The 72,089-nt window shown below is 41.1% G+C and overlaps 2 protein-coding genes across 2 annotated transcripts; both read right to left on the bottom strand.

Moving 5' to 3' along the window:
- Window positions 1–2,336: 2,336 nt before the first annotated feature.
- On the bottom strand, window positions 2,337–6,730 carry LOC308284464 (apoptosis-associated speck-like protein containing a CARD). Its single transcript, XM_080725078.1, has 5 exons — window positions 6,663–6,730; window positions 4,226–4,508; window positions 3,652–3,690; window positions 3,322–3,348; window positions 2,337–2,612 (listed from the first exon to the last, which is right to left on the bottom strand). Exons 2-5 carry the CDS (start codon window positions 4,497–4,499, stop codon window positions 2,353–2,355), a joined length of 600 nt encoding a protein of 199 aa, XP_080581204.1. The 5' UTR covers window positions 4,500–4,508; window positions 6,663–6,730; the 3' UTR covers window positions 2,337–2,352.
- A 34,734-nt stretch (window positions 6,731–41,464) lies between these two features.
- LOC308282757 (caspase-8-like) lies at window positions 41,465–69,851 on the bottom strand (the record flags this gene model as incomplete). Its single annotated transcript, XM_080723146.1, has 5 exons — window positions 41,465–41,485; window positions 42,231–42,333; window positions 42,537–43,089; window positions 43,284–43,419; window positions 69,807–69,851. 5 exons carry the CDS (start codon window positions 69,849–69,851, stop codon window positions 41,465–41,467), a joined length of 858 nt encoding a protein of 285 aa, XP_080579272.1.
- Window positions 69,852–72,089: the final 2,238 nt, after the last annotated feature.

Here is a 72,089-nt window from a genome sequence, read left to right as displayed (position 1 = left end):
ATTTGTATAGCACTCTTTTCAAAATATGTTCTAATGTTTCATTACTTGTACTTACCGGTACTTTTGCCTCCTTCTGTGTTTTGCTTAGTAGAGGACCATCTGGATGAAAAAAGGCAACACACTAAATTACATTCCAAAAGTCCTTTTTATAAAAGGTTTAGGCCTATTATAAAATGTTGGGACAGGGACTTCATGGCATCCAGATGAACGATGCCATCGTTCATCTGGATGTCTATAACCATTTGGCAGTGGTTATAGACCACTGCCAAATCCATACCGTCCTTGTGTGCTCTAGACCGATTACAGATATGGTTTCTCAAAGATGAGGTCAGAGTCAGCATGCTGCTATTATGCATGTTGGCTAACTGGAAAAGCTCTGCCACACTAAATGGAACAGATCGAGCCTCAATTTGTATCATTGGTAATACCACACTAATATGTATGTCAATATTGATGCAGTGGAACAGGTCTATTCCTCTGGCTGTCTCTTTTTGTTTTGCATGAAGCACCCTCACATATCCTCACTTTACAGACATCCACTCAACTTGAGATAGACAGACAGGCCTTTTATTGATACTGCAGATATCAGTTATAAATTCACATAGCCTATTAGAAGGATAATATCAGTCACCAAAAACAGGGATGTGTATTTTCAATGAGTGGTTAAAATGCTATAGTGTTCAATCAGTAACAGGAGTCTCCCCGTCTTTCCAGCTCTTTAATAAACCGAAAATACATTTTCAAGTATAAATATTCAGCCAATCAGGAGAGAAATGTATCAGCTTCAGTCTTTACTAATTTTGTTGTGTCATCACTTGACAATTTCATTTGTTAAATCTGTATCCTGACTGAGTTCTCTATCCTGATAGGATAAAATTGGTATAGCAACCTAAAAATAAATTTGGTTGGTATAGCTCATGGGTAGAGAAACCGTTATCAGAGCACGAAGGGTTCCCGAAGGGTTCCCAGTTCGAATCCGGGCTCCCCCTGAGTTAATGTCGGAATGTCCTTGAGCAAGACTCTGAACCCCTAGTTGCTCCCGGTGAGCAGGTTAGTGCCTTGCATGGTTTCCTCCGCCACCGGTGTATGAATGTGTGCGTGAATGGGTGAATGTAATGCACAATCTATGTAAAGCGCCTTGGATAAAAGCGCTATATAAATGCACCATTTACTATTTTACTCCTGTTACATACTGAACAAAAACTCTACTACAGAGAATTTAGCAATGATTATTTTGATTATCAGAATATAGAGCAATCTAACACTTATTTTAAGCAATGCATTATAAGTGCATTCATAATGCATTATAATGTGCTTATAAGGCATTATAACACTCAAGTTAATAATCAAAACAACTTATAACAACTAACAAGGTTTATATAGTGTGGTGCTGGTCATAATGCATTATAGGTCCAGTGGAACATAACTACCAGGTAAGACTGCCACTGCACCGCAATTTATAAAGTATAAACTTTATAATTGAATAAGTTATGTAGTTAACCTATGTGCTGTTCCACTGAGATTATAATGCATTATGACTATCATATGCCATAACGAGTGTTATAATGCCTTATGCCCTACAATGCATTATAAATGTCCTCATAATGCATTATAGACCCAACCTTAATATACAGTGTTACCAATAAATATGATAAGATACTATTATCTACATCTTCAACATGTTACACAGAACTCCAAAAGACTGGACTAAGAGGGATTTTAAGCAAGAAGAAGAAGGGGTACTGAAGCACAGAGGCAGTTGAAGCCTGTTTATTTCAGGTGCAGATTAATGTTTCAATGATATTACAGAATCAGACAGAGACAGTGGTTACACTTATAGGCTCAATCACCTTACAGGTGGGTGGGGCAGTGAACTCAATCAGCATTCCACCAGTAATAATCAGAATGGCATAGATAATGGTTCCACAATTAGTGCTGCCAGTATTACATACATAAGAAGATCTATATGAATTTAGGTGACACTTAGAAGTCATATCATAAGAAAACCACTCTCATAAGAAAAATACATATCTGGGAATTTGTGGGAAACCAGTTTTCCCCTTTTTACCCCATTTCTTCCCCACTAATTCCTCCCCATCCTCATTTGTGTTGTCACTGCTGTTACATCTTACAGGTTCAACTGCCATTGAGGAGCCCCCACCGGGAGGACGTAGAGCCTTCGTCCTACTCCTCCCGCCCAACACTCCCCACTGACAGGTGCCTCCCCAGCCCGTAGGAGTACCTGCAGTGACAAATATCGCCCTCCCCACCCGTCTTCCCTCCCCCGAACACAGGCCAATTGCGTTCATATACGCTCGACAAAGCCGGATGCACCCCAGTGGATTCAAACCCCTAAGAATCCCTCAGTTCTTCATGAAGATTCGGCTCCTTCTTTTCCAGAGCATCGTAGAATGCCTCCTTTGCTTTTTTTGTGGTAAGTGCATCATCAAGCTTTCTCATTTGAGCCTGACTCGGCCTTGCGTCCTTGATCTCACTATACTGCTCATCTGAGAGAATCTTTTTCCTACGGAGTTCATCTATTATAGGCATAACATTTTTGACACGTTGAATTAGGTCATCCATTTTGCTCTTCACAAAGTCAGCTTTCATGTCTGTCAAAAAAGGTCAGACTATTATATGATTTATTTCCTAAGATAAATTAAAGATGCACAAAGTGTAATATCATGTAAACATTAATTTGCTCATTGTCTATTTCATTATTCTGTGTTGTAGATCAACAATTATTGCTATTTGTTTGGGGGCGAAAAGAGAAAATGTTAGCCTACAATGACATTCCCAAATATGGATGCCACGTTGAAAGTGGTAATAAATGAATGGTTGCATACAATAAGAGGCTTATGTAAATTATAACACGTGTCACGTGTAGATGGATTGCCATCGATTGCAATGAAATCAGATTAATCTTCTAAAACAATTCAGAGTTGGGGACAATAGCCTATGCAAATAATAACTGCATTTGAGGTTAAATGTGAACACTAGGGGGTGGCAATTGCCCCAGATGATACCCCTGTTTTCATGAAGTGAAGACAAGCAGCGGGAATGACATTGAGTTTGCAAAATTGTACAGAGGTACAATTATACAATGAATAATTGTATAATTGAATAAAGTATAACACAAAATGTTACTTAATTTCTGTCCTGAAATGTAAAGGTTCACTGCACTTGTTAAAGTTTAATGAAACTAATTACCAAAACAAAAGGACAGCAAACATGAATGCTCTCTTTGTCCATTTCATTGGTAGTTCTTCTTGTTTGATTTCAGGGTCAAATATACAGGTCAGAGAAAAGTCAATTTCTTACCTGCTGTATGACCAGGTTCATCCACACCTGAGACATTTGAGAAGGGGAAAAAACAAGTGACTACTGTTACAGAAACAACAACTCCTGTTCATAATGTGAAGAAGGCAAGCAGCCTCAAATGAAAACTCTCAGGGTAATCTGAAAGTTTTAGAATCTTATGGTAAACGTGCACTGCACTTGTTAAAGTTTAATGTCACAGCTGACTGAGAAAAATAAGAACATCAAACATTAATTTGATCATTGTCCATTTCATTATTCTGTAGGCCTAGTTCTTGGTTTGATTTCAGGGTCAAGTATACAGTAAAGGTCAGATATAAGTAAAGGCCTTACCCGTTGCCTGGGTACTCTGAGCTCTCTCCACACCTGAGGCTTTTGCGAGAAAAAGAATAATCACTATCAGAAGTCATGTGCTAAACTTCTCTCCTATTTGTACCAACATCAATACAGCATGGAATTGTGGACAAAATCTTTATTCAACGATAACAAAATGTTGAGACAAAACAAATCGCGGAACGGAGCAAACAGGCTGGAACCCAGGTTGGGTCCGTGGCTCAAATGCCCAATAAACAAACCATTGTTATAAGGTGAATGTGTGTGTGTATGTGTGTGTGTGTGTGTGTGTGTGTGTGTGTGTGTGTGTGTGTGTGTGTGTGTGTGTGCGTGTGTGTGTGTGTGTGTGTGTGTGTGTGTGTGTGTGTGTGTGTGTGTGTGCGTGCGTGCGTGTGCGTGCGTGCGTGTGACGTGTGTGTGTGTGTGTGTGTGTGTGTGTGCGTGCGCGAGCGTGCAGGTAGGCCTATGCTGTGTGAAAGGGAGGGGGGTGTATTTTTCTAGTGTATGAATTATTGTAGGACTACCAGTGTGGCCCGATAACCTGCAAACATAATTATATCCTCTCTTCACTTACCTAGGGGTATCTTTGCCAATGTCTGCGCTAGATCATTCCTGTTGATCCTCTTCAAAACATTGATCACGATCTCCTGAGCACGAGTAGTGTATTTCCCCGTAATCAGATTGACAATTTTGTGCCTAGTATTAGCTTCCTCCAAGTCGGAAGCTGCTAATGGCCTCAAGTTGCCTACGAAGTTGTCAGGCTGTTGCAGATGCCACATGAACAAGTCTACCTCTTCTTTTTTCAGCTCCTGCAGAGTTTCCAAGAAGGTAAGCTTCTGACCAGCCATGGTTGAGTACTAGTACAAACAGAGAATGTTGACATGTCAGGTTCATTCTCTTACTGCTTTGGGTGAAGATACTGAACACAAGCTTTAGTTGAAGTTATTATGCACATCAGAGAACACTAAACAATCTACATTCTGTCTTCCATGATTCTAAAAATGATTTGGATTAATTTAATTTAGTTAAAGGAAAGACAATTTAGATTAAAGATTTTTACTTTAGAACAATTGGGATCCCAAGCGTTTCAGGCCGCGGCCCCCAAAAATAATCATATTTGAGCAGTTGGAATTGTAGTCATTACATTTGACTTGGTTCCACAGATAAATATTGTGAAATATAGCCAATTTCTTTTTAGCATCAATGGAAAAGTATATATTTCCATCAATGAAAATGTTAAGGCTATGTGTCATACCTTTAATGAGTGACACAAAGGGTAATGTCTAAACTCTATGCCTATACAGTCTACTTTGACTGTTATGATGTGTTCTATACAGAACCTTCAACACTGAGGCCAGGGTTTTCCACTAATGTCCACTAGATGGCAGATATCAACCACCAGAGAGAGAGTGCAGCGAGAGAGTGACAGACAAAGACAGACAGACAGACAGACAGACAGACAGCATTCTCTTGAGACAGAGTAAAGAAAAGGGACAAGTGGGCGGTCCCTTTTCTTTGACGATGGCTTGCCAGATTGGACAGACAGACAGACAGACACACGCACGCATACACACACTCACACTGTGAAGAACACGCTGCACTACTTCACCATTCTGAGGCTTGATGGATTTTACATTGTCACACATTTTTAAGTTATGTATCTAGTCAGGAGTTTGTACTTCTCCAAATTAAAGTTACGTATCTAGTCAGGTGTTTTTACTATCAAATTAACTGCACAGAGCTGTCTGACAATTTCAATGACGGTGTCTGCTGTCTGGGTTGTGAGCTGCACAGAATGTTAAGGTTCTATGTAAGGCTACAATGCAAGCACCATGCATGTTTCTGTATGACAGAATGGAACACATTCTAAGAAATACGAATATACAGTATGGGGTCCCTGCTTCATCTCTCTATCAGCTAAAGGGCCTCTGACATGGCCCCCCTAGTGGTTGTGGCCCTAAGCGACCGCTTAGATTGCTTATAGCAGAAACCCTCCCTGGCGTTCTTACTTTTGATATCGGAACCTCTCAGTTAGAGATAGGAACAAGCTCACCCATGTAGTTAAGCAGGCAAGTAAGATCATTGGAAACAAACAATTGCAACTTCAGGATATATACAACTGCACCATAACCAAAAAGGCAATTCAGATTTATAACGACTCTACACACCCTCTTCGCCCCTCATTTGAGCTGTTACCATCGGGCAGGAGGCTTAGAGTACCACTAGCAAAGAAGAAGGGCTATAAGACATCATTTGTGCCAACTGCAATGGAGATTTTAAATAAGAAAATGTTTGAATAGCTCCGACCCCCACAGCCATTGATCACTTGTTGCACTGTTGCACTGTTGCTATGTCATGGAATGTATTTTATATAGTTTTAATGCATTGTGTATTTTATGTATGTTTTATTGTTGTACACTGACTGACTGCTATGTGCCAAAGACAAATTTCCATTGTATGTAAAATTTGATGGACAATAACGTTTTCTTATCTTATCTTGTCCAAAAAAAGTAAAGAATCACGGAATGCCGCTTTCACTGTGGGGAAATTTGTATTCTCCCGGTACAAAAAATACTAGGTATTTTGCCGTCAAATTTCAGACTCCAAAACTTCCTGAACACAAAATAAGTGGCCTTACATACTTAATCCTAACCACAAACTGAATCTATACAGCCTAACTCTAAAAAGCTTTTTAACCTTCAGCTTGCCAGGAATTAACCAGCCCGATTTAAAAAAAAAGAAAGCCCTTGTTTTTGTACATTTCTCTTCTAACCCTATTAACCCTAACTGTTGTTTTTGTTGTTATTACACAATATAACAATAGGACAATAGGACACAAAATGTATATAAACTAGCAAATCTGGTCTAAAATCTTTAACTAACTGAATTAGAAAAAAATGTTAAAACAAACTAAAACTAATAATGAAAATTACAAAACTATTATAACCTTGTTCGTTTCCCAAGTGGTTTTATATAAGATTTGAAGACAATTGGCTTTGTAGGCTACTCACTCTTTCAGAAGTTTCCAACTTGTCTGTGTGTCTTCTTTTGTTCTTTCTTCAGTGTGTGTTTCTTCTCTTAGGGTGGGGTGCGTTTGGAAATGGGCACCAGTTGTGTGCTCAGTTTAGTGAGTGCAGTGGGCGGTGACATTGTAGGGTGCATTCAGTGTGGCTTATTTACGAGTTATAGAACAGACCACGAAAACGAGGAAGTCACACCTCAACATAAAATGTATTTTATTACTAAATCGGTGTATATAAAAGTAATATTACCTCTCACACCTTCACACCTCCGTCTTTATCATTTTTACACGTGGGTTACATACATACTCACAGAATTTCTCGCATTTATTGTAATATATTTCAGCTGCAGTACCACCTTTGGCCTGAAAAAAAAAACATAAAAAAAAAAAAAAAAAAAAAGAATGCGCATACTGTAAATGGACATTTTATTTATTTTATCCTTCATTAATAATACTAGCCCTTACCCGTTCAAAGATATGAGCTCCGAAATGATGTGCAGTGTGTGGGTTATGGGATGTGCACTGTGCACACAGTATATGAGGGATGGAAAGTAACTTTAACTGGTGCTTGCATGCTAATATGTAGGAGCATCAATGTAAGAAATACCCGTTCCATTTAACGGCTACAGAGATACTGTGTACCGATCTGCATGATTTTTGGACAACATCTGTAACAGGGCAATTGCTCCAGCCACTGAGGAGAAACGCGGTTTCAGACACTCACTCAGACATCTCCAAAATTATAGTATAGATATACTAGAAGCTCGGCCGCCCAACGGCCGAGCGTCTAGTCAGGGGCCGGCCAATTCGGGAACGATGTACATAGGGAATGAATGCCCTGCCCTTTAATGCAAACCCCATTATACGTGTTATCATAGGACCTGTTTTGACCATCTGTTTGCCTGTGTCCATTTACGGCCATACATGGAGATATCTGTATTTGTCTGTCTGCATCCATTTTATGCCCATATATGGAGATCTCTGAACGGTTCTCGAGATACGCGAATTACCGGTATGCATATATCGGACACGAATTGGCTCTGGGAACATCAAAATTCATTAACTAGACACCTTAAGGATTCTAAAAAGGTAGGTTAGAAAAATATATCTTTCGGGTGCGTGGGACCCTACCCTTCCTACCAGAACAATTTGACAGGGGCAACAGTGAGGTTTGAGGGGGAGCAGGCTCTGTTGAAGTTTAGGTCCAATACATTCCCTGCCTTGTGGGTGGGAGGGGAAGGGGATAGGGACAGGTCAAATGAGGACAGTAGGGATGTAACAGGAAGACACTTCTCTGCAGTTGGTTGGTTGAAATCACCCAGTAGAATCAGGGGTTTTCCATCCTCTGGAAATGAACATTAAATAAGCAGACAGCCGAATGCTTTCACTTTCTGTTGTGGCCGGGAGAGGGTGGGGGCCATACATACACGCACGCACGCACGCACGCACGCACGCACACACACACACACACACACACACACACACACACACACACACACACACACACACACACACACACACACACACACACACACACAACCACACGCACACGCACACACACACACACACACACACACACACACACACACACACAGAACAATCAGAACAAATGGTCACAGGGTATATTGCACAAGACAAAATTGAGAACGTTTATGATGAAAAGCAGTTATGATTGTGAAAAGTATTTTTGTGCTCCATTATCCAAAAGACAAAGATCACTATGTGCCCAACTCAGTTCTGGGATCTTGCCCCTGCACCTTTTTTGATTGATTGATTGAAGACTTTATAAGAAGTTTGCATAGGAAAAGGTACAGTTTCATGACGGTACAGTTCACTGGTACAAGGTCTACTAAAAGGAGATCCTAGAAAAGACTAAGCTTATTTCCACAGGAAACCATTAAAGTATCTCATATAACATTGAATGACAGACGAATAGAACACAGTACTATGCAGTAGATATGTAAATGAAATAAAATGAAAGAACCAAAAAAAGAAAACAGTAAGTCTAAACAAACAGTAACAAAGAATGGGCAGGGGAGGGTAGGGCTGGGCTAGGGTTGTTTTCTTTACCAGTTGCGAACTGCATGAGATTGTCCTAAATTTGGCATGTCTGCATGTACAGGGGAGCCTTTCACGCATTTCCATTCACATATATCGAGGTGAAAGCTCAAGAGTCCATTTGGAAATTGGTTATGGCCGTTTATCCCTTGCCAAAATGTTGTCTATCTTTGAATCATTATTCATTAGGCATCCCCCCCCCTGCCTGACAAGGTAGCATGACAAGGTTGGTTCCATTGGAAACCTGAGGTTGTCTAGAATCAAATCTTGGCATGAAATGGTATTTTGGCATGACAGGTCATGCCAAAATAATACCAAATAGGGAAATTTGTCTATCCATATTATTTAATTAAGACGTCATGTATATTTGAAATTGTTTGCAGATGTCCAAGACTGTAGGCAAAATTAAAACCTGTCTCTAAAGCACCTAAATTATTCATCTTACTATAAATGCGAGAAATCTCTGTGAGTATGTATGCGTAGATGTAATCCGCGTATCTCGAGAACCATTTGTCCTACCGGCTTCAGATTCGGCACGTGCGTTCCCTGCCGCGGCGCTGAGTGCCGTGTCCAGCCTCGACCTGACACGATGCACGGTTTTCCAGAACCTGTGCGAAACGTTCGGAATCACCTTATGCGGAGCTGATTGTTGACATCAGGCTGGTTCGGAGGAAACCGGCGCAAGCGCTGACTCATTGTGACATCACTTCATAAAAGACTCTGACATCACGTATGCCACATGAGTCAAAAAACATTCCATGGTTACATATTGAATGTCATCAGTATGATGTAACCGAACAACGGGTATGATGGGTATTGCCTAACAACCCGAGGGGCATCAGTCCCCACGGGTGGAAAAGCAAGCAGGCTGCGTATACTGCTCAAGATGAAGACAGACAGATACAGAGATGTCCATATATGGGCATAAAATGGACGCAGAGGGAAATATATCTCCATATATGGGCATAAATGGACACAGGCAAACAGATAAATGGGGTTTGCGTTAAAGGGTTCCCGAGTAGGCTGGTCCCCGACTAGACGATTGGCCACCCGTGGGCCAATATATGGGCATAAAAGGGACACAGACAGACAGATACAGAGATCTCCATATATGGGCATAACATGGACGCAGACAGACAGATATCTCCATATATGGGCATAAATGGACACAGGCAAACAGATGGTCAAAACAGGTTGTATGACAACAGGTATAATGGGGTTTGCATTAAAGGGTGGGGCATTCATTCCCTATTTACATCGTACCCGAGTTGGCCAGGTTGTCGACTAGAAGCTCTAGTATTAACAATTTGAATAAAATAAAATAAAAATAAACGTCCTCTGGCCCCATTCCGCCTATTGAATTGTCTGCATTTTGGCATTTATTTGAGTATTGATGATCCATAAATGTACATATTATGTCACTAGCCATCTCCCTCAATGCCTCATGCCAATATGAAACAGACAAATAGGACATTTGTCTCAGAATAATGTATAGTTAAGACCTTGGCTTATGTTGATTTTTTGCATTTGCGAAAATTCACTATAGCAAACAATATGCCAGAATAAACATACATGTGTCAATATTTCAAGGGGGGAACATCAACATTTGTTTACTACACATCTTGAAGATTGTAAAAATGCAAATGTTAGAAAAAATATATCAATAGGGTGCAAGGGGGAGGAGTTGTTGTGATCCATTTTAGGCGAATTTTAACTTTTTATGTTTATTTGGATTTTAATGCACTAAACATGATGGAACCATGGCAAATCTTCATATCAATCAATTCATCTTGCAAAGACAAACATAAAATGGGGTGAATGGTTTCTGTCGGATGTATAGTTCACAAGCAGTGTTGGGCAAGTTACTTTAAAAAAGTAACTTATTACTTTACTAGTTACTGCTCTGAAAAGGTAACTTGTTACGTTACTAGTTACTAAATTATAAAAGTAACTAGTTACCTTACTTTAAAAAAAATGTATATAATCAAAACGAAGCATTCTGGAAAAAGTCAGTTACACTTTTTTTTTTTTTTTAGGGGGCTTCAATAATGACCTTATATAGAAAAATCACACCCGTGTGAACTGAGCGGTGGAGTCTGTGCGCGTGTGTGTGTGTGTGTGTGTGTGTGTGCGTGCGTGCGTGCGTGCGTGTGTGTGAGTGTGAGTGTGCCTTGCCTGTTCTGGTCTGGCCTGAACAACAGCGCCCCTCCCTTAACATGTGTGGTCAGAAAAGGTACTACACCACAGGCTTGAGGCTACATACAGACCCACCCACCCACATACATACATACATACATACATACAAACAAACATACATACCTACACACACGGCCACGCTATGGAGACGGTGTGACCACCGCTCAAAAAAGACAACTCCCTCTCATTGTAGCAATTATGCATAGAAATGCAGTGGAACAATAAAGCTATGATATGTTTAGAAATGTTGACAGGCATATATTCATTGTAGCCTTTTTCAAACCAAGTTGTGCACTTATCGTAGCACTTATCATTTTTGAACACAAGATATTTGTCAGAATATTTAGAGAAAGCATGGGACAAACGGACAAAGAAAACATATACAGTAGGTATATTTATTTTGTTTTGGCATTTCTTTTCTTTATATTATTGTTGTGCACTGTGTGCATTTTCCAATAATGGAATGTGGTATTGTTTATTCATGTTTGGAGTCTTATAATCCCGTAAGGGATGGGTCTTTTTGACAAGACACCAAAATAAAAAATGCATTCATTCTCTCTCTCTCTCTCTCTCTCTCTCTCTCTCACACACACACACACACACACACACACACACACACACACACACACACACACACACACACACACACACCTATACTGGTAGATGTGGTTTAGCAGGACCCTTTAGCTCAAACCTGCGGTTTACAACATTAGCAGGACACCACTTTCCACTTGCTTTACTAATATGTGGAGCATGTCAAAAAATCTATTTTGAGCCATAGAACACATATTTCACTTCAAAAGTTGAATAAACTCAACACAACTCAAGTTTTAACAATCTGACAAAATCCTACATTAGGAGGACATTAGATAATTAGGTTCTAAGCTCCGCCCATGTGAATTAACAGGACTAACTACATTAACAGGACAGCTGCAATTAAACACATGAAAATATGTCACTGCAGGGTATTTAAGGGTCAAATGTGATTAAATGTGACATAGCTAAACACAAACAAGGCATTCTATTGATGTTTTTAAATCTCTTCCTAAGACACATTTGTTTTTTCGCTGGCTTTTAATGTTCCTTAATTTTCCTGCGCAAATCGCTACACAGTATGTCTACACTCATGTCATCAACATGGATCTGTCCCATATAGCGCCCCCATCAGGCCGATTTTTTCAAACACATTTTTTGACACTGCTCCTACAAATTTTGCCCTAAAATCACAAAAATCGGTACACCCCACATTCTCTGAGCCAACCAAAACTATACATTGTCCACACAACTAGGAACCAATGCCAGTTACATCCGTCTTTGTGTATACAGTGACCTGACGGTCGCTTATCTCCCGATTAGGGAGTCTTACTGGTAGGCCTGTTTGTCATTTATGCACCATGTACAGCACTTCGGTCAATGTCTCTTGCCTACAGTGGTGTGTTACTGTTTCAACACCTGACTTGCCCTCAGGATCAACCATACAAGTGGAATATAAGCCAGTAAACATGCAGGACTGGAATGACATCGATACAAAGCTCACTAACTAAGTGTTGTTGGTGCCACTGAGATGGTAAACTACAATTCAATGCAATATGACTACTGTGTGTGACTTAGCAGGCCTGAGAACAGGCTGAGAGATGTGATTTCAACATCTTCAATGTTGAGCTACTGTTAATAAAGTTCTGCAGTGAACAAACTAGCATTTTCATCCATCTTGGTCGAAGGGGGACATTGAAAATGTCATGACTGAGGGGTCAATAGACTTAAGCTTTGTGAAGTTAACTTTACAGCTCGTCTGTTATTCTTGACTTCTTTAGAGATTTTCATAAGAGATTTACTGGAAGGGTTATAAGACCAAAAACTATAGCTGAAAAACACACCAATCATGAACAAGGTTCAACATTTATTTTTTGTAGGACACAGGAATGTAGCCCTGCCCCGCTGTAATCAGACAAAATTCGGGGAAGACCGCCAAAGCACCTCAGACCGTAGGGATGGGACAATATACGATATTATCGTTTATCGTGATAAAAAACACTCACAATAATCATATTGTGGAGATTTAATTTATCGTGATAGCATCCTCTGTCATACACTGGGATCAATTCACCTTTTATTTGCCGAGCTGCATATCCAGTACTATTTAAACCCTCTATAATTGGTAAAAGGTACATAATATATGTACTTGATACAGTCGTTTTTCACTCTCTACCAAATCTCTTTGCCAAAAAATAGACGATCTACAAGCTCACAATGCTTCGTGCTGCGAGCTTGTAGATCTGCATGATTACTGCATGATTGATCTGTCGCAAAGCCCTCTCCCTAACTGTGAGGATTGGACGACAGCGTAGCAAAACACTTCCACCCAAAGTTGGCTCCCATAACACGCTAAAAAGCCCGTACATTGGCCCCCCATCGACCGGGAGAGACGGGGCCAGCACCCAGGGGGTACCCAGGGGCCCAGCCACCGCCAGGGCTCCCCACGGACCCCCTGGGAAAAAAATATGGGAAAATAGTCAAAAGTAGCCGATCATAAATGTGACCCGATTAGGGAGTCTTACTGGTATATAGGCAAATTAATATCAAAAACATTTATATTACATTATTACGGCCATGGTGAAACGTTGCTGCTGGGGGACCTGCTACAGTGATTATAGCTACCCAGAACATTTGAAGGGAGCATTTTTCAAATCATTTTCCGAAACCAAAATCTGCCTTAGACTGCAGCCTGTCGATTGTAGGTATAAATTATCGATACATTTGTTGTTTTTGGGTCAGTTTTAAGTGCACTGCAATTAAGCAATGACATTGTTTTTTCCAGCGGGTAAATGCACAGGAAGAAAAATTAAGTGAATCTTTAAAATATAGCAGATCCACAAGTCTAGGTATGCAGGTCGCCGGTTCGATTCCCGATCCGGACGACCTTTGCCACATGTCATTCCCCATCTCTCTCCCCATTTCCTGTCTGTCTACTATCCTAACAAATAAAGGCATAAAAAGCCCAAAAAACTAATCTTAAAAAAAAAGAAAGTCAGGTCTGAGATTTATCACCCAGCCCTACTTTAATGTTGAGTTACATGTTGTATGACATCATTTTTGTAGCTGCAAGGAATAATTATGGCAATTATAATTTGATAATTGATTTGCAGTATCTCATAAGCTACAGTGCGTTACTGCATCCCCATTATTCAGTTGCCTGCAAATGTATAAATAGGCTACTTTTTCCAGAATTATGTTTAATACCAGCGTTAGTCCAGAAACCCCCACATTTACATAAATCAAAACATCTATTTTCAATAAAGTAGTAAATGAGGATCTCCCTCAATTGATCTTTTCGAGAAATTAAATAAAGGTTGAATGAATGCAAATCTTTTGTATTGCTAAATGCTCATGATGTCCCCGAACATGCCATGACAAGGCAAATGTTTTCTTTGGATATTAATGTTATCACCACCGGCACCACCAAGATGGTTACTTTGTCAACTATCATTATTCTGATATTGCTACCATGCTGTTATGTAAAAATGTTCATATTCTGTTCACACAGTGGTTCTCAAAGTGAATTCCAGGTTGGAATCCACTTTGAGAACCACTGTTCAGGCCCAGGGACTCTGACACTGTTGTTTTTGACAACAAATTTTGATTTAGTTTTGAATAAAATGTCATTTAATTTTAGTCATAATTTAGTGACCTGAAGAGTTTTAGTTTTAGTCTAATTTTAGTCGACTAAATATCAAACATTTTTAGGCGACTAAATCTACAGTTCATTTAGTCAACTAAAATGTATTTTGGCAGGCCTTGATGGCATCGTAATGAGTGATTTTACACTTGGTTGCGACACGTTGTGAGCTTGTAGATCTGCTATTTTCAGCACGCAACACTTGAGAACAACCAAACATAAAATGACTCTCTACTCCACTAGTCCCTCCCTAACGTTTTAGTCTAGTTTTGATTTTGTTGACGAAATTGTCAATATAATTAGTCTTAGTTTTAGTCATCACAGCTTAGTTTTTATTTAGTTTTTGTCAGTGAAAGAAATGCAATCGACAAATACTTTTCGTCATAGTTTTAGTCAACAACATCTACACTGCTCTGACAGTACAAATGGAACCAAATGAACACTAAGTCTCATGATGCAAGGTTAAATTAACATTGTCTGTCTGTCTGTCTGTCTGTCTGTCTGTCTGTCTGTCTGTCTGTCTGTCTGCCTGCCTGCCTGCCTGCCTGTTTGTCTGCCGATTGTTAACCAATTTGAGTTAAGCTCTCCTCCACCCTCATTCTTTCCACTGTAGCCCACTTGCTGATTACTAGCTTGCAATGCAATCAGCCACTGATCAAATTCACCTGTGCTGCCTGCCCATCCCCCATCCCCCATCTCCCTCACTGCACTCACTCAAAACTGTGTGAGTGAGAAGCTGCCCCTCCCCCCACAGTCAGTTGGTTTGTTTGTATGCAGTCTGTACAAGGCAAGGCTTTAAATACTGTGAATATGTGTGAAAGTAAATCCTACGTGTTACTTTATGCTTAGGGTAGTCTTACTAGTGACTATATACAAATGGAACCAAATGGAACTCATAATCTGTGTAATCTATGCACATGGCTTATTTTTTTGTTCTGGTTAGTTAAAGCAGTGGTTCTCAACCTCTGGGTCAGGGAATTATTTTGGGGAGGGGGTCCCCAGATGATTATCTAAATGACTGTGCACCATTGCTTTCTCTCTGAACAGTAAACATACAGCATAAGGTTTAAGTGTAAGGGTATCTTCAGATTTCTAAAGTACCCTTCCGTAATCAATGGGGGCAATTTACCCCTTTTTGTGCAGATATATGACCGATTTGTTGCATGTCTGAGTCATCATGACATCACTGAGATGCCATAGACTCCTACCTACCCACTGTCTGACGTGACCTACCACTGCCGGATGCACCCACGCACACGCGCACACACGCACCTCATCCCGGATTGTATAACAGATTTCTTAAGCCCGGTTCACAATGCAACATGCTAGCCCAGATGATCCTTTTGCCGTCCTATAACCTAAAAGCCTAACATGGGTTGTGACAGCACTGAGAGTAGAGACGTGCTACAGCCAATCAGAGAACAGGACAGGTGGCTTGTTTGATTTAATTCACACATTATTTTCTTTTATATAATTAAAAGACTGTTTGTCTGTCTGGATCAATCCAGTGATATAACTTTAATAATTCTCGTGGGCGAATCCAGGTGTGACAGAACACTCTCAATGGAGCTATTGTAGTCCAGCCTGAGGATGCAGTAGCCTAGACTCCGAACCTCTTCAGGCGATAAAAGCAATATAGTTGCAAATTCTTTATCCTCACGTGCGTTGTGTCCCACTTGAGCTCCTCTTTATTGTGTACTTCAAGGAACTTGTGTACTTCCAAGCCAAACAAGACACTCTATTTGGTGCTTTATGATCCCACAGGGAATGCTACAATTTGTCAATCAGTGTCATCACCGATAAACAAACTTTTACTGCACTGTTTTTACAGTACAGTAAAAGTACAGACAGTACAGTACAGACAGTACAGTTCAGTGATAAAAGGTCAAGGTCACAAGCTTATTTAGAATAATTTGACCTTAGAATTGTAGTAAGCTACTTTGGTGTCATATACTGTATCTGAAGGCTAGTGAAGTCACTGATCTACAAGATGTACACACAATTCGTAACACAAGAATTTTGCCTATACTGTGTAATACTGTGTAGAGGAATAATTCTAGAATCAGTATCGGGATTTAAAGGGATATTCCATTTAAAAAAACTCTGCCTTGCATGGGTCTGCCTCCCCAGGCTCAGGGCCTCTCCCCACACACACCCATTGTAACTTCAAACTCCATTATATTTTTTTCTGGTGACTCATACTACCCTCCTAATACATGAGCAGGCCATGTTCTTTTTCGATACAATTTTTCATTTATTTGTAATAATTTTAATTTTTCAAATTTTCCCAAAGAATTATTAAAAATAAATGAAAAGGGTTATTGAGAAAACACGGCCTGCTCACGTATTAGGAGGGTAGTACCAGTAAGACTCCCTAATCGGGAGATAAGCGACCGTTGGTCGCTTATCTCCACAAATAGGCCAAACGTTTGTTTTACCAATTATCAAGACATACGGGCAGTTGACAGTTTGCCATGGTTACTCATTGAAGTTGAATCTCCATATATGGAGATAACCTACGCATCACACTAAGTCTGACCTCACCAGCCCATATTTGGGCATGAGCAACTTATGTCTCCATATATGGAGATATGATGACATCACACAGTCCTCAGCCGATGATGTGGCGTGATGTCATACAATACACAAACGAGCCCTACAGTATAAAGGGGCAATTCTTGCCAGGAAAGAAGCATTTCTTCGACTCAGACCTTATCGCCAGGGTTGGCTTATAGCAGCTGTCGGTAGGACCATATATGGATTCTGTTAGTGTGGATCTCCTAACAGGGCATCATCTGGGATACAATCCCTTTTATGCCCATATATGGAGATCCCTAACAGAATCCCTTTCATGCCCATATATGAAGATCCCTAACAGAATCCCTTTTATGCCCATATATGGAGATCCCTAACAGCATCCCTTTTATGCCCATATATGGAGATCACTAACAGCTAACAGAATCCCTTTTATGCCCATATATGGAGATCCCTAACAGAATCCCTTTTATGCCCATATATGGAGATCCCTAACAGAATCCCTTTTATGCCCATATATGGAGATCCCTAACAGAATCCCTTTTATGCCCATATATGGAGATCCCTAACAGAATCCCTTTTATGCCCATATATGGAGATCCCTAACAGAATCCCTTGTATGCCCATATATGGAGATCCCTAACAGAATCCCTTTTATGCCCATATATGGAGATCCCTAACAGAATCCCTTTTATGCCCATATATTATGGAGAAATCCCTGCTCTGAGTATCTGACATCAGTGTGATGTCACCTGTTTATGCCCATATATGGAGATCCCTGCTCTGCGTATCTGGTTGCTATGGTAAACAGTTGGTTGCTAGGGTAAAAAAACATGGTTGCTATGGTAAACAGTTGGTTGCTAGGGTAAACAGTTGGTTGCTAGGGTAAAACCATGGTTGCTAAGGTGGTTGCTAACGTACACTAACAGACCAGCAACAACAGACTGTTGCCACAGCAACGTACACAAAGGTTTGTGTACACATGTGGTGTGATGTCATACTGATGCGGAGATATGAGCAGGGCAAAGGTGTGACGTGTGACGTGTGACGGACGGACGGACGGACGGCCGGTGGAGGTTTTCATAGTAACTGCTCCCTGACGGTCGCAATGAGTCACCAGAAAAAAATAGTGTGTGTTTTTAATGAAGTTTGAAGTTACAATGGGTGTGTATGTGGAGAGGCCCTGAGCCTGGGGGGAAAGATAACATTTACATCAAATATATAAATATTAAAAACTGTTCAGGGTGTTCATAAAAGCCTGATTAGATGATAAAGTGACCAAAATGATCTGTAGGCTTGAACTTAATTAGCATTTTTACCCAAGGGTAAAAATGGTGCCTGGGTGCCTGCCTACTCCTGTATGTCGGAGTTAACTTAAACTCATATGTACTGTACATGATGTCATGGTCATGATGTGGTCATGTGATACTGTATATAGGAGCTACGCTGATCAGCATACATGACTGTGCAGAGCTGCTACCAGTGGTGCTTTGGGGTTTTCTTTTCAGGGCGGACGGTCATTTATTGACGTCACATGCACGAGCGCCTTTAGATGTGTGCGTGCTAACTAAAAGTTTGCTTTGAACAAATCTCATCTATCACTGTAATGGAGCCAGGTAGCCTGAGACACGCACAATGCACATACAGTCACCGCTGGAAACCTACAGTAGGTGTTAAAGTAGCCTATCCATATGAATAGGGGGGTATGTGCAAGCCCACCACTCACTGCCTGCCTGGTAAACCTGTTATGCGAATAGCCATTTGATTACCATGGTCATCACTTGTATAGCTACACATTTTTAAAGTGACAGTTTAAGTACTTTCTAATACCTCTAGAGTGACAGTTTAAATTAAACATTGGCCAAATTGACAAATATTATGCAGAAATTGTGAAAATAGCCAATCTACATCCTCGTGAGCATGTAGATCTGCTATTATTATTAATTTAGGGGGTTGTGTCCTGAAAAGGTTGAGAACCACTGCATTAATCCATTTAGGCCTGGGGCCGATTCTAAAAATGCCTTTTAAATCCGGCCAAGATTTTCATTAAGAAAACAAATGCAATTCATTAATAAAAAATAGAAACATGTAAGAACCACAAAATGTACAGTCAATTGGATGAGTGGTTTGTAAAATATGCATAGCCTCCTTGGAGTGAGCTAAAATGTTGGCAAACTTGGAAAATGGACATTAATATAAACGTGATTTTTTGGGACGTTTTGATTAATTATTACACAAAATAACAATACAACAATTGCAATATCTGGTTAAATTTGTATAATTAAGAAACATTGTCTGTATGTTATGCAAATCATGTTGCAGGCCCATGGTGTGGCAAACCACCAACATGGTAGACCGCTGAACAGTGTTTATGCCAAGTTTAGTGTGGATTGGAGCAACGGTGTGCCTGTGGCAGCCAGGGGCCCCTGGGAGCCACATTGGGCCCCTTGTGTTGCTATTATAATGGCCGACCCCTGAACGGTGTTTGTTCAATCAAGTTTAGTGTGGATCGGAGCAATGGTATGCCTGTGGCAGCCAGGGGCCCCTGGGGGCCACATTGGGCCCCTTGTGTTGCTATTATAATGGCCGACCCCTGAACGGTGTTTGTGCAATCAAGTTTAGTGCGGATCGGAGCAACGGTGTGCCTGTGTCAGCCAGGGGCACCCGGGGGCCACATTGGGCCCCTTGTGTTGCTATTATAATGGTAGACCCCTGAACTGTGTTTGTGCCAAGTTTAGTGTGGATCGGAGCAACGGTATGCCTGTGGCAGCCAGGGGCCCCTGGGGGCCACGTGGGGCCTGTGGTGTTGCTATTATAATGGCAGACCCCCAGAACGGTGTTTGTACAATCAAGTTTAGTGTGGATCAGAGCAACGGTGTGCCTGTGGCAGCCAGGGGCCCCTGGGGGCCACATGGGGCCCTTGGTGTTGCTATTATAATGGCAGACCCCTGAACGGTGTGTGTGCCAAGTTTAGTGTGGATCGGAGCAACGGTGTGCTTATGGCAGCCAGGGGCCCCTGGGGGCCACATGGGGCCTGTGGTGTTGCTATTATAATGGCAGACCCCTGAAGAGTGTTTATGACTAACGTTATTCACCCAAAATGCTATGTCATTGAAATGTTCATAAAAACATGTATGTGCATTAACAGGACTCTGACACCCAGCCAATCAGGTGCTTCAAAACATACACTGTGTGTGAATATTCATGAGCTTGTGTATGAACATGCAGTAGCATTACACAACCTATGGGGGCGCTGTTCAGACACAAAAAAGTCGGGTGTATGTGTATTAACAGGACATCAAAAAAAAAAGGTGGATTTGGGCTCTCTAGACCAATAGAAACACTTCTGCTATTTCAGAATTGTCCATGAATTAGCAGGACACCAGTCCTGTCCTGCTAATCCAAAATGTCCTGTTAGTGTGGTGTGTATTCAGGCCAATTGTCCCGTTAAACCACATTTACCAACACACACACACACACACACACACACACACACACACACACACACACACACACACACACAGCACACACACACACACACAGAGAGAGAGTACATACAGTACATCACAATGATTAAAGTTGCAGGATAACATATGGCCTCACACCCCTATATGATAACCCCCTATTTAACTATTTGTATCCTGGATTTAGCCAAACGAATATCTGTCAAACCAAAAAGTTAAATTTCATGTTATATAAGGATACGTGAAAATAAAAGATGAAATGTAATACTCATAAAAAAAAAAATATATATATATATATATATATATATATATATATATATATATATATATATATTTATATCATGAGGAATGGTGGATTGGTGAGCTTCACATGAGATTTCAGCCAAACAGACTATAAATGGGCCAATCTCCATGATTGGTCAAGTTTCATGTCATTAAGGCCAGGACTAACAGGCTGTCAAACAGCTTCTATCCAAAGGCTGTGAAAGTCCTGTTGGACTCGCAAGAGCGCACGCACACACGCGCACGCACGCACGCACGCGCACATAAACTCAGTTTTCTGGCCTTGGTGCCATACGTACTATGAACTATGAGCAAGTGCAAATATGACATTATATGCTATGATGTGCTTATTTGAGGCTGCTGTCTTTTTATTTTGTATTTCTATATTATACTTTATTCTTTTATGATTACTACATGTATATGAATGTTCTTGTATTGATTAACAGACTATGGACTGGACTTATGACTGACTGACAATGGTTTTATGGCATATTGCTTAATCAGTGTTAAAAGTATGGTTTATGTTTGTTTTATTATAGGCTCATTTATATCTGCAAAATACAATAGGATCCGAAATGTAGTGGAGTAGAAGGAAATTACTCGAAATTGAACTCAAGTACAAATACCTACAAGAACAGTACTCAAGTAAATGTACCTTTTAGTTACTTTACACCACTGCTGCTGCTGCAAGCTGCCTGTCTGCAGGGGAACGGTGAGCGATCCCGTGTTGTCCTCTCTGCTGTGATGTGATGGGTTGTGTGATTCCAGCCCCAATCTGTGCACAACAGATCACTTTATTCAATTTGGCGAATTGTATATGTCACAGTTTTTTTTAGATTCAGTAAGATTGAGACCAGGAGCGCTTGTTTTTGGGCAGGTGGAGCAAGCCATGCCTCCTTCGGTTGGGGTTAGGATTAGGGTTAGGTTTAGGCATAGTTTTACTGAGGTTGGTCAGGACTAGGGTTAGGTTTAGGCATAGTTTTACTGAGGTTAGGGTTAGGATTAGGGTTAGGTTTAGGCATAGTTTTACTGAGGTTAGGGTTAGGATTAGGGTTAGGTTTAGGCACAATGGCCGCGTTATGCTTGGTATGGGAACCGTACTGACCTCAATCAAAGCAATGCAAAGGGTCGTACTGACAGCAGAGCCCATCAGTGGATCTGAGCTTCCCTACATTCAAAACATATGACAAATCTCACAGAAACACCAAAGATCGTAGTCATCCCAAACCACGGACTGTTTCAGATGCTGCCACATGGAAAGTGACTGCAGCGACAAGGTCACTGGCAGTAGATTTCTAATTCAACTTATAAGAGATTTCACCACACAAAATGAATGAAATTATATTTAATGATGAATACAGATATTGTTTGCAGGAGTGGCTCGGTTTGAACAAAATGCCTCAACATAAAAATGTCACATCACAAATGCAGCGCGCGATTGCTGAGAAACATGTACGACGTGCATACTTTGTGCTCATTTCCAAACGATGAGGCAAATGCGATACGCTAATGATGTGAATGCAGTGAATGATTCACACACTTACAGGCATCTCCTGAGTACCAGAACCAGTGTCCTCACATTATGGTTATCTTGTTGGAGTCTCCATCCTGTCTTATTGGTGTAGCCTTTTTAAAGAACCATTTAAGAAAAACATATCTTTCATGCAGGAAAAGGGTGTGTGTGTGTGTGTGTGTGTGTGTGTGTGTGTGTGTGTGTGTGTGTGTGTGTGTGTGTGTGTGTGTGTGTGTGCGTGCGTGCGTGCGTGCGCGCGCGCGCGTGTGCGCGTGCGTGCGTGCGTGCGTGCATGTGTGTGTGTACTGCTGTACCTCAAGGTTTTGAGGTTAGGTTTAAGCAACATTTCTGACAGTGTTAACGTTTTAGGCTACCGACACACATTTAAAGTAGTTCACTCCCCAAAATTGATAACTAACGCCATGGAGACTTGAGTTCAATAATACTTTTTTGTATTTGTCGCATTCCTAAGAAAATAAATTGATTATAGTAAATTTACCCCCATTGATTCCGAATGGGGACCCAAATGCATTTGGGTTCCCATCCGGATTAATGTGTCTCGCTCACTGTCGTATCATTTTCTCACTGTTTTCATGCGTGCGTGTGTGGCTTTGGGGTGAGGAGGGGTGAGCAAGAAAAACTCAATTGTTGTACACCACTTCCTGTGCTTCACTTCCACCAACGGAAACTGTACATGGCACGTCACTGAAGTGAGAACAGAACGCTTCAGATAAGACTTGAGGTTGAGTTTGAAATGTGTAAACTGTCAAAATTAGCGATCATAAGTATTAATATAAATTCTGGAACACTGACACTTTTACTTGGGTAAAACATGTCAGAAAATGCGTCTTTCAGTGTTGATTTTGACCTACATTTTTCCGGTCAAAATCTTTTGAATACAAATTTGTTTGGTTTTAGTCACTTTTTAGTAATCTGAAAGGTTTTAGCATTAGTCTAGTTTTAGTCACTAAATATAAGATATTAGACGACTAATTGGATTTTCTCCACTTGTTCCTCCCTAACTTTTCAGTCTAGTTTTTAATTTGTTGACGAAGTTTTCAATATATTTAGTCTATTCTTCGTTTTAGTCATTGTAGCTTAGTTTTTATTTCATTTCTATTGATTGATTGATTGAATGAAGACTTTATCAGAAGTTTGCATATAGGTACAGTTTCATAACAGAACAAATCACTGGTATACGGTCGACTAAAGAGATCCTAGTAAGCTTTTCCGCTTATTTACACAGGAACCACTTTATGTATCTCATATAACATTGAAAGACGGACAGATAGAACACAGTACTTTGCATATAGGGAATTGTCAGTAACAAAAGGGGGACAATTAAAAAGAAGTCATAATCATCTTTATCTTACAGAGACTTTAAAGAATGCTGAAGCCATCCTCTTGTTTTTATGCAACCATTTAAGTTGAGACTTGTTGTCCCTAGAAGAAACCTGGTCCTCAGGAATGTGCTGATCGGGAAGGAGGAGACTTCTTTTAGCAGGTCGACAGTTCACCCCAGGACACTATTGGAGTCAGTTTACTGCAATTTTTGGTTTTGTGTAAACAAAACCCTACAAGGATTTTTTGAGGACTTTTTGTACATTGGCTGAAGGTAGTCACGTGAACAGAACAGAAGAGCCAATGGCAGGACCGTTTGAGCTCAACCCACTCCTCTGGGCTATGGGGGCTAATGTAAGGGCCAATGGCAGGACCGTTTGAGCTCAACCCGCTCCTCTGGGCTATGGGGTAGAGATGGGACGTTCGAGAACGAATCGAGTCTTTTGAACGGCTCTTTGAAATGAACGATTGGATCCGTTCCTTTCTAATGAACAGTGGTGGGAAAAGTACTCAATTGCTTTACTTGAGTAGAAAATATCAATAGCCTACTGCAATCAATGTGGAAATACTCTGCCACAAGTAGAAGTTTGGAACGTTAATGAGTAAAAGTAGGCTACAAACGTATTGGTATCAGAATGTAATTAACGTAGCCTACAAAGTACCAATAGTAAAAAGTATTCATTATGCAGAATGTCCTGTTTCACAGGTTTTCCAATGAATACAATTTAGAAAAATCATTAGAAACTAGCAGATCTACAAGACGAATTGTGAGCTTGTAGATCGGCTATTTTCAAATGGCAGGTATGTAACCTATGTATGTCAGAAATAAATGTATATAGGGTTGAAGTTATTTGTAATTATAATCAAAATCTACAAAGTAACTAGTAACTCAAATGAGCCAGTCTTTTAAACGGCTCTTTGAAAGGAACGGATCCTACAGATCCGGCTCACTTCTTTTAGCAGGTAAACAGTTCACCCCAGGACACTACAGTCAGTTTACTGCAATTTTCACTACATGTTTGAAATCCCCTTTCTAGTGGAGGTAAAAGTAGTACTGTACAATATATCCAAAAATACATACAAAATAGTGTTTTAAACAAACAAAAGAGACTTAAGTAGGCCTACAGGACACATTGACTCACCCTAGGTGCAAACCCCTATCTTACTTAATGGGAAGATAACATTATTTGAATTGCAATTATTATTAAATCTGTGAAACAGATTTTATTAAAGACGTGCGATTGTGCTGAGACATTCAGGCTACCTAGGCTACCTAGGCGACCTATTTGCCTATTGGCTGTCCCCATGTCACATGGTAACCGAGCTAGTTTCATGATTGGGAGCGGCCTTGCGCTGTTCTGGCGCTGTTCTTCTTCTCGAGTTTGGAAAAAAAGGATCCGTTCCGTTTGTCACATTGTCATGATCGTAAAACTATCTAGTTTTAACGTTCAGAACGTTTTCTTTTTGAACAATAAAAACATTGACAGCCAGGGGGAAAAAAATCCATGAAGGACACGGAATGCAATCGTTCACTCGCCGTTGGAAAATTGACATATATTAGACTATTCTGGATGTGTGGCTAACGGCTAACGCTAACGTTAGCTAGCGCTAGCTGCAGGCTAACGCTAGCTAGCGCTAGCTGCAGGCTAACGCAGGCATGTTATACACAATTACTCATGGAATAAAACGGCGACCCAACTCGGAATGCAATCGTTCACTCGCCGTTGGAAAATTGACTTAGACTATTCTGGATGTGTGGCTAACGGCTAACGCTAACGTTAGCTAGCGCTAGCTGCAGGCTAACGCTAGCTTGCGCTAGCTGCAGGCTAACGCACGAGTCACGGTGTGTAATAAATTCACTTCAACCTCGTGTTGAGCAGTTAAACCTATTTGCTACGTACGTCTACAAAAACGTTCATATTTCAAAGATAAAGTGCTTACTGAAGTCTCACAGATGTCACAGTATGGTACGCTCAAGCAGAATTACCTGTATCTTTCGTATTGTTTAATAAACAGCATTTTAATCCGATCAGACGTCATTTTCTGTTGTTTTTCAGCCATGCGACCCCATCGGTTGCGAGGTGTACTGCACTTAGATACATTAATACCTTTTGAAGGAAACGACGACCGATCGGATTAAAATGCTCCTCTTTAAATAATACGATCATTACGGGACATTCTGCTGGAGCGTACCCTATGGTGACATCCGTGAGCCTTCACTAAGCAATTTATCTTTGTAATCTGACCGTTTGTGTAGACGTACGTAGCAAATTGGTTAAACTGCTCAACAGCAGATTGTGTTGAATTCACGGTTGGCGCAGCGTACCGTCTTTACATTTAGCCCAATAATGCTAATCTACATCAATAACTAAAGTTTAAAACATACATAAACCACTTTAGCCCTATGTTATACCAAGGCTATTTGAAAATAGCCGATCTACAAGCTCACAACGCATTGCGGTGCGACGCGTTGTGAGCTTGTAGATCTGCTATTTTCAAACATTTTGTACTTTTACTTTTGGTACTTTAAGTACATTTGGATACCAATACTTTTGTACTTTTACTCAAGTACATTTTTAATTCTGGACTTTTACTTGTAACAGAGTGATTCTACATTGCAGAATTGATACTTTTACTTAATTATAAAAATGTAGGTACTTTTTCCACCACTGTGTAAACGTTTGTGTTCTCATGCCAATAAAGCTTCTTTGAATTGAAGATTGAATTGAAGATTGCTCCCCATGTGGCGGAGTACACAATAATGGTAAATAAAGTAGCTTACTCTAAAATAATCCATCCATCCATCCATCCATCTTCAACCGCTTATCCAGCATCGGGTCACTGGGGTAACAGTTCCAACTGAGATTTCTAGAGTTCCTTAATAATAATAATTAAAATAAACAATACTAATGATTATAATTGCGACCGTCAGGTCGCAGTTACTATGAAAACCTCCACCGCCTGTCTGTCTGTCCGTCAGTCTGTCTGTCACGTCACATCACACTTTTTTGCCCCTATCCATGTGAAATTTTCCACACACAATCCTTGTCTGCCAATCCACAACCTCCACCCTTCCAGGGACCCCCGCAGCTCCAGGGACCCCCGCCAAATTTTTTAAAACACATTTTTGAATACTGCTCCTACAGTTTTTGCCCTAAAATCACACAAATCGCTACACAGTATGTCTACACTTATCTCATCGACATGGATCTGTCCCATATAGCGCCACCATCAGGTCGATCTTTTAACACATTTTTGGACCTAAACCTTTTTTTTTTTCAAAAATTTTTTTTTAAACTTTTTTTACACTAACGTCAACACACCAATCCACAGATTTTATATTGACTGTGTGTCAATTCTTGTTATTATTCACACCAACACACACACACACACACACACACACACACACACACACACACACACACACACACACACAATAACACCTAGGGAACATTAAGTTCATAGTTCAGGGGCGTACAAACTTTTTTCAAAGAGGGCCACATAGAACATATTGAAACATCCAAGGGCCGACTATCTCCTGACAAAATGTAATTTCGGTCAGACCATAACAAAGTCACAAATGCATCGCAATTACAATATTATTATCTTTTGTCAGGTGTGTGCTCTGAATTAAATACAAATAACTAACATTACGAAATGTAACCAGACGTGTAAGGTAAAACAAAATAGCAGGGAACAAGGAATACTGACAAATTATACAATAACATTGTTGTCTTCACCAGCCGAAGGCAGGGGGAGAGTATGTTTTCGCCCCTGTCCGTGCGTCCCGTGCGTCCGTGGGTCCGTCCTCCGAGTTTGTTACCAGCTAATCTCCGGCGCCGTTGGCCCGGACGCTGCCAAAATGAGCAAACACACTCCCTGGATGCCAATTCAGAACCTCTGCCCCACATTTTTCAAATGGCCCTGTTCTAGCGCCACCATGAGGCCGATGTTTGCAAAACACATTTCTGTACACTACTCCTACAGATTTTGTCCAAAAATCACGCAACTCGGTAGACAGCATCTCTACAGTCATGTGATCGACACAGATCTGTCTGATTGTCCATATTCCATCCTGATTGGCTGATATTGGCTTTCAAAGTTTGTAAGATTGGTCCATTTTGGACAAAATGCCTCAAATCCCAGAGTGCAACTAGAAGCAGTGCTCTTCCGAGCACAGGTCTCCACCAGGCCGTGCATCCTGGTGGTGCTACTGTATAATAGTCCAATGTAAAAAGGGTGGCATATGTTCTTCACCTTAGAGACCTTTCATGGCAATCGGACGCTGCATGCATGATTTGAAGCATTGTGTTCCAAAAAATGTATTTTGCTAAAGTCTACCTGCTGGTGGCGCTATAACAGGCCAATGTGAAAAGGGTAGCATTTGTTCCTTGACATAGTGGGAATATGTGTGGCAAATTTCACGGTAATTGCAAGCTGCGTTGATGATTTGAGGCATTTTGTTCAAAAACGGAGTAATCCTGCAAACTTTGGAAGCTAATATTAGCCAATCAGGATGGAATATGAAATATCAGACGGATCAGACTTGATCACATGACTATAGAGATACTGTGTACTGATTTGTGTTATTTTTGGAGAAAATCTGAAGGAGTAATATCCAAAAATGTGTTTTACATAAGTCGGCCCAAAGGTGGCGCTATAAAAGGCTGATGTGAAAAAAAAGGTTTATCCTTGGCCTCTAGGGAGTGCGCTTACAAAGTTTGAAACTGATCGGTGGAGTTATAGGTAAAACCACAAATCGGCCTGTTATAGCGCCACCATGAGGCTGATTTCAAAAATTTGAAGTGGCATTTCTTCCTCAACCTAGTGGGAACGTGTGTGCGCGATTTCATGATAATTGCACTTTGCGTTTGGAATTTGAGGCGTTTTGTTCAAAACGGCTCAATCCTACAAACTTTGGAAGCCAATCTTAGCCAATCAGGATGGAATATGCAAAATCGGACAATCCGTGTCGATCACATGACTGTCGAGATAATGCCTACCGATTTGTAGGATTTTTGGACAAAATCTGTAAGAGTAGTGCACAGAAATGTGTTTTGCGGACATCGGCCACTAGGTGGCGCTAGAAAAGGCCCATTTGAAAAATTTAGGGCAGAGGTTCTAGAATGGCATCCAGGGAATGTGTGTGCTCACTTTGGCAGCGACCGGGCCAACGGCGACTGAGATTAGGTGCACACAAACTGCGAGGACACACGGACGGACGCACGCACGCACGCACGGACGGACGCACGCACGCACGCACGGACGGACACACGGACGGACGAAGGGGAAAACATACTCTCCCCCATGCCTTCGGCTGGTGGAGACAATTAACATAAAATTGCGCACACAGGTTCCCACTAGGCCGAGGAAGAAATGCCACTTGAATTTCTTTAAATCAGCCTCATGGTGGCGCTATAACAGGCCGATTTGTGGTTTTACCTATAACTCCACCGATCAGTTTCAAAGTTTATAAGCGCAATCCCTGGATGCCAATTCAGAACCTCTCCCCCACATTTTTCACATGGGCCTGTTCTAGCGCCACTAGGAGGCCCATTTGTGCAAAACTACCTTTTGGCCAATACTCCTAAAGATTTTGTCAAAAAATCACGCAAATCGGTAGACCGTATCTCTACAGCCATGTGATCGACATGGATCTCTCGGATTGTCCATATTCCATCCTGATTGGCAGAGATTGGCTTTCAAAAACGCAGAGTGCAATTAACATGAAATTGCGCGCACAGCCGCACACGTTCCCACTAGGATGAGGAAGAAATGCCACTATTTTTTAAATCAGCCTCATGGTGGCGCTATAACAGGCCAATTCGTGGTTTTACCTATAACTCCACCGATCAGTTTCAAACTTTGTAAGCGCACTTCCTATAGGCCAAGGAAAAACCCTTTCCTTGCATTTTTCACATCAGCCTTTTATAGCGCCACCTGGAGGCCGACTTATGTAAGACACATTTTTGGATATTACTCCTTCAGATTTTACCCAAAATTAACACAAATCAGTACACAGTATCTCTACAGTCATATGATCAAGACGGATCTGTCCTGTATTTAATATTCCATTCTGATTGGCTAAGATTGGCCTCCAAACTTTGCAGGATTGATCCGTTTCAAACAAAATGCCTCAAATCAAACACAGCGTGCAATTGTAATGAAATTGTGCAAGCACATTCGCAAAAGGCCAAGGAAGAAATTACACTACAAAATGTTCAAATCAGCCTCATGGTGGCGCCATGAAAGGCCTAAGATTGGTGAAGAACACATGCCAACCTTTTTACATTGGCCTATTATACCACCACCAGGACGCGTGGCCTGGTGGAGACATGTGCTCGGAAGAGCACTTCTTCTAGTTCAATAATTGAGTTTTATCAGTACCGACAGTGCTTCCATCTTACATTGCAGGAGCAAAAGGGCCACTTAGCTGCAAAGGGTATTATACTGCATATGGTTATTATTATTATATACAGTAGACAGGTGGCTTTTCAGAGGACAGAGTTACTTGAGGACACACAGACATTAAGTTCTACCAGATAAACTAGTTTGTCAACGTATCTTTAATAGTTGTGGTTACGATGAAGGTGAACAGGTACATGTTGATGAGAACTAAGGTGTGCCAACAATGGAAAAGGCGTGTCAAAACAGATAATTATGTGCACGATGAGTGATTAATGAAGGGCACTAGACCTTACCCGTTCAAAGATATGTGCTCCAAAATATGTGTGGGTTGTGGGGAAAGTTACTGTAACTGGTGCGTACGTGAGAATATGTGGGAGCATCATAATGTAAGGAGCAGCCCATGGAGGAGTGAATTATGATGGCTACAAATAATTTAACAGCAAAATTAGGTGAATAGAAGTATTGGGATGTATGCGCTTGCTCCACATAGTTTTTCCATACCCGTTGGAAGATGAGACACACATCAAACGCACCCGGTGAATGTGCGACCTGTGCATGCCTGCAACCCACGTATGAGAGAGAGAGAGAGAGAGAGAGAGAGAGAGAGAGAGAGAGAGAGAGAGAGAGAGAGAGAGAGAGAGAGAGAGAGAGAGAGAGAGAGAGAGAGACCATGCACATTTCTAACTGTGAGAGAGAGGGGTGTGTGTGTGTGTGTGGGGCTACAGATCCCATGGCCTGGAGGAACGGACCGTAACCCTGACAACAGGCTGTAGAGTTGAACAGAAGTGGTGAAGAAACGCTAATAAATAGCTTGAATTTGGGAAAATTTTAATTTGGGCTCCGTCACCGTCTGTATACGCTAATGGCCAATGCCCGTGAAAGTTCGGATCAGTTGCTGAAGCGAGTGAATAGATAAAAGTGGAAATGCATTGTGTGACCTACTGACTTCTCTAATTACCGGCAGTGGTGGAAAAAAGTAAAAGTATCAATACTGCAATATAGAAACACTCCGTTACAAGTAAAAGTCTGGAATTCAAAATGTACTTGAGTAAAAGTATGAAAGTATTGGCATCAAAATGTACTTAGATACCAAAAGTAAACATGTACAAAATGTTTGAAAATAGCAGATCTACAAGCTCACGACGCGTTGTGAGCTTGTAGATCGGCTATTTTCAAATAGCCAAGGTATAAAATTTGTCTGACATGGATTAATGTATGTTTTATATAATCATTTATATCTGTAAAGCAACTTGTAACTAAAGTTTTCAAATAATTGTAGTGGAGTAAAAGTGCAATATTTAAATCCGAGATGTAGTGGAGTAGAAGTAAAAGTACTGAATACTGGAAATACTCAAGTAAAGTAGAGATACCTCAAAACTGTACTTAGGTACAGTACTTAAAGCTATACTGTGTAAGTTGCTCAACTTGTGGTCAGTAGCTCTATAGCAAACCTCGGTCGCGTCCGCGTCTTTCGTCCGTTTTTCGGTTCTCACACCCCCGCGTCTGCCTCCACCTCGCCGAGATCTATCTTTTGAGGGGTCCCTGGTTCCTGTGCGTTCAGCCATTCCGGAGATACACTCCTTCACCCATGCTTCACCGTGCACCCGAGTATAGAGACACACGGGAGACTACAAATATGGCCGCCCTAGCGACCCCACTCCAAGATGCGCTGTGATTGGCCGGCAGTGTATAACCCTCGCTGTGATTGGCCGGTAGTATGATGACGTCATATTGTCGCGAAATTCTCCCCCCTCACGGCTCATAGAAAACATATAAAGAGAAGGCTTTTGAAGCTGAAAATAACGGAGTGGGGGTTCTAAAACTTTAGCGATTTAACAGTTAGGACCATTTTAAGATTTGTTTTATAAAAAAAGTTACTTGGTATAACTTTAAGTAAATTTACTTAGTTACTTTACAACACTGATTACCGGTATATGATAGATGACAGGATTGAAAGGAATGCAGTGTCACAACAGTTAAATGCAGAGGAGGTCTGATGGAGAGGCTGCGGATCATGGATTATGATTAGTGTTATTATAATTTTGTTATTGTTACTATTGGACACTTTGAAACACTTTCTCTCAACTGACATAAGCTTTACTTGTCCAGTTCTGCCCTCCTTGGTTCTCTTTCTCAACAGATGCCATGTTTTTGCTCTTTTCCACAGGTCATGCTGTTGAGTTGACTCATATAGCCTAAATGGTACAGGTATCACGTACAACACCACAAATCTCCTGTGACATTAAATGAGCATGTCACCCCAATACTGTTACCAAAGTTATTCACACTTATTTTTTAAAGATTATATTGTGAAATTATTATTGTGAACCAAATTATAGACAATATAAAACATGCCACGGACACAGACAGGTCTTGCCACAGACATGTTTGTCCATGTACGGACATGTTGATGACCCCTGAACATCACACCCATGGGTTGCGGGCTGAAGGCTTGACATTATTGGACAGATTACCAAGGTGTGACTGAAAGCGGATGGTGGAAGGGGCCGAATAAAATGATCTCAGTTTTAGGGGACTTTTAAACAAGTTGCTCTGACTCCGCTAAACTATATACGGCGATATTGACTCACAGAGACGCGTATTTATGACCCAGTCCGCATCTTTTTTGGATACGGGTCCCAGGTTGAATGAATATCTGCGTTTTCAACTTTTCATATTGAGTTCGCAGCTGTGTAAAAAGACCAGAACGGAAAATACGATGACGTCGTCAGCTTGTCAGCTTGTCAGAAGCTTGTCAGACTGACCGTCGTACGGGGCCGCTCACGGAAAATAGGCTAGGGGGCAGTCCTGAGACAGAGACAGGCATTAAATGTGGCATGGTCCAAGTATATTACATGTTTGGGATTTCAATAATTCAATAATTGAGTTTTATCAGTACCGACAGTGCTTCCATCTTACATTGCAGGAGCAAAAGGGCCACTTAGCTGCAAAGGGTATTATACTGCATATGGTTATTATTATTATATACAGTAGACAGGTGGCTTGGCTTTTCAGAGGACAGAGTTACTTGAGGACACACAGACATTAAGTTTTACCAGATAAACTAGTTTGTCAACGTACCGTAGCTTTAATAGTTGTGGTTACCATGAAAGTGAACAGGTACATGTCGATGAGAACGAAGGTGTGCCAACAATGGAAAAAGTGTGTCAAAATAGATAATTATGTGCACGATGAGTGATTAATGAAGGGCATGACAGGATTGAAAGGAATGCAGTGTCACAACAGTTTGATGCAGAGGAGGTCTGATGGAGAGGCTGCAGATCATGGATTATGATTAGTGTTATTATAATTTTGTTGTTATTGTTTTGTTTTGTTACTATTGGACACTTTGAAACACTTTCTCTCAACTGACATAAGCTTTACTTGTCCAGTTCTGCCTTCCTTGGTTCTCTTTCTCAACAGATGCCATGTTTTTGCTCTTTTCCACAGGTCATGCTGTTGACATGTTTGTCCATGTATGGACATGTTGATGACCCCTGAACATCACACCGATGGGTTGCGGGCTGAAGGCTTGACATTATTGGACAGGTATGTAATGTATTAGATTTTGTTGTCGCTTTTAATGTATCATTTGAATGTTTCAGTCTGTGTCTTCATTTCGTTGTACTGTATGTAAAGCACTTTCTCTCTGTGAGAAGTACAAATGAAATACATACTTACTTCACTTACTACACGTTCATAAAAGTTGTTCAACAAACGTAGCAGATTCCTTATGAAGGTTAACTCTGAACTGGTTGGTCCACCGACCATTCCATACTCCAGCAATGGGTGGTGCCACATGTTGCCCCTAGAGAAAATATCTTTGGACATGCGAAGATATAGTTTTTCAGGTAGTAGAGGCCATACCATCAGATGGAGAAGGCAGTCTGTAGCCTACAGCAATTAATTGCCAATTCCCATGAAAGAGTTAATATTCATTAATTCGGAATCAAAAACATTTATCATGCCACAAATATGAATACATCTTGGAGAAAGTACAATTTGTGGTTTTGATTGAGTATTTGTGGGAAATAAAAATATATGGCCTGAAAGGTTTAATATAACCATCTGAAAGGAAATATGCTACAGTTTCACTAATAAAGATTGTAAAATGCAGATTTGATACATTTCACTTGATTATATAAAATCTAAAAAGATATGAAGGGGTTAATATCTAAAATGTCTTAATTTAGGGTTGATATACCCTCACAAAAACATGCACGTAATCCTGGTCTCAATAATGCCTCCCCCTTGCCAGCCGGGGCGCCTGATGGAGGGGAAAGGAACTGGTTGGAATAACATGTTCCTTCCACGTGCTATGTCCAAACCAGGGAAATCTCCACTGTCAGGTGAAAAGAAGCAACTTGGACTCCCCATGCATAGAAGGAAGCATGAGGTCAGTCCGTTGTCTCCCCAGGTGCGGCAGAGGGAGAGCAGAGCCCAGGATTACATAGGCAATTGGCACTGGGTGAAAAAATGGGTTACAAAATTGTGGGATAAAAATTATAAAGAAAGATAAAATGTCTTAATCATAAATCAATTACATTGTACATATCCAAGTTCATGGATAAACACGGTAGAAAGCAGATTTTAGTATTTTGCCTGAAACTAATAAATTAAAAAAATAATAATATATATTATTGAAAATGTATCGATATCGAGGTATCAACATGCAAGTTATACATATGAATGAAGACGGCTTGAAATGGTATTGGTTTATGTGTCAAATTAATTAGACACACTATGCATGCACGTAGCATGAAAACATTTATGCTTTCAGTCACCGTCTCTGCCTGCGTGTTGTTGATGTGATATCAGTCTTGACATACAGTATGTTATCCTGCAACTTTAATATTTGTGATGTAGGCCTACTGTATGTACTGTGTGTGTGTGTGTGTGTGTGTGTGTGTGTGTGTGTGTGTGTGTGTGTGTGTGTGTGTGTGTGTCAGGCCAGAAATGGCCCCCACCCTCTCCCGGCCACAACTGAAAGTGAAAGCATTCGGCTGTCTGCTTAATGTTCAATGTTCAGAAAACAACCCACACTTGAGTCAAAGTAACAGTCATGTATACTACTGGTCAAAGTAAAGGTTTGAAAGGTGTGTGTGTGTGTGTGTGTGTGTGTGTGTGTGTGTGTGTGTGTGTGTGTGTGTGTGTGTGTGTGTGTGTGTGTGTGTGTGTGTGTGTGTGTGTGTGTGCATCATCATCAGAGAAGATACAGCTAGTTCAGGCTCTGAAGACATGCAGAGGAGACTGGAAAAGAGCTCTTGGTTGAGAAAGAACAACAGCGCTACTGACAGGCCAGGGTGTGACATGACAGCTTTTACCTTAATGTAGCCTCCTTTATCATGAAATATTGTTGGTGAGTTTCCCAAGTTTGTGCATAGATCTACCATTCAACGAGTTCAATATAATCGGGGGATATCTTTAGAAATAGTGTCAAATCCTGGAATAAATTCCTTACCAAAAAAAATCTTCACCAATGTGTTTGTAAAGGTGTCTAGTAACACATCTAACAAAGACTGAAATTCAGTTTCCCTAGGAAAATCTTTGACAGCTAGGGTAATTCTGGGTCTCATTCTCTAAGATGAGAGAACATATTACTCCAGTCTTAGCGTCGCTACACTGGCTCCCGGTTGTTTTTAGGATTGATTTTAAAATTATTTTACTTGTTTATAAAGCTCTAAATGGTCTGGCACCTTCGTACCTCTATGACTGCCTGCATAGATACGTTCCAAACCGCCCACTCAGGTCTTCTAGTGCTGACCTACTCGATGTGCCTAAAATGAAATATAAAAAATATGGTGAAGCAGCTTTCTGCTTCTACGGACCGACAGTTTGGAATAAACTCCCACTACACCTAAGACAGGCAGCCTCTGTGGATAGCTTTAAAGCACAGCTCAAGACCTATTTCTTTACTCTTGCTTTTAGCTGAATTATTTTTTTATCTCTTTGATGCTATTGACGTCCACACTGTTCTGAAATTGTTCTTCAATGTTTTATGTTTTTATTGTTCTGCTTTATTGTATTCATGTGTATTTTATTTTTTCTGTTAAGTAACTGTGCTTCATTTTCTGCTCTGTAAAGCACTTTGAGCTGCATTTCATGTCATGAAAGGTGCTATACAAATAAAGCTTTATTATTATTATTTATTATTCACTCACTATAAACTATACTATAGGGGAAAAAAGATCACTCCCAAAAAATATGCTGGGATGTGAGGGGTCTAACTAGGTGTTTTTAATTATTCTGAATCCATTGCAAGCATTTTTTTGCACCAAAAACATTCCTTGGGCTAGAAATGGACCCCCATACCACTGTGAAAAGTGATGACTCATCACTAAACCATCATTTTATGGGCTATTTTTAGCCCAATTAATGTTTTTTTGTGCAGAACAAATGCTTGCAATGGATTCAGAATAATTAAAAACACCTAGTTAGACCCCTCACATCCCACTTAAAGCATATTTTTTGGGAGTGATTTTTTTCCTTAAAGTATAGTGTATAGTGAGTGAATGAGACCCAGAATTACCCTAGCTGTCAAAGATCCGAAATTACCTGAGATCCGACCCGGTCCATTTACGAGCAGTGACCTTGTTGCCGGGTCGGTGCCACTCATAGAGTATGGGTGCCACTAGTGTGTGTGCGCCGGGTCCCGGTTCTCTGGCCGCTAGAACAGCGGTTCCATATGATACCCGAATGGACCCACCGATTGGCTTTTACAGTACATTTGTCATCACCCCCACACCCCCCTTTTTGAGCGGTGGTCACAACGCTCCTATACGTGGCCGTGTGTGTGGGTCTGTCTGTCTGTCTCCGTGTCTGTCTGTCTGTCTGTCTGTCTGTCTGTAGCCTGCAGTAACCTTTTCTGACCACACATGTTAAGGGAGGGGCGCTGTTGCACACACACACACACACACACACACACACACACACACACACACACACACACACACACACACACACACACACACACCACCGCTCAGTTCACACGAGTGTGATTTTTTTCTCCTCCGGTCAGTCCTATTGGCTGCCTTGCTGCGTCAAGTGACTTGTCCGGAACTATGTTGGCACTGCTTTTGATGATAAGCAAAACCATATGCTTTGCTGCGACATAAATTAACAGTGGATTATCATTAACAATGGCTAAGAAGAAGGATTACACCACATCTAAAGAAAACGTGGATTTATTGTTCCTGTCCGCATTGATTGACTGCAATACTACTTCTTAGGCCGGATTCACACATGTGCGTCACGCATCTTCTCCTTATCGTCTGAGAATGGCCACTGGGGGCGCCGTACTAATGCATTGTCAATGGAAGGTTGTTTGGTGTTTTGTCGTTGCCGTGTCTCTTGCTCAACCGCAGCCTGTCTTTTGGCCAAGAGACACGGCAACGACAAAACACCAAACAACCTTCCATTGACAATGCATTAGTACGGTGCTCCCAGTGGCCATTCTCAGGCGATACGGAGAAGATGTTTCACGCAGCTGTGTGAGTCCAGCCTACAAGGTCAAGGATGTTCATGATCACAACACCAGAGGCAGCTCCACTAATCATCATCAACGTAGATTTAACACCAAACAAGGCTCCAACTCGTTCTCCTGCTACACCATCAACATGTGGAACGCCCTCCCACAAGCCTTAAAGGAGAGCAAATCCCTAGCCTCCTTCAAAATCGGTATGAAAAGTCACCTTCAGGCGGCTGCTACCCGTGACTTGTAAATAGACTAAGCCCCCATGCTCCCCCCCACCCTTTTTTCTCTGCCTTTGTATTTGATGTTATGCTTTTTCTGCTTTTGAAATTGATATTATCCTAGCTAAAGTACTATGTTCTATCCGTCTGTCTTTCAATGTTATATGAGATAAAAGTGTGGTTCCTGTGGAAATAAGCCTCGGCTTTCTAGGATCTCCTTTTAGTTGACCTTGTACCAGTGATTTGTACTTGTACAAGTACAGTCATGAAACTGTACTTGTTTCTATTGCAATCTTCATACATTTTTCAATCAATCAATATGTTAATGTCCAGGGGAGAGCAGCAACATGCAATGGTAAGAAATAAATAATATTTACACCTCTTCATAATAACGTTGACATTCGATCATTTCGGATCTCGGCTCCGGTTCCGACATCTCTGCCCGGGTAACGGATCTAACAGGCGGGGCCGTTCGGATCGGCTCCATCATGTCTCGGGGTTGCTCGGGTAACGGTTCTCATATTCCAAATGATATACCATTTGGGTCCGGCTCCATTTTTCCCGGGTCCATTTGGGTTCAGGTAGTTAATCCCTTTTATGCCCATATATGGAGATCCCTGATGTCCACACCCCTGATGTCCACATCACTGTGGCGCAACCTTGCCCTTTAGGGCGAGGTCGCTTGTCGCCCTGAGGTGTCTTACTAGTAAACAAAGATTTCTGGGTTATTGTTTTTAACATTAATATTAAGTGAAGCTGAGCACTGACATGAAGGCCTGGAGAGGTGCTTTTCTCAGAGAAACACTTCACAACAACACGTTCTGTCTCCAGCGCTGGAAAAGCTCCCTTAGCCTAGGTTTTAAATCGGTGAAGTTGTCCTTTAAGTGTGCCCTGGGTTTGACTTGAGTAGATCCTTAGTGTGATAAGATTGATGGATTTAAAGTGAATTATTAATATGAAGAGAGAGAGAGAGAGAGAGAGAGAGAGAGAGAGAGAGAGAGAGAGAGAGAGGAAAAAAACATTAGATGTTTTCATTTAGCCAGATGGCCAGTGATCAGGCACTGCTAAATTGCAGCAGTGATCGAACTGGTTCGACGGATATTCGTTTGGCTAAATCCAGCATACAAATAGTTAAATAGGGGATTATCATATAGGGGTTGTGAGGCCATGACTGTGACAGTCAACACAAATCTAATCGTGTAGCATGAAAACATTTATGCTTTCAGTCACCGTCTCTGCCTGCGTGTTGTTGATGTGATATCAGTCTTGACATACAGTATGTTATCCTGCAACTTAACAATTGTGATGTACTGTATGTGTGTCTGTGTGTGTGTGTGTGTGTGTGTGTGTTGTAATACATGTTTTGCCTTAAGAACATGACAAAAACAAAAAGTATTATTTAACGCAAGTCTCTATGGCATGGGTCCTAGATCCGAAATTACCCGGGATCCGACCCGGTCCAGGCCGGGTACCAGGCCCATTTACGAGCAGTGACCTCGTTGCCGGGTCGGTGCCACTAGTGTGTGTGCCGGGTCCCGGTTCTCTGGCCGTTAGAACAGCGGTTCCATGATACCCGAATGGACCCGACGATTGGCTGTTACAGTACATCTGTCAAACCCCCCTTTTTTCTCCTCCGGTCAGTCCTATTGGCTGCCTTGCTGCATCACGTGACTTGTCCGGAACTATGTTGGCACTGCTTTTAATGATAAACAAAACCATATGCTTTGCTGCAACATAAATTAACAGTGGATTATCATTAAAGGAGTCATCCAGACCAAAACACATATAGGGTTAAATCTGTCTTTTATCATACCCCTTTATACCTGCTTTAGTCGATTTTTTTCATAGCTGCCCCTGTTGCTAGATTTCGGCTGCCCCTGTTGCTAGATTTCGCAGGCCCTCTCATAACTAACAGAGTGTATAGCCTTTATACTAGTGCGGTTATTTCTTCAGCTTCAAAGTTAGTATTTTTTTATTGGATTGTGTTTACACAACGTCCTGAGACCAACCAAACCGCTGTTTTGACCTCACAGGCACCCTTACTTGTCAAACCGACCCCTCCCTCCCCTCCCTTTCTAGCCTCTCCTCTCCCTGCTCTGGTGCAGAGCAGAAGCCGTTTGACAAGTAAGGGTGCCTGTGAGGTCAAAACAGCGGTTTGGTTGGTCTCAGGACGTTGTGTAAACACAATCCAATAAAAAAATACTAACTTTGAAGCTGAAGAAATAACCGCACTAGTATAAAGGCCCTGTTAGTTATGAGAGGGCCCGCAAAATCTAGCAACAGGGGCAGCCGAAATCTAGCAAAGGGGGCAGCTATGAAAAAAAACGACTAAAGCAGGTATAAAGGGGTATGATAAAAGACAGATTTAACCCTATATGTGTTTTGGTCTGGATGACTCCTTTAACAATGGCTAAGAAGAAGGATTACACCACATCTAAAGAAAACGTGGATTTATTGTTCCTGTCCGCATTGATTGACTGCAATACGTTAATGTCCAGGGGCGAGCAGCAACATGCAACGGTAAGAAAGAAATAATATTTACATCTCTTCATATTAACGTTGACATTCGGTCATTTCGGATCTCGGCTCCGGTTCCGACATCTCTGCCCGTGTATCGGATCTAACAGGCAGAGCCGTTCGGATTGGCTCCATCATGTCTCGGGGTTGCTCGGGTAACGGTTCTCATATTCCAAATAATAGACGGGCCATTTGGGTTCGGGTAGTTAATCCCTTTTATGCCCATATATGGAGATCCCTGATGTCCACATCCCTGATGTCCACATCACTGTGGCGCAACCTCTCCCTTTAGGGCGAGGTCGCTTGTCGCCCTGAGTTGTCTTACTAGTAAACAAAGATTTCTGGGTTATTGTTTTTAACATTACTAAGTGAAGCTGAGCACTGACATGAAGGCCTGGAGAGGTGCTTTTCTCAGAGAAACACTTCACAACAACACGTTCTGTCTCCAGCGCTGGAAAAGCTCCCTTAGCCTAGGTTTTAAATCGGTGAAGTTGTCCTTTAAGTGTGCCCTGGGTTTACCTTAAGTAGATCCTTAGTGTGATGAGATTGATGGATTTAAAGTGAATTATTAATATGAAGAGAGAGAAAGAGAAAAAAAAAACATTAGATACTTTTATTTAGGCCTATGCTACTGTATAAACAGTTGTTGATAAAGGGATGCCATTTGAAAACGTGTGCCTAGGAGAAATTAATATCCCTGCTATCCTGTATCATAGTGTGGCACATTTGGCCAGTTGTGTTGTTAAGTTCTGTCTTATCAATGCAATTGAAAATGCATAATGACAACAGTTTTAATTGTAACTTACAGATCATGATTCCAAATGTAGCCTACTATTCAACATATCCTCCAAGCCAGTGGTTCTCAAACTTTTTGGGCTTCAGTACCCCCTATTCCATCCTGATTGCTGAATCCAAGTACCCCCTTTAATCGACAACAATCCTAAAGTCCAGTTTTTATGTCAATATGTTGAAAATAAAAGTAAGTAGCGTGTTTTCTATTCAGTAACAGTACACGTCTGTCTTGATTTGGTTTAAAGCTTTATGGAGCAGCATGTTTACAGACAGTTGTCAATGTTTTATCATTAAACATAACAGTAAGATAAATGTTTCTAGTATCCCCTGTAGTACCTCTGCGTACCCCAAGGGGTACACATACCCCCATTTGAGAAACACTGCTCCAAGCTATATTTGTGCATTTTATGGACAATATTCTTGATCACTGCCTTGCCTTTGGCCTTTAATTAAACATTATATGGATGTTATTCAAATCACTTTGCTTGCACACTTTATTATAGTTATGATGAAAGGGGTTTTATTATGATTAAACATCAGATATTAACTTGGTTGCTGGAGGTTTTTTGCTGTAAAGAAATCATTCAAAAATAATTGACGTACAATTTGCTTAACAGGGCACGACACCCTAAATTGACATTGTAGTGCAGTAATGATGCGAGGGGGACACATTCTTATATATTTCTTTATTAAAAAAAATCTTTGATCTGACATTGATCAAATGACTGGCTTCGATACATACATGTTTCTTATTTAAAGAAATATACCCACATAGTTGTATAAGACTAGATCTAATCTAATAAGGTATGGGAACCTAATAGAAATGAATTACCCTTACTTGATTAATACATCATAGCCTGAACTTTGATATTTAATTAAATGTATATAGGCCTGAGGTATAAAATACCTGTCAAGAGCATCGTTTGATTTTATTAGCAAAATATTCCTTGTGTGTTGTGTGGGAATGCACATTTGGGATATTTTAGAATCATGGAATTATTCTGAAATCGGTGAAAACACCACCTTTTTCGTCAGGGTGTAATCTGTAATCACAGACATCTGCTTTATCTCCTTCTGGCCAACCTTCATCATCTTCTTAATTGCGCCATCAACCTTATCCACCGGTAACTCTTTGTTGGCCATTTTGCGGTTGACAGTAGTGAGAATGGTCATTAGGTCTTTTCCACTGTAACAAACACAACATTCAGAACATTCCAACACGTTACCACTAATACTAATTGAATTGTACTCAGTTAAACAATGTATTATATAGCTATTAAGCCAACGTGCATTATACTGCAATGGTGAGAAACGGCAATATGTGGTCTGGTCTCAAAATAAGTTTGACTTAGAATTCTGTTTATTTTTCATTATGATTTTGAGAGTTACCTGCTACAGCCTTTTTTTAGCTGTTTGCACACAGACTGCACGAACCAGCTCCCAGCTTCGGATCTAAATGCGACATTATCCTTCACAGTGGCCATGAAGACCAGGGAATCTGCAGAAGAAGGAGTCGTTGGCGTTGAATCTTGTTGAAGGTCTGAGATGTTGTCTGCTGTCACCCCACACTGAACCTCATGGCCCTGGCAGGCCTGGATGAAGAACAATTTGGGCTTGTTCACAAGGACGCGGCAGTTTTCTCCATTGAAAGGTGTAGTGATGCCAACAAGGGGGAGGTGCTCCCCATCTGTCCCAGATACAACATCCTTGTCTCCATGACTCATGATGCAGCAAATGAAGGCATCGCCATGCTGTGGAGGATCGTTAACTTTGAGGTCAGTGAACCCGTAGCTGGACCACTCCTTCACATTGGACTGATGTAGCTCAGTGAGGTCCTTCAACGAAGAGAATTGCTTCAGTGTCTTCTGCATTTGGCTCATGGTTTGGTCTTTACACATCAACACCCTGAAGCCCAGCCAGCTGAATCTCTTTGCAAAACGTGCTGGAGGGAAGAAAACAAACAAAGAAGACAAACAAACCCTTGACTCATTAAGTGTCAACCACCAATGAAACAACACTTATACAGTACATTTTCTGTCAAGTTGACATGCTTGTCAAGACCAAATTATTTGTAGATGATAAATATCACATCAGGGTAAGTGCCATATACCGGTAGTGTCCAAACCACATTCTTACCAGCATCATTGTCTGTTCCATTACGTTTAGCTTTGGGATTGTTCTCAAAGTTCTCATTGTGCATGATCACACAGAGACCTGTAGGTGTGTTGGTCAGCTCATACTGATCCTCAAACTCATCCTCATCCTGGTCCTCCTAAAACACCAGAGCAACATTTTGAGTTAGGCACAAATACACAGTGGTATAATGCTGCTCCAGGATGAATCAAAGACCCTAGCCATTACAAAAACAAAAACACTCCCACAATATTTGCTAGGACCAAAGTAAACATGTTGAACAAACTTGACATGTTGTACCATTGCTGCTTTTCTTAGTTTATTCGTCTTTCTTTATTACTGTTTAGTATCAATGCAATGTATGAGAAAGAAAGAAATAAATACACACACACACACACACACACACACACACACACACACACACACACACACACACACACACACACACACACACACACACACACACACACACACACACACACACACACACATTTGTAGCCTTCTCTCATAAGACATAAAACAATAAAGATCTTGAATCTTATCAGACCACATGAAAGGAGCAGTTGTGGAAAGTTATTGCGACCGTGAGGGAGCAGTTTACTATGAAAACCTCCACCGGCCGTCCGTCCGTCCGTCCGTCACACGTCACACGTCACACCTTTGCCCTGCTCATATCTCCGCATCAGTATGACATCACACCACATGTGTACACAAACCATAGCATAGCAACCATGTTTTTTTACCCTAGCAACCAACTGTTTACCATAGCAACCAGATACGCAGAGCAGGGATCTCCATATATGGGCATAAACAGGTGACATCACACTGATGTCAGATACTCAGAGCAGGGATTTCTCCATAATATATGGGCATAAAAGGGATTCTGTTAGGGATCTCCATATATGGGCATAAAAGGGATTCTGTTAGGGATCTCCATATATGGGCATAAAAGGGATTCTGTTAGCTGTTAGTGATCTCCATATATGGGCATAAAAGGGATGCTGTTAGGGATCTCCATATATGGGCATAAAAGGGATTCTGTTAGGGATCTCCATATATGGGCATGAAAGGGATTCTGTTAGGGATCTCCATATATGGGCATAAAAGGGATTGTATCCCAGATGATGCCCTGTTAGGAGATCCACACTAACAGAATCCATATATGGTCCTACCGACAGCTGCTATAAGCCAACCCTGGCGATAAGGTCTGAGTCGAAGAAATGCTTCTTTCCTGGCAAGAATTGCCCCTTTATACTGTAGGGCTCGTTTGTGTATTGTATGACATCACGCCACATCATCGGCTGAGGACTGTGTGATGTCATCATATCTCCATATATGGAGACATAAGTTGCTCATGCCCAAATATGGGCTGGTGAGGTCAGACTTAGTGTGATGCGTAGGTTATCTCCATATATGGAGATTCAACTTCAATGAGTAACCATGGCAAACTGTCAACTGCCCGTATGTCTTGATTGCGACCGTCAGGGAGCAGTTTACTACCAGTAAGACTCCCTAATCGGGAGATAAGCGACCGTTGGTCGCTTATCTCCACAAATAGGCCAAAAGTTTGTTTTACCAATTATTACACTCTATGTGAACATTTACATCAACAAATCCCAAGTACTATGCAGAACGACCCATTTCAAGTTTTTAATGTACAACAATATTTAGAAAATAGGTCTACAAGCTGACAGTCCTCGTCCCTTATATTCCCATAGGTTATATGGAGATCTCAGTGTTTGTCAGTCCTTGTTCATTTATGCCCATATATGGACATCTCTATATCTCCTGTAACAGTCCTTGTCCCTTTATGCCCATATATGGAGATCTCTTAACTGTAAGTCCTTGTCCCTTTTATGCCCATATATGGATATTCCTGATGTCATCAGTATATGAACATATATGGGCTTTCTGATATGCCCATATATGGAGATCTCTTAACTGTAAGCCCTTGTCCCTTTTATGCCCATATATGGATATCCCTGATGTCATCCGTATATGCCCATATATGGGCTTTCTAATATGCCCATATATGGAGATCTCTGTATCTCCATATATGGGTATAAAAGGATACTTCAGGTCTGACATCAGGTTTGTTTATATTGGGTTGCTAGGTTTGACATCACAAACTCTATGGGCCATCTGACCTAGAAATCTATGTTTGGGCATAGATGACTCATCGTGACCTCATCACACGTCGACCGCACGTGTGACGTGCGGTCGACCGCACGTGTGACCGACGGACGGCCGGTGGAGGTTTTCATACCAGTAAGACTCCCTAATCGGGAGATAAGCGACCGTTGGTCGCTTATCTCCACAAATAGGCCAAAAGTTTGTTTTACCAATTATTACACTCTATGTGAACATTTACATCAACAAATCCCAAGTACTATGCAGAACGACCCATTTCAAGTTTTTAATGTACAACAATATTTAGAAAATAGGTCTACAAGCTGACAGTCCTCGTCCCTTATATTCCCATAGGTTATATGGAGATCTCAGTGTTTGTCAGTCCTTGTTCATTTATGCCCATATATGGACATCTCTATATCTACTGTAACAGTCCTTGTCCCTTTATGCCCATATATGGAGATCTCTTAACTGTAAGTCCTTGTCCCTTTTATGCCCATATATGGATATTCCTGATGTCATCAGTATATGAACATATATGGGCTTTCTGATATGCCCATATATGGAGATCTCTTAACTGTAAGCCCTTGTCCCTTTTATGCCCATATATGGATATCCCTGATGTCATCCGTATATGCCCATATATGGGCTTTCTAATATGCCCATATATGGAGATCTCTGTATCTCGATATATGGGTATAAAAGGATACTTCAGGTCTGACATCAGGTTTGTTTATATTGGGTTGCTAGGTTTGACATCACAAACTCTATGGGCCATCTGACCTAGAAATCTATATTTGGGCTAGATGACTCATCGTGACCTCATCACACGTCGACCGCACGTGTGACGTGCGGTCGACCGCACGTATGACCGACGGACGGCCGGTGGAGGTTTTCATACTAAACTGCGACCTTACGGTCGCAACTAAACTGCGACCTTACGGTCGCAATGAAAACCTCCACCGGCCGTCCGTCCGTCACACGTCACACCTTTGCCCTGCTCATATCTCCGCATCAGTATGACATCACACCACATGTGTACACAAACCTTTGTGTACGTTGCTGTGGCAACAGTCTGTTGTTGCTGGTCTGTTGGTGTACGTTAGCAACCACCTTAGCAACCATGGTTTTACCCTAGCAACCAACTGTTTACCCTAGCAACCAACTGTTTACCATAGCAACCATGTTTTTTTACCCTAGCAACCAACTGTTTACCATAGCAACCAGATACGCAGAGCAGGGATCTCCATATATGGGCATAAACAGGTGACATCACACTGATGTCAGATACTCAGAGCAGGGATTTCTCCATAATATATGGGCATAAAAGGGATTCTGTTAGGGATCTCCATATATGGGCATAAAAGGGATTCTGTTAGGGATCTCCATATATGGGCATACAAGGGATTTTGTTAGGGATCTCCATATATGGGCATAAAAGGGATTCTGTTAGGGATCTCCATATATGGGCATAAAAGGGATTATGTTAGGGATCTCCATATATGGGCATAAAAGGGATTCTGTTAGGGATCTCCATATATGGGCATAAAAGGGATTCTGTTAGGGATCTCCATATATGGGCATAAAAGGGATTCTGTTAGCTGTTAGTGATCTCCATATATGGGCATAAAAGGGATGCTGTTAGGGATCTCCATATATGGGCATAAAAGGGATTCTGTTAGGGATCTCCATATATGGGCATGAAAGGGATTCTGTTAGGGATCTCCATATATGGGCATAAAAGGGATTGTATCCCAGATGATGCCCTGTTAGGAGACCACACTAACAGAATCCATATATGGTCCTACCGACAGCTGCTATAAGCCAACCCTGGCGATAAGGTCTGAGTCGAAGAAATGCTTCTTTCCTGGCAAGAATTGCCCCTTTATACTGTAGGGCTCGTTTGTGTATTGTATGACATCACGCCACATCATCGGCTGAGGACTGTGTGATGTCATCATATCTCCATATATGGAGACATAAGTTGCTCATGCCCAAATATGGGCTGGTGAGGTCAGACTTAGTGTGATGCGTAGGTTATCTCCATATATGGAGATTCAACTTCAATGAGTAACCATGGCAAACTGTCAACTGCCCGTATGTCTTGATAATTGGTAAAACAAACTTTTGGCCTATTTGTGGAGATAAGCGACCAACGGTCGCTTATCTCCCGATTAGGGAGTCTTACTGGTAACTAATCTCTGTATGTGAGGGGAAATCGTATAGCACTGTTTTTAAAAAAATATATGAATGTTTCTTTACTTGTACTTTTGCCTCCTTCTGCGTTTTGCTTTGTAGAGGACCATCTGGATGAAAAATGCGACAAACAAAATTACATTTGTATATACAGTATATAGTATATATTTTTATAAAAGATTTATTATAAAATGTTGGGACAGGGACTTCATGGCATCCAGATGAACAATCCCTACTTCTCGTTATATACCGGTACCATACGATACTTGTGTGTTCTAGGCAGATTACCGTTATGGTTTCTCAAAGGTCAGAGTCAGCATGCTGCTTCTATTATGCATGTTGGTCAACTGGAAAAGCTCTGCTATACTAAACGGAACAGAGCCTTAATTTGTATCATTGGTAATACTACATTATTAATATTTGTCAATATTGCTGCAGTGGGAAAGGTCTATTCCTCTGGCTGTCTCTTTCATTCTTCCCTTTTGTTTTGCATGAAGCACCGTCACATGTGTGGTTAAAATGGAGTTCCCTGGTCCGTAAGACTGTATATGTATTTTTTAAGGTTAAGCACTATATTCTGATAGCAATCATTGCTATAGTGTTCAGTAACAGGAGTCTCCCAGTCTCTCCAGCTCTATAATAAACAGAAATACATTTGAAAGTATAAATATTCAGCCCATCGGGGAGAGAAATGTATCATCTTAAATTTTTACTCATTTCTTTGTGTCGTCACTTCCAATTTCATTATTGAAAACTGTATCCTGACTGAGTTCTCTATCCTGATTGGATAAAATTGGTATAGCATTAGCAACCTGAAAAAGCATTTTCTGTTTAATTTATTTTCTCTTTGTCCATTTCATTAGTAGTTCTTGTTTGATTTCAGGGTCAAATATGCAGGTCAAAGACAAGCCTATTTCTTACCTGCTGTATAACCAGGTTTGTCCACGCCTGAGACATCTGAAAGGGGGACAAAGTGACGACTGTTACAGAAATGTATTTCTGAAAGTTTGAGAATCTTAAAGTAAAGGTGCACTGCATTTGTTAAACTTTAATGGCATAGTTGAGTGAGAAAAATAAGAACTTCAAACATTAATTTGATCATTTTCCATTTCATTATTCTGTAGTTATTGTTTTGATTTTGGGGTCAAGTATCCAGTATAGGTTCAGATATAAGTAAAGTTCTTACCTGTTGCCTGGGTACTGGGTTCCACCGCTGAGGCTTTTGAGAGAAAAACAATAATCACCATCAAAGGTCATGTGCCAAACATTAGATGCTATTATGATTTTAGGCCCATATAGATCTTTAACTCTCAAAAGTGTAAAATAAAATAAAATAGAACATTTAGTTTCATTTTACGCTCTCAATAGTTAAATGATTGTCATTCCCTGTCTGTCTGCCTTCACTGTGTACTATCAACAAAGGCAGAAAACCCCCAAAAATATCTTAAAGACAACAACAACAACAACCAAAAAAAAAACATCATGCATTTCTTAATTAATTTAAGAGAAGTCTACACAGTTAGAGAATGTGTGTGGGTGTGTGTGTGTGTGTGTGTGTGTGTGTGTGTGTGTGTGTGTGTGTGTGTGTGTGTGTGTGTGTGTGTGCGCGCGCGCGCGTGCGTGTGTGTGTGTGTGTGTGAATTATTGTACCAGTCCGGCCCGATAACCTGACATAATTCCCTCTCTTCACTTACCTTTGGGTATCTTTGCAAACGTCTGCACTAGATCCTTTCTGCCGATCTTCTCCAAAACCTTGATCACGATCTCCTGAGCATCATCCGTGTATTTATTCCTAATCACACTGACAATTTGCTGCCTATTGACAGTTTGCTGACCAGTATTAGGGTCCTCAAGATCGACAGCACGTAAAGGCCTCAAGTTGCCTACAAAGTTGTCAGACTCTTGCAGTTGCCACCGGAACGATTCTAACTCATTTCTTGTCAGATTCTGCAGAGTTTCCAACAGCTTCTGACCATCCATGGTTGAGTCCTGGTACAAACAGAGGATGTTGACATGTCAGGTTCATTCTCTTACTGCTTTGGGTGGGAAGAGACTGAACACAAGCTTTAGGCTTGTGTTAAGTTATTTTGCACATCAGAGAACACTAAACAATCTACATGTCTTCCATGGTTCTAAGTTAAAGGAAATACATAATTAACATTGTTACTTTAGAACAAGTGTTGGGTTCCCAAACCTTTCAGGACGCGACCCCCCCAAATAATCAAGCACCGGTATGTCATTGCATTTAGTTTGACTCGGTTCTTACAACTCGGACTTACAATATACAACAATTCAGTGAAGAAGACCGAATACAGGTCCACTCGCCAAATTTCCAACTCGCCAAATCAACTTGCTAGGACACCTCGCCAATGAGCAGGGTTGTCAACATTGGACTGTCAGTCCAGGAGAATCCAGGAGATTTATTTTTTAGGGGGTGCACGGAACTCCCCAACAGGGGTCTGGTGGTCCTTCCCCCAAAACTTCTTAACAGATATATTTTCCTGTGTTCTGTTGAATTTTGTGCATGTTTGATACTTTTATCAGGCTTGCTTTACTAGCATGGGTACAATTTCAGCCTTAAAATGCCAAATGTAGGTGTACAGATTTGATGACTGAAGCAAAGTAAGACATCCTTAATAATGACTTCTCATCTGGGGGTCCTCCCCCAGAAAATATTTAACATAGTAGATGTAATTGCCAATCATCCTGGTAAATCCAGGAGCATTGACAAGCCTGCCCAATGAGTGTGGACAATTTGGCGAGTTGGATTTTTGGCGAGAAGACCGGTTACCTGAAGACCAACCTGTACAGACATTTATGACAACATCAAAATGTAGAATCAATGGAAAAGTGTACATTTCCATCAATGAAAATGTTAAAGCTATGTGTCATACCTTTAATAAGTGACACAAAGGGTAATGTCTAAACTCTATGACTACAGTTTGATCGTTGTGATGTGTTCTGTACAGAATTTTCAATGTTGAGGGTTTTCCACTAATGTCCACTAGATGGCATGCAGATATCAACCACCAGAGAGAGAAGAGAGTGCAGCGAGACAGACGCGCGTGCCCGCACGCACACACGCATGCACGCACTCGCTAAACCTACATTCACACCAAAGAAACAGCCGCGCTGCGTACTCCATATATCTAAATACTTAATCCTATAAACTGAATCTATCCAGTCTCTAAAAAGCTTTTTAACCTTTCTCTTGTCACAAGAACCACTGATTTAAAATATAGTGTATTCAAAATGCCCTTTTCGTTTTTGTACATTTCTCTTAATGGTAAGGAGAACATAAGAAAATCTGCAAAGTAAATCGTTACCAAGACATTTCTTCACCAATGTGTTTCTAACTTGAAATTCAACTCCCGGGGGAAAACTCATAAAAAAATGATTCTGTTTGTGTCCCATTATACAGGAAAAAAATACAAAAAAATAAAGTGGCATGTGAGGGGTCAAACTAGGGATTTTTCATGATGGCATAGCATTTGTTTTGGATGAAAAACAAAAAACGGACCCACAAAACTATGGTTTAGTGATGAATCATCACTTTTCACCGTTTTGTTGCCCAAGGAATGTTTTTTCGTGCATATAACAAATATGCTTGCAATGGATTTAGCATCATGAAAAACCCCTAGTTTGACCCCTCACATGCTACTTAAAGCAGATTTATTTTTTGTATTTTTTTCCTGTTAGTAAGGTTAATGGGACACACACTTTCATCAGTTTTTTATGAGGTTTTTCCCGGGAGTTGAATTTCAACCTGGCTACATATTATTACACACCTTTAGAAACACATTGGTGAAGAAATTTCTTGGTAACAATTTACTTCGCAGATTGGTCAAATATCTTATAAAATCCCCTTACTATCAGTAGGCCTATGCCTAACTGTTGTTTTTGTTGTTATTAGGCTACACAGGCCCGCATATTCTGACTCTTTAGAGTCATGCACCTGACAAATAAAGTATGAAAAAGGAAAACTAAAACTAAGCAGACTAGCAAATCTGGTCTAAAAAACGAATTAAAACTAACTGAATTGATTGATTGATTGATTGATTGATTGATTGAAGTACAGGTACATTTTCATGAGAATACAGTTCACTGATACAAGGTCAACTAAAGGGAAACTCGGGTAAGAAGAAGCTTATTTCCATTGAGATCCTTTTGAATTAGAAAAAAACCAAAACAAACTAAAACTATAAAGAAAATTCCAAAGCTACTATAACCTTGTTCGTTTCCCACATGGTTTTAAATAAGATTTGAAAACAATGCTTTGTAGGCTACTCACTCTTTCAGAGGTGTCCAACTTGTCTGTGTCTGATCTTCGGTTCTTTCTTCAGTGTGTGTCTCTCTCTTCTCTGGGAGCTTGTATATGATTCACTTCTTAGGTTGCGTTCGGAAAATGAATGCTTCAGGTTAGTTTTTATAGGACACATAGCCCCGCCCAGCTGTAGCCTGTAGTCACATAGATATATCTCAGCTGTCAGTCAGCTCTTTTCCTTCCTCATTCACACAATTATCTGCTGGTTATTACGTCACACTGTCATATGCCCTACTCCAAAGCTATCGTTCAGTAGGGCAGGCTCCTTTAAATACGGCTTGCTTTGCTTGGTTATCCGAAGGCTCGGAATCAGATACGTGCTGTGAGCTGCCTCCTCCACCCCAGCCTCCACCTTTTGATCAGTCTGGCATAATTTAAAATACTTGTGGTTATGTCTGTTGATTTATGTTATGTGTCAATGTATTGCTATTGTTCTGCTATTGTATCCCTATGGGGTCTTACTTAGAAGTTAGGGTTCCCTGATTTTGCTTAGCAAGCATGCGTGTGCAAAATTCAGGTAACATCTCAGAGCACTGAGCCCTTTAACGCCAAGATCAACTGTATTACATTTCTGCAATAAATGGTTAAATCTACTTTGACGTGAGTATTCCTGACTAAATGCGCCCGGGTGTGTGCTCAGTTTAGTGAATGCAGCGGGCGGTGACGTTGTAGGGTGCATGTGGCTTATTTATGAACAATCAGTTAAGGGTCAGAGTTGTCGCCCATAGTGACAAGGCGTACACTGGCATTAGCCAGACTGATAACGCGGATTCACTCACACGTTTCTCCACAGTATCAATCAAGACTTCGGCCCATAGGGAGCGAGTATGAGAAATCAGAAAATGATCGGGCCAATCAGACACTGCCCTTCACTGTACAGAAACGTAGCCACTAATTGGCCAGATAATTTTTCTCATACTCGCTCCCTATGGACAGAAGTCCAGACACATATACCGTGGAGGAACGTGTGAATGAATCCACGTTATCAGTCAGTCTGGATAATGCCAGGCCAAGTCGAGGGGAAATCCAAGAGAGGATCTAAGGGTGCGTACTGGCTACATGTGCGGTTTCAGCATATCGGTAGCCTCGGATCCAGGCATTTCATTCAGAAAAGCCAAAGGGACCACCCTGTTTCATCCTCGGAAAATCGCAACATTTGAATTGTAATTTTGTGCATATAAAATATATGTAGCCTTTTGGATCTTATTTTACATCAGTATTGTTCATGTGAACTGGTTTGTTAATGCTTATCCATTGTAATTATCAAAATCGCAATGATTTATCACTTGTTTTCCAAGGTCTGCAATTGATAAAAATGACTTGAATTTGGAAATGTTTCTCAGTTGAAAAAACAAAACAAACAAAGTGGTTACCCGCATTTTGAAAGACAGTTCAGAATCAAACATCACCATGGGTCATCACCATGCCAGCTTGTGATGGACATTTGCATAAATATTTTATTTTTGCCATGGACATGCAAAACAAGTGATCACTTATATTATCAGAAACACATAGGCTTATATCTCTTCAGTATAATGGACTCCTCCTATATGGCAGGGTTAAAGTGCTTAGGTTGGGCTAGCTATGCTTTAGAAAACCTGAGACCGAAGCCCTCCTCTGTATACTGGCAGCTAGGGGGCAATCCTAAGACAGGCATTAAATGTGTCATGGTCCAAGTATATTACATGTTTGGGATTTCAACCATTCAATAATTGGGTTTTATCAGTACCGACAGAGCTTCCATCTTACATTGCAGGAGCAAAAGGGCCACTTAGCTGCAAAGGGTATTATACTGCATATGGTTATTATTATTATATACAGTAGACAGGTGGCTTTTCAGAGGACAGAGTTACTTGAGGACACACAGACATTAAGTTCTACAAGATAAACTAGTTTGTCAACGTATCTTTAATAGTTGTGGTTACGATGAAGGTGAACAGGTACATGTTGATGAGAACGAAGGTGTGCCAACAATGGAAAAGCGTGTAAAAACAGATAATTATGTGCACGATGAGTGATTAATGAAGGGCACTAGACCTTACCCGTTCAAAGATATGTGCTCCAAAATATGTGTGGGTGTGTAACTGGTGTGTGCGTGAGAATATGTGGGAGCATCATAATGTATGGAGCAGCCCATGGAGGAGTGAATTATGATGGATACAAATAATTTAACAGCAAAATTAGGTGAATAGAAGTATGGGGATGTATGCGCTTGCTCCACATTAGAAGTCTTCACGGGTCCAAAAAAGCGAACCGAAATCGAAAAGTACCGTCAAATTTCGTCCGATTCCGACCCGTTCCGAAATAATAATCAAATTACAAAACCAAACCCGAGTGGCCCCGTAACGTCTCGTCCGATTCCGTCCCGTTCCGACTTTTTTTTTTTACTGACCGAAACCCGTGACATGTTGTCCCGAAATCCTTTTATTTCCGAGGTTCTGAGAGACCCGACCATTAAATCATTATTAAAATCCCCTTTCATGTACCGGTCCCAGATCCCTCACTCACGGCAGCTGTGCGGCGTGCGCTGTTAACTGATTGACAGGCAGAAGAAGGCTGCCAAGGAATCTAATATTAACATCAAAACAAATGCCAGGAATAAAGGCTATTTTCTATCAACAGAGGTAAGTCATTTTCGGTTTGTTTGTCATGGTTTAACTTGTAGGCGAGTGCTTAATTCTCATCAGCCTGACGGGCGACAGCAGGAGAAGCTGCTACGCATCACGCACACGCATGCATTACGCACGCACCAAGCTCTTTTTTCCCCGCTGTAAATCTGATCTTAGACCAGCATTATCATCTAACACACAGCCATTCTTCATGTCGCTGCCTCGCTGCTAATAACGGACCTGAATCTGATCCTAAGTCAGCCAGCCTAAACACAGCACAGCACACACGTTAAACACAACTCCAGTTCGTCCCGTATCCTGATCACAGCGCAGCAGCGCACGCCAGCGCACACACACACATTGATTGATTGCTTGCTTTATAGTTTGCATAAAAAGTCACACACACAGTACGGGTCCTATCGGGTCCTCTCGGGTTATACACATGATGATTACAGTCCCGTGTTCCGAAGTGTTCCGAGGGAAATGCGACCGTTTCCAACCCGGCTCCGAGTGATTATGATAAAACACTGACCGAACCCGGTACGGGTCTCTCGGGTCCTCGGGTAATTTCGGGGTCGGGGCCCCCGTGAAGACCTCTACTCCACATAGTTTTTCCATACCCGTTGGAAGATGAGACACACATCAAACGCACCCGGTGAATGCGCGACCCGTGCATGCCTGCAACCCACGTGTGTGAGAGAGAGAGAGAGAGAGAGAGAGAGAGAGAGAGAGAGAGAGAGCATGCACATTTCTAACTGTGAGAGAGAGGGGTGTGTGTGTGTGTGGGGCTACAGATCCCATGCCCTGGAGGAACGGACCGTAACCATGACAACAGGCTGTAGAGTTGAACAGAAGTGGTGAAGAAACGCTAATAAATAGCTTGAATTTGGGAAAAATGAAATTCGGGCTCCGTCACCGTCTGTATAACGCTAATGGCCAATGCCATGTGAAAGTTCGGATCAGTTGCTGAAGCGAGTGAATAGATAAAAGTGGAAAGGCATTGTGTGACCAACTGACTTCTCTAATTACCGGTTTATGATAGACTAGACCTTACCCGTTCAAAGATGTGTGCTCCAAAATATGTGCAGAGTGTGGGTTGTGGGGAAAGTTACTGTAACTGGTGCGTGCGTGAGAGCATCATAATGTAAGGAGCAGCTCATGGAGGAGTGTATATTTATTTACCCGTTGGAAGATTAGACACACATCAAACGCACCTGGTGAAAGCGTGAGAGAGAGAGAGAGAGAGAGAGAGAGAGAGAGAGAGAGAGAGAGAGAGAGAGAGAGAGTGCACATTCCTGAGAGAATGCACATTCCTAACTGTGAGAGAGGGAGCTGTGTGTGTGTGTGTGTGGGGCTCCAGATCCCATGGCCTGGAGGAACAGACCGTAACCCTGGCAGGGCCGTGCTTAGCGATTTGGAGGCCCCAGGCAAACCCCAGTTTGAGGCCCCTGGGTCGGGAGCCATATGCGGGTCGCGGACCAATTTCTAGGGGTCGCGAATAAATACTCCCTTATGTTTTGTTTCCTATATTTTAGCTTTTAATTATTTGAAAATATATATATATATATATATATATTTTTAATAACACATAAGTTTAATAGCCTATAAACTCTAGCACTTTTTCAAAAGAATTCCAGAGAAAATAATAAGAGGAGGAGGGAGAAAACAGGGGTTGAGTGTTTTACTCAGGGACACTGCAACACATTGCTAACCTGGCCTGGAATCGTACCTGTGACAACCAGGGATCTGGTTCCCTTGGCAGGCTCACTAACCACTTATGGATGGCCACAATGTTTGACATATAGAAGATAAAGAATGAGCTTCAACTTCTCTCACCAGAAGCAACTGACACAGGACAGGTAAAGTAATAAGAATAAGAATACTGAGTTAAACATTACATTACATGACCATGTTAACAGCCTTTTGTTAAGGGCCCTTTTACTATTTATATATGAGGGTATTGAGAGCTTGAGTTTGAGAGCTGGTGGGGCACCAAATGAATTTGGGGGCCCTCAAAACGTTAAATATAAATATATACAGTATAAATCTTGTTTATATTTTTAAGGAGACTAAAGTAACTTGTGACATTAAAGCTCTTTTCAGATAATCAGAGCCCATTGTTGCAGCGACAGGCCAACTTCTTTCAGGTGGTAATTAGCTGCATGTCTGTGGCAGAAATGTCATCTAAGGATGGTTGCTTCATGTTAAATAACACACTTCAGCTCAAGTTTCATACAATATTAAACCTATGAATTGAATCAGTGTTATTACTTATAGTGTTTTAAAAAAACGTAATTATAATAAGAATAAGAATAACTTTTAAGTGCATGTTTTGCAGTGGTTTTCAAAGACAAAGTTTGTCTCACAGGACAGTCAGTGGGTTAAGGCTATACATATCCATTCGAAGTTAAACACATACATTACATGACTATGTTAAGGGCCTTTTTACTGTTTATTTATATTTGACGATAACTCATGGAGCCCCCTGGGTGTTTCTGTTTGAGAGATTGAGAGGCCCCAAATGGATATATTTGGGCCCCTCAAAATGTTAAATATAAATAAACAGTATACAAACTATGCGTGCCATCTTTAAGAAGCCCCAGTAAACCCTGTGAAAGTATTTCAAGTTAAACATCACATTTCATGTTAAGGCCCTTTTTACCCTTCTTTTATATTGATCTCATCCCGGGCCCCACTTCAAACTATCTGGGGCCCCCAAAATGAAATGGAATTGATACACATATATTATATGTATATATAAATATGGGGGCCCTCAAAACTTTTTTTAAATATAAATATATACACACACTTTAGAAATAATGTATCCATTCCCTGCATCGATCCTTCTTAAAGTTAAAGTAATGTACGTGACATCACAGAACAGACACAAAAGAACCGCTTGGGTAATCAGGACCATTGTTCTCTGGTCACACCTTTGAGAGCCACGCTCTTTTCAGATTCTAATGAGCTAATGTTAACCCTCACCCTCACTTCAACTGTTCTCTGTCTCACAGTTGAGAGCTCAACTGGGGCCCCCTGATGGCCATGTTGGTTAAAAAATAAAATAATAATAATAATCTCATGAGGCCCCCAGGCTGTGAGGGGGCCCCAGGCGGCTGCCTATTTTGCCTGTATGGTAAGCACGGCCCTGAACCCTGGCAACAGACAATAGAAAACGCTAATAAACAGCTTTAATTTGGGAGAAATGAAATTCGGGCTCCGTCAGCGTTGGTATAATGCTAATGGCCAATACCATGTGAACTTTGGGATCAGTTGCTGAAGCGAGTGAATAGATAAACGTAGATAAGCGTGAGCGTTAGAGCGTTAGAGCGTGAGTGAGTTTGGAAAATTATATGTTTGATGACAGGATTGAAAGGAATGCAGTGTCACAACAGTTAAATGCAGAGGAGGTCTGATGGAGAGGCTGCGGATCATGGATTATGATTAGTGTTATTATAATTTTGTTATTGTTACTATTGGACACAATTTTGTTGTTATTGTTTTGTTACTATTGGACACTTTGAAACACTTTCTCTCAACTGACATAAGCTTTACTTCCTGTCCTGACCTCCTTGGTTCTCTTTCTCAACAGATGCCAATTGTTTTTGCTCTTTTCCACAGGTCATGCTGTTGAGTTGACTCACATAGCCTAAATGGTACATGTATCACGTACAATACCACAAATCTCCTGTGACATATTAATGAGCATGTTAACCCAACACCGTTACCAAAGTTATTCAAACTTATTTTTTAAAGATTATATTGTGAAATTATTATTGTGAACGAAATTATAGACAATATAAAACGTGCCACGGACACAGACAGGTCTTGCCATGACATATTTGTCCATGTACGGACATGTTGATGACCCCTGAACATCACACCCAGGTTGCAGGCTGAAGGCTTGACATTAATGGACAGATTTCGAAGGTGTGACTGAAAGGGGATGGTGGAAGGGGCAGAATAAAATGATCTCAGTTTTAGGGGACTTTTAAACGAGTTGCTCTGACTCCGCTAAACTTTATACGGCGATATTATTGACTCACAGAGACGCGTATTTATGACCCAGTCCGCATCTTTTTTGGATACGGGTCCCAGGTTGAATGAATATCTGCGTTTTCAACTTTTCATATTGAGTTCGCAGCTGTGTAAAAAGACCAGAACGGAAAATACGATGACGTCGTCAGCTTGTCAGCTTGTCAGAAGCTTGTCAGACTGACCGTCGTACGGGGCCGCTCACGGAAAATAGGCTAGGGGGCAGTACTGAGACAGAGACAGGCATTAAATGTGGCATGGTCCAAGTATATTACATGTTTGGGATTTCAATAATTCAATAATTGAGTTTTATCAGTACCGACAGTGCTTCCATCTTACATTGCAGGATTATACTGCATATGGTTATTATTATTATATACAGTAGACAGGTGGCTTTTCAGAGGACAGAGTTACTTGAGGACACACAGACATTAAGTTCTACCAGATAAACTAGTTTGTCAATGCTTTAATAGTTGTGGTTACGATGAAGGTGAACAGGTACATGTCGATGAGAACGAAGGTGTGCCAACAATGGAAAAAGCGTGTGTCAAAACAGATAATTATGTGCATGATGAGTGATTAATGAAGGGCATGACAGGATTGAAAGGAATGCAGTGTCACAACAGTTTAATGCAGAGGAGGTCTGATGAAGAGGCTGCAGATCATGGATTATGATTAGTGTTATTATAATTTTGTTGTTATTGTTTTGTTACTATTGGACACTTTGAAACACTTTCTCTCAACTGACATAAGCTTTACTTGTCCAGTTCTGCCTTCCTTGTTTCTCTTTCTCAACAGATGCCATGTTTTTGCTCTTTTCCACAGGTCATGCAGTTGAGTTGACTCATATAGCCTAAATGGTACAGGTATCACGTACAATACCACAAATCTCCTGCGACATATTAATGAGCATGTCACCCCAATACTGTTACCAAAGTTATTCAAACTTATTTTTTAAAGATTATATTGTGAAATTATTATTGTGAACTAAATTATAGACAATATAAAACGTGCCACGGACACAGACAGGTCTTGCCACAGACATGTTTGTCCATGTATGGACATGTTGATGACCCCTGAACATCACACCCATGGGTTGCGGGCTGAAGGCTTGACATTATTGGACAGGCATGTAATGTATTAGATTTTGTTGTCGCTTTTAATATATCATTTGAATGTTTCAGTCTGTGTCTTTATTTCAATGTACTGTATGTAAAGCACTTTCTCTCTGTGAGAAGTACAAATGAAATGTACATATACCGGTACATACTTACTTCACTTACAACACGTTCATAAAAGTTGTTCAACAAACGTAGCAGATTCCTTATGAAGGTTAACTCTGAACTGGTTGGTCCACCGACCATTCCATACTCCAGCAATGGGTGGTGCCACATGTTGCCCCTAGAGAAAATATCTTTGGGCATGCGAAGATATAGTTTTTCAGGTAGTAGAGGCCATACCATCAGGTGGAGAAGGCAGTCTGTAGCCTACAGCAATTAATTGCCAATTCCCATGAAAGAGTTAATATTCATTAATTCGGAATCAAAAACATTTATCATGCCACAAATATGAATACGTCATCTTGGAGAAAGTACAATTTGTGGTTTTGATTGAGTATTTGTGGGAAATCAAAATATAATGTATGGCCTGAAAGGTTTAATATCACCATCTGAAAGGAAATATGCTACAGTTTCACTAATAAAGATTGTAAAATGCAGATTTGATACATTTCACTTGATTATATAAAATCTAAAAAGATATGAAGGGGTTAATATCTAAAATGTCTTAATTTAGGGTTGATACCCTCCCAAAAACATGCACGTAATCCTGGTCTCAATAATGCCTCCCCCTTGCCAGCCGGGGCGCCTGATGGAGGGGAAAGGAACTGGTTGGAATAACATGTTCCTTCCACGTGCTATGTCCAAACCAGGGAAATCTCCACTGTCAGGTGAAAAGAAGCAACTTGGACTTCTCATGCATAGAAGGAAGCATGAGGTCAGTCCGTTGTCTCCCCAGGGAGAGCAGAGCCCAGGATTACATAGGCAATTGGCACTGGGTGAAAAAATGGGTTACAAAATTGTGGGATAAAAATTATAAAGAAAGATAAAATGTCTTAATCATAAATCAATTACATTGTACATATCCAAGTTCATGGATAAACACGGTAGAAAGCAGATTTTAGTATTTTGCCTGAAACTAATAAATTAAAAAAAAAATAATATATATTATCGAAAATGTATCGATATCGAGGTATCAACATGCAAGTTATGTATCAATGAAGACAGCTTGAAATGGTATTGGTTTATGTGTCAAATTAATTAGACACACTATGCATGCACGTAGCACATGCAAAAAGCAGTCCATCTGTAACCAGGTGTGGTTATTTCAATAAAACCATTGTTTTAAATAAGGCATTTCATTTCTTTATTCTATGTGTACGGTGCAGTGTACATGCATGGATATGGTATTCATTATCTGGGTTAGGCAGGCAGTGGACCTAAAGCAGAAACACATTAAAAACTATATAGTGTTTTGGGCATTAAGGGGTTATAACTAAAACTACCCAGGGGATTTCACTGGGCACCCTCTTGAATTCATAAGAGGTGACCCCAAGCTACAAGAATCAGTTGAAAATAAAACGTTTAGACAAATCGGTTTCGGACTAATATACATGTAATAATGTATCATAATGATGTTATGATACATTGGTGTATGGCCATATTTGTAATAAGCTAATTAGAGTGCTCTAGATGGATTCAGTCATAAATCTGAGCATGGCCATGTCTTTCTAATGCTCAAGAAGCATGTAATACACAAGGTACAGTAAAAAAAAGAAGAAAAATAAATTCAGATACACGCCATCTTTGAAATTTGCAAGATAGAGGTTGAGATACACCCAGCCTTAAAGATTAGCATTCCAACATGTTTCTAGTGGTCAAAAAACATGAAATAGACACCAAGTTAGCATTTGTAGTTCATCTGGTTCAATATTTATAGCCAAAACGGTTTTGAGATAGTGGCCGTCACTGGCCGAAATAAACTATTCATTCACTTATTTGCGGTGTATGTTCCACTTTCTGGTGAGTTTCTCAGTGATGTGAACTCCATGATCAGCTCTTTGGTCTTGTTGATGTTGAGAGTTAGGTTATTCTCCTGTTTACAATTCTTGGAATTGTGGTCTCTTGCCGGTTGCAGATGCGGGGGTGTGGTGTTGGTTGTCTGTGATGACACGTCCCCAATGTAGAAGTGAAACCTACAAAAAAAAGGCAACTAAACAAAGCACTGTTTAAATTACTTGCAGTAATGCCAGTTCAACTCACCAACACAAAAGTTTGCATATTAAGACTGCAAACACATACATAATGCACAAAGAAATGTACAGAACATATGTAGCTTGTAGATCGGCTATTTTGAAATAGCCAAGGTATAACATAGGGATAAAGTGGTTTATATATGTTTTAACATATTATAATTTATATCGGCAAAGTAACTAGTAACTGTAGTTTTCAAATAAATGTAGTGGAGTAAAAGTACAATATTGGATCCCAGATGTAGTGGAGTAGAAGTAAAAGTATTGGAATTTGGAAATACTCAAGTAAAGTACAAATACCTCAAAAGTGTACTTAAGTACAGTACTTGAGTAAATGTACTTTACACCACTGCAAGGCACCAACCTGCTCATCGGGAGCAATTAGGAGGACACTAACTCTGGGGGAGCCCAGGATCTAACGCTCTACTGTACCCCCTGAGCCACTACCGCCCTGTGTAGTAAACACCATAAGACTAATAGGGAGATAAGCGACCGCCAGGTCGCAGCGTGATTTTGGGGCAAAATGTGTAGGAGTAGTGTCCAAAAATGTGTTTGAAAAAAATCGGCCTGGTGGTGACGCTATATGAGACAGATCCATGTTGATGACATCATGAGTGTAGACATACTGTACGTACTACCGCCTGACCCTGAATTTCAAAAGCTGAACCAAAAAGGCCCCACATACACAGGTAGCCTACATATGAAGAGGCAACGTACAGTAGGCAACTATGAGCCCAGAGCAGCTGGGGCCTCCAAATGCTAATTCAAGATGGTCACTTCTTGAATTAGATTTCACTTCCCTCTTTCTTTTTCTTGGCTGGAGGCTTGTCAGAAAGTGTCTTTCCCACTTCCCTTTCTACAGAAGGTATCTCTCCAAGTTGCCTTTATTCTTATTCTTGCATGTCTTTTGTTTCATGGTGTCTGTACTGTACTGTGTGTGTGTGTGTGTGTGTGTGTGTGTGTGTGTGTGTGTGTGTGTGTGTGTGTGTGTGTGTGTGTGTGTGTGTGTGTGTGGCGCGTGCGTGCGTGTGTGTGTGTGTGTGTGTGTGTGTGTGTGCGTGCGTGTGTGTGTGCGTGTATGTGCATCATCATCAGAGGAGACACAGCAGCTAGTTCAGGCTCTATAGAGACATGAAGAGGAGACTGGAGAAGAGCCCTGCCCTGCAGTTGTCTCTGCTCTTGGCTGAGAAAGAACACCAGCGCTACTGACAGGCCAGGGTGTGACATGACAGCTTTTAACTAAAATGTAGCCTCCTTTATGAAGTATTGTTGGTGAGTTTCCCAAGTTTGTGCATAGATCTACCGTATTCAAGAATTTCTTGCGATGTTGTTTTTGACAGCAAATTTTGATTTAGTTTTAGACATAGTCTTTTGAATAAAATGTCATTTAAAAGAACTAAAAATAACAGTTCATTTTGGGGAACCATGAACTAGTTCAAATGTGGAATTATGAAGTACGAAATGACCTAGTTCATTTAGAAGCTGTGAACTTGAATTTGAACTAGTTTGTGTAGAAAGTCTTGCTTTGATGGTGAATTTTAAAACGAACAGACGAAACAAGGCATGACTTATGCCCGTTTAAAGTTTGAATGCATGTATGATTTAGAGGCAGAAGAATAATTTGCAAAAAACCGCAATATTCATTGAATTATTAAAAAATTATGATTTAACGTACAAACTTCTCACCCCATAGCCTGTGTAGATATACGTTCAAATTTCATGTAAAAAAGGTTCCGTGCACGTGACGCGAAAGTTCCTGGAGGAGATAGATTTGTACTGTTTTTCATATAATTCAAAATGGTGGGAGATCTAAAGGTCAGAGGTCAAAAGCCAGAGTGTAAAAGTTGTGGCATGAGGAGACGCATATGTGTGTCCAGGTTTCATGGCTGTACGTCAAACAGAGCATGATCTATACCTGTTCAAAGTTTGCACTTTCAAAGGCCACTTTCAAAGGCCAAAGCGCCACCCTTTGGCCGATTGTTGTAAAAGGTAATAGCACACGTCGCCACAGTAAGCTGAACACATTGATGTTTGAATATCGATTTTTCGGTGTAAGTAGGTAGAAAGGTGCCAAAGTTTTGAGGAGAACTGTCAGATAGATAAATATTGACAACAACATACGTGTGCTCGCTTTCAGCGAGCCCACAATGAATAAATAATGACAATAACTTACGTGTGCTCGCCTTTCAGGAGAGCCCACAATAACTGTACACATGTACGTAGAAACCTGAACCCTGTACTCATCCATTAAAGATTAAACCATTAGGACGAGTGGATCGTTGTCCTGGGGTGTTTAGGGAGGGTTCTTCTGTCAGCTTCCCTTTGTTAGCTGATCTGAGTGAACGGGTGGGGTTGTAGGTAGGGTTCAATAAAACAAATACAAGAATTAAAACCGCCGGGGCTGGAAGCACTGTTACTTATACCCGTAGCTGACTGCGGTCACGCCATCTACACTTCAGGAAAAGCTGGTCGCGCTATCCTCACTTCAAAATATGTTGCGCTTCTACACGGCTGTTTACGGTTTGACAAGGGGATGGTGCGTTCAAGGCGAGCTGGTAAATTATACTTTCTAGATTTCGAGACCAAGGGTGTATAAAATATGGAAATACATACTATTCAATTAACAGATGCTTTAAATTAGACCCCCCCCCCCCACGTAGTGATGTCAGTAGCTCATATACTGAATGAATATGATGCATAGTAGTGATGTCTGTAGCTCATACTGAATGAATATGATGTATAGAGTAGTGATGTCTGTAGCTCATATACTGAATGAATATGATGTATAGAGTAGTGATGTCTGTAGCTCATATACTGAATGAATATGATGTATAGAGTAGTGATGTCTGTAGCTCATATACTGAATGAATATGATGCATAGAGTAGTGATGTCTGTAGCTCATATACTGAATGAATATGATGCATAGAGTAGTGATGTCTGTAGCTCATATACTGAATGAATATGATGCATAGAGTAGTGATGTCTGTAGCTCATATACTGAATGAATATGATGCATAGAGTAGTGATGTCTGTAGCTCATATACTGAATGAATATGATGCATAGAGTAGTGATGTCTGTAGCTCATATACTGAATGAATATGATGCATATAGTAGTGATGTCTGTAGCTCATATACTGAATGAATATGATGCATAGAGTAGTGATGTCTGTAGCTCATATACTGAATGAATATGATGTATAGAGTAGTGATGTCTGTAGCTCATATACTGAATGAATATGATGCATAGAGTAGTGATGTCTGTAGCTCATATACTGAATGAATATGATGCATAGAGTAGTGATGTCTGTAGCTCATATACTGAATGAATATGATGCATATAGTAGTGATGTATGTAGCTCATATACTGAATGCATATGATGCATAGAGTAGTGATGTCTGTAGCTCATATACTGAATGAATATGATGTAGTGATGTCTGTAGCTCATATACTGAATGAATATGATGCATAGAGTAGTGATGTCTGTAGCTCATATACTGAATGAATATGATGCATAGAGTAGTGATGTCTGTAGCTCATATACTGAATGAATATGATGCATAGAGTAGTGATGTCTGTAGCTCATATACTGAATGAATATGATGCATAGAGTAGTGATGTCTGTAGCTCATATACTGAATGAATATGATGCATATAGTAGTGATGTCTGTAGCTCATATACTGAATGAATATGATGCATAGAGTAGTGATGTCTGTAGCTCATATACTGAATGAATATGATGCAAAGAGTAGTGATGTCTGTAGCTCATATACTGAATGAATATGATGCATAGAGTAGTGATGTCTGTAGCTCATATACTGAATGAATATGATGTATAGTGATGTCTGTAGCTCATATACTGAATGAATATGATGCATAGAGTAGTGATGTCTGTAGCTCATATACTGAATGAATATGATGTATAGTGATGTCTGTAGCTCATATACTGAATGAATATGATGTATAGTGATAGTGATGTCTGTAGCTCATATACTGAATAAATATGATGTACAGAGTACTGATGTCTGTAGCTCATATACTGAATGAATATGATGTATAGTGATGTCTGTAGCTCATATATCTTGAGTGGGACTTGGAATCACAATGTCTGGCTTTTGTGGGGCCTTCGCAGCTCCACTCGCATCCGACCGAGGGGCCTCCGCCTCGGACTCCAGAGTGGCAGACCCTTCACCCGGGGACCACCTCCAGGGACCCCTGGCGATATACCAGCGCCCCTGGGGATATAGAGACTGAGAACCGGGTGGCGAGGGGCCGACGCCGCTCCTTCTCGCATCCGACCGAGGGGCCTCGGCCGAGGGACCAACCGGGGACCCCCTGGAGCTCCGGGGACCCCCTCGCGCCGCTCCGATTTTTGGACCTCCAATGTTAACTACGATCGGACATTTTTTTTTTGAGAAATTCGGGACTTTGACTTCGTAGACCCCCTCCAGGGGATCCATGGAACCCAGGAAAATTGACAGCGCCCCTGGCACTGCAGCGCACAAAAACGTCCATGACTCGGGCTAGGAGCGACTGGGAGAGACGGGACCGTTACCCACGCGTCCGCCTCTGTGCCCCGGAGCCAGCTGTGCATAGAGCGCCCCCTGGCGGCAGAACGCCGCCACTGCAGCCCGCCTAAAAGGCCGTAACTCGGCCCCCTGGCCCCCGGAAGACACAGGGCCGGCTCTGGGGGGGTTACCATAAACCATTCGCTATATTGCCAAAAGTATGAAAATCAGATAAAAATAAAGAAGATTTGTTACCATAAAACAACTATATCACCTTGTTCATGATGTTCCTAAGTACCTCTAAAAATATTCCCAACCTGTTTTACTGTGCCAATAATTTATAATAAATTCGACAAATATTACCATAATCCATTCGCTATACAGCAAATAGTATAAAATCAGATAAAAATTAAGAAGTTTGTTACCATAAAACAACTATATCACCTTGTTCATGATGTACCTAAGTAGGCTACCTCTAAAAATATTCCCAACCTGTTTTACAGTGCCAATAATTTATAATAAATTTGACAAATATTACCATAATCCATTCGCTATACAGCAAATAGTATAAAATCAGATAAAAATTAGGAAGGTTTGTTACCATAAAACAACTATATCACCTTGTTCATGATGTACCTAAGTACCTCTAAAAATATTCCCAACCTGTTTTACAGTGACAATAATTTATAATAAATTCGACAAATATTACCATAATCCATTCGCTATACAGCAAATAGTATAAAATCAGATAAAAATTAAGAAGTTTGTTACCATAAAACAACTATATCACCTTGTTCATGATGTACCTAAGTACCTCTAAAAATATTCCCAACCTGTTTTACAGTGCCAATAATTTATAATAAATTCGACAAATATTACCATAATCCATTCGCTAAACAGCAAATAGTATAAAATCAGATAAAAATTAAGAAGGTTTATTACCATAAAACAACTATATCACCTTGTTCATGATGTACCTAAGTACCTCTAAAAATATTCCCAACCTGTTTTACAGTGCCAATAATTTATAATAAATTTGACAAATATTACCATAATCCATTCGCTATACAGCAAATAGTATAAAATCAGATAAAAATTAAGAAGGTTTGTTACCATAAAACAACTATATCACCTTGTTCATGATGTACCTAAGTACCTCTAAAAATATTCCCAACCTGTTTTACAGTGCCAATAATTTATAATAAATTCGACAAATATTACCATAATCCATTCGCTATACAGCAAATAGTATAAAATCAGATAAAAATTAAGAAGTTTGTTACCATAAAACAACTATATCACCTTGTTCATGATGTACCTAAGTACCTCTAAAAATATTCCCAACCTGCTTTACAGTGCCAATAATTTATAATAAATTCGACAAATATTACCATAATCCATTCGCTATACAGCAAATAGTATAAAATCAGATAAAAATTAGGAAGGTTTGTTACCATAAAACAACTATATCACCTTGTTCATGATGTACCTAAGTACCTCTAAAAATATTCCCAACCTGTTTTACAGTGACAATAATTTATAATAAATTCGACAAATATTACCATAATCCATTCGCTATACAGCAAATAGTATAAAATCAGATAAAAATTAAGAAGGTTTGTTACCATAAAACAACTTTATCACCTTGTTCATGATGTACCTAAGTACCTCTAAAAATATTCCCAACCTGTTTTACAGTGCCAATAATTTATAATAAATTCGACAAATATTACCATAATCCATTCGCTATACAGCAAATAGTATAAAATCAGATAAAAATTAAGAAGTTTGTTACCATAAAACAACTATATCACCTTGTTCATGATGTACCTAAGTACCTCTAAAAATATTCCCAACCTGTTTTACAGTGCCAATAATTTATAATAAATTCGACAAATATTACCATAATCCATTCGCTAAACAGCAAATAGTATAAAATCAGATAAACATTAAGAAGGTTTGTTACCATAAAACAACTATATCACCTTGTTCATGATGTACCTAAGTACCTCTAAAAATATTCCCAACCTGTTTTACAGTGCCAATAATTTATAATAAATTCGACAAATATTACCATAATCCATTCGCTAAACAGCAAATAGTATAAAATCAGATAAAAATTAAGAAGTTTGTTACCATAAAACAACTATATCCCCTTGTTCATGATGTACCTAAGTACCTCTGAAAATACTCCCAACCTGTTTTACTGTGCCAATAATTCATGATAAATTCTACAAATATTACCATAATCCATTCGCTATAGAGCAAATAGTATAAAATCAGATAAAAATTAAGAAGGTTTGTTACCATAAAACAACTTTATCACCTTGTTCATGATGTACCTAAGTACCTCTAAAAATATTCCCAACCTGTTTTACAGTGCCAATAATTTATAATAAATTCGACAAATATTACCATAATCCATTCGCTATACAGCAAATAGTATAAAATCAGATAAAAATTAAGAAGTTTGTTACCATAAAACAACTATATCACCTTGTTCATGATGTACCTAAGTACCTCTAAAAATATTCCCAACCTGTTTTACAGTGCCAATAATTTATAATAAATTCGACAAATATTACCATAATCCATTCGCTAAACAGCAAATAGTATAAAATCAGATAAACATTAAGAAGGTTTGTTACCATAAAACAACTATATCACCTTGTTCATGATGTACCTAAGTACCTCTAAAAATATTCCCAACCTGTTTTACAGTGCCAATAATTTATAATAAATTCGACAAATATTACCATAATCCATTCGCTAAACAGCAAATAGTATAAAATCAGATAAAAATTAAGAAGTTTGTTACCATAAAACAACTATATCCCCTTGTTCATGATGTACCTAAGTACCTCTGAAAATACTCCCAACCTGTTTTACTGTGCCAATAATTCATGATAAATTCTACAAATATTACCATAATCCATTCGCTATAGAGCAAAAAGTATAAAATCTCATAAAAATTAAGATTTGTTACCATAAAAACACTATATCACCTTGTTCATGATTTACCTAAGTACCTCTGAAAATATTGAACACCACACCACGCCCCAGACCAACCAAACCCCCGGTACCCCCAACCAACTTCTCGACGCTAGAACGGGACCCCGCAATCCGGACCCCCCAAAGACCCTCCCCAAGCCCCAAACCTCAGTCACACAATACAACGACAAATACCTATTTACCTACCACGAATACAGCACCAAGAATCCCAAATCCCTCTGGAGAGTCCACCCCAGCCGCCCAGTTCTCCTCCTAGGCGATTCCAGCCTGGGTTCCCTATCTAGGATCCAAGACCTTAAAATACAGGTTGACTCCTTCCTGGGAGCATCCATATACGATGGCATCGAGATTCTCTCTAAAATCCCGAATTCCTTCCCCGAAACCAGGAAGGTGGTACTCACCTTCGGGACACACCACTGGTCGTCCTCGGCCACACCCGACACCATTCGGAAGACCCTCCGCCGCTTATACAAGCTGGCCCAAGAAAAATTCCCAGCAGCCGCAATCTACATGCCCCTCCTGTCCTCCGCCCTACAACTCTCCCGTGAGGACCAGGACAAGCTAGCCACCCTCAACGACATCATCAAACAGGAATTCCCCCACCTACCGGCGCTAGCCCGTCCCCTCCTCAAGGACCTCATCCAAAAAAAGCCCACCCAGCCTCGAAACTTTGGGGAGGAAACGTGGAACCTTTGGAGCTCCCGGCTCAACGCAGAGACGAGCCCTCCCAATCCCGTGTCCAGTTAGACTAAACACAAAAACCCCCCACCCCAAAAAAAAACCCCTCCCCCAAAAAACTAAAATAAAAAAAATATATAAAAAAATAAAAAAATAAAAAAAATATATAAAAAAATAAAAAAATAAAAAAAATATATAAAAAAATAAAAAAATAAAAAATATATATAAAAAAATAAAAAACGCCCCTTTAAAAACGGACAGGACCTACCTGTAAATAGCCCCCCCCTCCACTTCCACTTCCCCTTTCCCCACAGGCCACGATGATGCTACTAGCGGAAAACTGCCGGCGGCACAGTCCGCTGTGGCGCGCCGCTGCTGAGTGGCCTCATTCTCCCCTCACCCCCTCCCCCTTCCCCCCAAGTCCCCCCTCGACCTCAAACCCGGAACGACGCCGGGACATAAACTCCCAAAACGCGTGGGGGCCGCCGTTCGCCCCACGGCGCCGCCGAGTGGGTTCATCCCAACCCCCGACCCCCCGATACCCCACCCCGAACCGGGACCGACGCCGAGACACAAACCCCGAAAACGCGTCGGTGCCGCCCGCCCGCGTCTCGAACTCCCGATCCCGCACGCACGCCGGAACACGCCTGCCGCTCCGAGACCGCCGCCGGGACCACGGGACGACGGCGCCGCCCGAAACCGAAAAACGCGCGGGTGCCCTCACCCGGCCCGCGACACCGCCTAGCCGGGCCACCCCCATCCCCCAACAACCGACCCCGCACCTCCAAACCGGACCGACGCCGAGGCCACGACTCCGGAAAAACGCGCGGGTGCCGGCGCTCTCCCCACGAAGTCGCCGAGCCGTACCGTTCCGGTCCCGAATCCCCCCCTCCGACTTCCAACCCGGACCGAAGCCGGGGCGCAAACTCCCCCCTAACCAAACGCGTGGGCGGCGTCGTTCGCCCCACGGCGCCGCCCAGGCGGATCGTTCCAGTCCCCCGACCCCCAACCTCCCACTTCGAACCCGGACCGACGCCCAGACCCAAAACTCCCCCCTACCAAAACGCGTGGGTGTCGCCGCCCGCCCCGAGACACCCCCGAGCAAGATCATCCCGATCTCCGAAGTCCACGGCCGAGTAGGTTGCTGTCAGTGAGAGCGCACTCTCCGGGTGTCCGAGGCGGTGCTACACTGTTTTTTCCCTTTCCAATCTTTCCGTTTTTCCTTTTTTCTTTTCGGTGGGCACGCTGAGGCACCAGGGAGCCTCCTCACATTAGAAAAACAAAACCCGATCCTGCAGCAACCGAACCGACGGCCCAAACAACACAAACGACACCTCGAAGCCGGACCGACGCTGAGGCCACGACTCCGGAAACGCGCGAGCGCCGTCGCTCTCCCCACGGCGCCGCCGAGCCGTACCGTCCCAGTTCCCTAAATCCCCCCCTCCCACTTCGAACCCGAACCGACGACGGGGCTCAAACTCCCCCTTAACAAAACGCGTGGGTGGCGCCGTTCGCCCAACGACGCCGCCAAGCCGGACCGTTACAGTCCCCAATCCCCAACCTCCTGCTTCGAACCCGGACCGATGCTGAGACCTAAGACTCCCCCCCACCGAAACGCGTGGGTGCCGTCGACCGCCCCAAGACTCCACCGAGCAAAATCATCCCGATCTCCGATTCCCAACCCCCTACCGACAACCCCCCAGCCCCAAAACCCATCGCCAGGAAGTCCACGGCCGAGTAGGTGGCTGTCAGGGAGAGCGCACTCTCCGGGTGTCCGAGGCGGTGCTACACTGTTTTTTTCCCCTTCCAATTTTTCCGTTTTTCCTTTTTTCTTTTCGGTGGGCACGCTGAGGCACCAGGGAGCCCCCTCACTTAAGAAAAATATTTTCAGGGGTACTTAGGTACATCATGAACAAGGTGATATAGTTGTTTTATGGTAACAAACTTCTTAATTTTGATCTGATTTTATACTATTTGCTGTATAGCGAATGGATTATGGTAATATT

Source organism: Nannobrachium achirus (assembly GCF_963921795.1).
Source record: "Nannobrachium achirus genome assembly, chromosome: 4".
Lineage (NCBI taxonomy): Eukaryota > Metazoa > Chordata > Actinopteri > Myctophiformes > Myctophidae > Nannobrachium > Nannobrachium achirus.
This window is presented reverse-complemented; position numbering and strand designations above follow the sequence as displayed.

Coding starts and splice junctions, on each gene's coding strand:
- LOC308284464 (XM_080725078.1), bottom strand. CDS start 4,499: ATGGCTGGTCAGAAGCTTACCTTCTTGGAAACTCTGCAGGAGCTGAAA. Junction 3,691..4,225: donor ATTGGCAAAGATACCCCTAG/GTAAGTGAAGAG, acceptor TTCTCGCAAAAG/CCTCAGGTGTGGAGAGAGCT. Junction 2,613..3,321: donor TGAACCTGGTCATACAGCAG/GTAAGAAATTGA, acceptor CTTTTTTGACAG/ACATGAAAGCTGACTTTGTG.